At 31.1% G+C, this 71,654-nt stretch overlaps 6 protein-coding genes across 9 annotated transcripts in view; 4 read left to right on the top strand and 2 right to left on the bottom strand.

The window, feature by feature from the left end:
- LOC130797601 (DNA mismatch repair protein MSH6) overlaps window positions 1-6,632 on the top strand; it is a 10,555-nt gene extending 3,923 nt beyond the window's left edge. Inside the window, exons 9-21 of the mRNA XM_057660250.1 lie at window positions 738-1,282; window positions 1,373-1,502; window positions 2,621-2,709; window positions 2,791-2,969; window positions 3,067-3,269; window positions 3,351-3,452; window positions 4,139-4,301; window positions 4,451-4,740; window positions 4,827-4,964; window positions 5,340-5,419; window positions 5,583-5,682; window positions 5,835-5,964; window positions 6,090-6,632. Coding sequence (XP_057516233.1) covers window positions 738-1,282; window positions 1,373-1,502; window positions 2,621-2,709; window positions 2,791-2,969; window positions 3,067-3,269; window positions 3,351-3,452; window positions 4,139-4,301; window positions 4,451-4,740; window positions 4,827-4,964; window positions 5,340-5,419; window positions 5,583-5,682; window positions 5,835-5,964; window positions 6,090-6,322 — 2,382 coding nt within the window. The 3' untranslated portion in view covers window positions 6,323-6,632. The remainder of the gene's footprint in view (window positions 1-737; window positions 1,283-1,372; window positions 1,503-2,620; window positions 2,710-2,790; window positions 2,970-3,066; window positions 3,270-3,350; window positions 3,453-4,138; window positions 4,302-4,450; window positions 4,741-4,826; window positions 4,965-5,339; window positions 5,420-5,582; window positions 5,683-5,834; window positions 5,965-6,089) is intronic.
- Window positions 6,633-6,697: 65 nt separating this feature from the next.
- Window positions 6,698-12,372, bottom strand: LOC130797602 (uncharacterized). Of its 2 annotated transcripts, XM_057660252.1 has the most exons (7): window positions 12,153-12,372; window positions 11,944-12,015; window positions 11,220-11,296; window positions 9,691-9,811; window positions 7,791-7,868; window positions 7,487-7,588; window positions 6,698-7,319 (listed from the first exon to the last, which is right to left on the bottom strand). In XM_057660252.1, exons 1-7 carry the CDS (start codon window positions 12,282-12,284, stop codon window positions 7,269-7,271), a joined length of 633 nt encoding a protein of 210 aa, XP_057516235.1. In that variant the 5' UTR covers window positions 12,285-12,372; the 3' UTR covers window positions 6,698-7,268. The 2 variants fall into 2 exon arrangements, with proteins under 2 accessions (XP_057516235.1, XP_057516234.1); XM_057660251.1 differs by lacking the exon at window positions 6,698-7,319 and having other exon boundaries at window positions 7,331-7,588.
- A 15,949-nt stretch (window positions 12,373-28,321) lies between these two features.
- Window positions 28,322-29,257, top strand: LOC130798207 (uncharacterized). Its single transcript, XM_057661097.1, has one exon. It carries the CDS (start codon window positions 28,399-28,401, stop codon window positions 29,002-29,004), a length of 606 nt encoding a protein of 201 aa, XP_057517080.1. The 5' UTR covers window positions 28,322-28,398; the 3' UTR covers window positions 29,005-29,257.
- A 3,556-nt stretch (window positions 29,258-32,813) lies between these two features.
- On the bottom strand, window positions 32,814-50,819 carry LOC130797619 (B3 domain-containing transcription factor VRN1-like). 2 transcript variants are annotated; one of them, XM_057660279.1, is made up of 5 exons: window positions 50,395-50,819; window positions 48,446-48,929; window positions 48,246-48,373; window positions 46,709-46,885; window positions 32,814-32,945 (listed from the first exon to the last, which is right to left on the bottom strand). In XM_057660279.1, the coding sequence occupies exons 1-5, from the start codon at window positions 50,524-50,526 to the stop codon at window positions 32,934-32,936; spliced, it is 933 nt and encodes a 310-aa protein (XP_057516262.1). In that variant the 5' UTR covers window positions 50,527-50,819; the 3' UTR covers window positions 32,814-32,933. The 2 variants fall into 2 exon arrangements, with proteins under 2 accessions (XP_057516262.1, XP_057516261.1); XM_057660278.1 differs by lacking the exon at window positions 32,814-32,945 and having other exon boundaries at window positions 46,603-46,885; window positions 50,395-50,818.
- Window positions 39,726-46,479, top strand: LOC130797618 (probable beta-D-xylosidase 2). Its single transcript, XM_057660277.1, has 7 exons — window positions 39,726-40,204; window positions 42,817-43,095; window positions 44,025-44,194; window positions 44,424-44,521; window positions 44,652-45,002; window positions 45,119-45,532; window positions 45,617-46,479. The coding sequence occupies exons 1-7, from the start codon at window positions 39,809-39,811 to the stop codon at window positions 46,207-46,209; spliced, it is 2,301 nt and encodes a 766-aa protein (XP_057516260.1). The 5' UTR covers window positions 39,726-39,808; the 3' UTR covers window positions 46,210-46,479.
- Window positions 50,820-51,400: 581 nt separating the features above from the next.
- On the top strand, window positions 51,401-59,321 carry LOC130797983 (transcription factor GTE1). 2 transcript variants are annotated; one of them, XM_057660799.1, is made up of 9 exons: window positions 51,401-51,726; window positions 52,133-52,200; window positions 53,049-53,252; window positions 54,686-54,763; window positions 55,946-56,170; window positions 56,321-56,419; window positions 58,238-58,296; window positions 58,387-58,537; window positions 58,935-59,321. In XM_057660799.1, the coding sequence occupies exons 2-9, from the start codon at window positions 52,135-52,137 to the stop codon at window positions 59,145-59,147; spliced, it is 1,095 nt and encodes a 364-aa protein (XP_057516782.1). In that variant the 5' UTR covers window positions 51,401-51,726; window positions 52,133-52,134; the 3' UTR covers window positions 59,148-59,321. The 2 variants fall into 2 exon arrangements, with proteins under 2 accessions (XP_057516782.1, XP_057516783.1); XM_057660800.1 differs by lacking the exon at window positions 51,401-51,726 and having other exon boundaries at window positions 52,133-52,228.
- Window positions 59,322-71,654: the final 12,333 nt, after the last annotated feature.

Raw genomic sequence — 71,654 nt, 5'->3', positions numbered from 1 at the left:
TTGCAAGTGTGAATCCTTCATATCCTTTTCCGCTCCTGCCCTTTGACTTTCTATCTTCCTTATCGATTTGCTAATACCTCTTCTTGCACATGCCCAAACCATTTTAAACGATTTTATTTCGTTGTTTCCTATAAAGCTGCAACTTCTAAACCCTTTTTTATATCTTCTTTTCAAATTCCATCCCTCAAGCCTCAAGGTATGCCCACTAATCAATCGAAGCATTCGTCGCCACTCTCATCTTCCTTCATACTAAGATCCTTTCTAAAAGCCCAACATTCTAATCCATATAGTTGTTATGGTCAGTTCGATAGAACTTGCCCTTTTGTTTTAGGGGCATACCTCGATCACATAATATCCTAGTAGCCGCTCTCCATTTTTGCCCATCACATTTAATTCTATAGGTCAAATTTTGTTGGATGTCCTTATTACTCTGTAATATAGACCCTACATATTTGAAACATCTACTTGGAGTGATTTCTTTCTCTTCTAGCTCTATAGTGTCTCTCGTTATCTCATTTGTGCTAAAGTTACACTTCATATATTCTGTCTTACTTTGACTTGTGTGTTCATTGTTCTACAAGAATATATTTTGTTGGATTAGTTAAATTTAAAATCTATTCGTATTGTTCAACAAGTTAGCTTTAGATTGGTGTCTTCTCCCCTCGTACTCCCTTAGAAAGAGGGAGAGAGACGCTTGATATATTTTTATTGATCATAACATGTGTTTCCTTCTTCAGATAAAGGATGATCCAGAGTGCAGTACATTATGCTGTCTTCTATCTGAATTGAGGCCTGTTGAGATTATTAAACCTGCTAATATGCTTAGTACTAAGACTGAAAGGGTTCTTGTGAGATACACTAGAAATCCGCTTGTCAATGAGTTGATTCCGCTTGTCGAATTTTGGGATGGTGATAGAACTGTTCGGGAAGTCAAGAATATCTACAGTCGCATATTTAGTTCATCTGTTTCCGCAGCTCAAGAGGGAGCAACTGATGCCACCAACTCCAACATCAAAGACGAGTCTTGTTGCCTGCCAGATGTTGTAAATGAGCTGTTAAGTGCTGGTAGAGATGGTAGTCTTGCATTATCAGCCCTTGGAGGCAGCCTTTACTACCTGAAGCAGGCTTTTTTGGATGAAACTTTGCTTAGATATGCAAAATTTGAGTCACTTCCATGCTCTGGTTTCCGTAATGTTTTTCAGAAACCTTATATGGTGTTAGATGCTTCTGCATTGGAGAACTTGGAAATATTTGAGAACAGTAGAGATGGTGGCTCCTCTGGGTAAGTTTCTTTCTAAGTTTTGACTAGGCATTTTTTAGTTTTGGTACATTGGGTTTTGTGTAAATTGATTTAATTTTTACATTTGTGAAGGACATTGTATTCCCAGCTCAACCATTGCGTGACTGCATTTGGGAAGAGACTGCTAAAAACATGGCTTGCAAGACCCTTATATCATGCAGAGTCGATTAGGGAACGTCAAGATGCTATTGCAGGCCTTAGGGTATGGTCTAACTTCTAATCTTTATAAACTTTTTAGACATCAAGGTTTGAAATTTATTTTCCCATGACATAGATTAACTTAAATTCAAAGATATGCCTCATGCTCAGTTTCTTGTAATAATAAATTAGAGTACTGGAATGTGCTACTCATCTTTTAAATGCAAAATTTAATAATAATTTGAGAAGTCTTTTTGAATAATTAACCACAATATCTAGGTGTGCAAACATGCTGCCACTGTTTTCCCCTTTGGTCTTGTTGCTGGTTTTCTGTCTTTAGATACATGATATGCCCCTGATTACTGCGTATATAGTAGAATCAGAAATTGCTGCCTTTGTGCTATGTTCTTCGTCCAGAATTTTAGTTAGGCTTTAGCTGTCATCCTCATGATTAAATTTAACAGGCCTCTTAGCTCCTCATTATCACCACCTTATCTAGAAGCATCATGACATGTTCTAAATTTTTGGCCATTATAGTCATAGTATTAACCAAAAGAGCGTACAGAGCACAACGGGAACCCCCCCAAGAGAGACAAAAAGACTCAAATCTCTAAACAACAAATTTTCGAAATTGAGCCTAGGTCTAGCGAATGCCAAATGATCAAGCTCTCGCAAGCCAATCAAAAGCTAAACAACCAAGAAAAGTCTAGAAAAGGAATAAAACATAGTAGCTACAGTAGGCCCAAGCAAGGCTCGAAGGAAATGGCCCAAACTATGCAAGAGGAAAGAAAATAAAACCCTAGGCTCTGCCATCAAACACCAACTTTAACCCAGGGTGCTCAGCTGCTGTTGACACCACCATGGGTTCCATAGGCCAGCCTTCTCTCCCCTCCATGAACAGCACCTCATTTACTTTAGGCGAGTCCCTAAGGAGAACAGCCATATGATCAGAAGTGAGAAAATCACCATGGAATTAACCCAGAAAAAAACCGATAGAACAAACCCACGTTTGAACTCACACCCACCCTAAGTGTTTGTATATGGAGGACAGCCATACAAACCAAAATCAAAGGAAAGACCACTTGAAGACTAGGCTAATTGGTTAATGCATTTTTTTATTGTGTTTCTTGTGAAAGATGTGGCTCTTGTAGATCATGGTTCTTGATTGCTATTCTGTTTTAGGGAAATGTATCATGTGTGCTTGAATTTCGAAAAGAGCTGTCCACGTTGCCAGACATGGAGAGGTTGCTCACACGCCTCTTTGCTAGCAGGTGAGTGAACATCCCTGGGACTTGTTTCATTACTTGCTTTGACGTACAAGGTCATATTTTGGTACTCTCTGTGTGATGCAGTGAAGCTAATGGGAGGAATGCAAATAAAATTGTTCTGTACGAAGATGCTGCAAAAAAACAACTTCAAGAATTCATATCAGCATTACGTGGTTGTGAAACAATGATTGTGGCATGCTCTTCTCTAACCTTCATCTTGGATGATACCAAGTCTGAATTGTTGCATCATCTGTTAGTTCCAGGTAACTTTACTTGCATGATTGATTCTCATATATTCTGATTAATCTGTATGTTGTGTTTATCATTGTTGTACTTATCATTTTTGTGCATAATATGCAGGCAAAGGTTTTCCGGATGTAAAGTCCATTTTAAAGCAATTTCAGGATGCCTTTGATTGGGTTGATGCTATTAGTATGGGTCGTATAATTCCTCGTGAAGGAGCTGATGCAGAATATGATTCAGCCTGTAAAAGAATTGAGGAGATTGAATCTAATTTGAAACAGCATATCAAGGAACAAAAAAAAATATTTGGCAACACTTCGGTAAAGGACATTGCTTGACACTTTAATGTTTTTCTTGCTTTCTTATGTAATTTCTTATCTCGTCTCCTTGTATCTTGGTAGATAACATATGTTACAGTAGGAAAGGACTCATACCTGTTAGAAGTACCCGACAGTTTAAAAGAAAGTGTTCCAAAGGACTACGAGTTACGGTCGTCCAAGAAGGTATGATCAAAGGAATTTAATCCTGAAAGAATTTAATGTAGTTTATAGTTGCTGTATTCCCGACTCCTGTTAATTGCAGTTAGCTTTATATGGTGTTCTCTTATGTGACATTCACAATATTGATACCACATTAATGACGTTGCAAATAAAAATGATTGAAGGTGAGAATGTCCGTGACCGACACTCAAGTCAATAGTCATCATATACTAGAAGTTTGAATAGCGGAAATTTTGTGGGATTTAGTAATTGACACTACAATCATAACTAGTCAGTAACTTGTATCCTGTGAAATGTTTGGGATTATAACTGTGATGTGAAGCTAAGTGAAATTACTTGAATCTTTCTGTGCGGACTAGTCCGATTCTTAATTTGTTTCATTTCTTTCCATGCTCCTGATATTTTATGGCATGAGTACCATGTTGGCTTCTATAGCTCTTTCCTTCTACCGCTCTACCCATTTGAGAATTTTGTGGTAAAACTAAATACATCTTGACCACTTTGTACTTCCATTAGTTGGTGGAGAATGTGTTGCATCGGTTGGTTGTGAACTTAATGGACAATTTCTTTTGTACGAAGTTGAAGATGAAATCAAAGCTTTCCACTATGTATACCAGTTAGATCTACTAGTGTGATTAAATGCCAGTTAGTTGATTTTTCTACTGAGTTTCTGACCTTGATTTCTACAGGGATTCTCCAGATATTGGTCGCCATATATCAGGAAGATGGTTGGAGAGCTAACACAGGTCAGAGCTCTAAAGGAATCCAAACTAAAATGCATTTTGCAAGATTTAATTGGACGCTTTTGTGAGCATCATACAAAGTGGAGAAATTTGGTTTCAATTGTTGCAGGTATATGGTTCTTTAAACATACTTCTCCATTTTGTGATCTGAGTCTATGGATAGAGTCTACCGTTCTTCATGTAGTTCAACAGATGCTTTAATTATGCCACCACATTCAGTTCATATAAATTTGGCTGAAATCAGTGCTGCTGTTGCAGAAATTGATGTTTTGATGAGCTTGGTAATTGCTTTTGATTACTATGAAGGACCAACATGCCATCCAAGTATTTCAACTGGTTGCAGTACTAATGAAGTACCTCATATAGCAGCTAAAAGTCTGGGTCATCCAATCATTAGAAGTGATGCTTTAGGCAGGGGTACATTTGTACCCAATGACATTAATATAGGTGGCTCTAATCATGCTACCTTCATCTTGCTTACTGGTCCTAATATGGGTGGGAAATCAACACTTCTTCGTCAAATATGCTTGGCTGTTATTTTGGCTCAAGTATACCTCTTACACCAAGTATATTTTTAAATTTAAGAGTTGTAAAGTTTCATATTTTTTCCTTCTCACTGCTGGCTTTATTTCAGGTTGGAGCATATGTCCCTGCAGAAAACTTTGAACTATCACTTGTTGACCGCATTTTTGTTCGTATGGGAGCAAACGATCACATTATGTCAGGACAGAGCACATTTCTAACAGAGCTTTCCGAAACTGCATCGATGTTGGTGAGGATGAGTTCTGTTTGATGCATCTATCTAATATTTGGAATTAAGTTAAAGTTTGCTGTGATTTTTTCACATTTGTTTGAATAAATCATAATGCATCGAGTATATAAGTGGCCTGGCTCTCCCAGCCTCTACTTGCCTTGGTTTGGGAAACTTTTTTTATTTTTTTATTTTTTTTATTTTGTTTTGAACTCCTTAGCAGTTAACGACACAATCTATTTGCTGTTGAATAGTTTTTTGGTTTTTCCCGTCTCATCTCATCAATATCGGATTATGTTCTAGATTATCAATCAAGATCTTGTGTAATTAAAAATCTATAGCATTTTTAGTTCCCTTTTCTTTTTGCACTCAATTGCCATTTATGTGATTGAACAGAATTCTGCGACCTGCAATTCACTTGTAGCGTTGGATGAACTTGGACGTGGCACTTCAACGTCAGATGGACAAGCAATTGCGTAAGCACCTTGAAGCTCTAGTAGGAAGAAATTCTATCTTAATGTCTAGAAATTGTGTTGACAATTAACGTTGATATCTCAATACCTAGCTGTGTTGACACTTATATGCACTATACAGTTCTTCTAATTGCTGTTTTCTAATGCCTTTACTGTATCTTCACAGGAAGTCGGTTCTTGACCACTTTGTTCGGAACGTGCAGTGTCGTGGAATGTTTTCCACTCATTACCACAGATTATCAATAGATTACAAAAGAGATCCCAAGGTCAATGTTTGTTCTCTTGATTGCTACTGTTCTTCCACTGGTTGAAATTATTGCTTGTACTCTTGTAGCTATAAGTTTGGGTTAATGTTTGACTCTATTTAAGATTTTGTGATTTTTCTCTAAAGTTGTCCTCTTAATGTATTTATTTATAGGTCTATCTATGTCATATGGCATGTCAAGTAGGAAAAGGTGATGAAGGGATCGAAGAAGTTACATTTCTTTACAGGCTAACGCCAGGAGCCTGTCCTAAAAGTTATGGTGTCAATGTTGCACGGCTAGCTGGTAAGTGTAGGAAATTTCTTGCATTTTGAGTATACCATATGTTTGGCTGGAAGATTAATAACATAATCGTCTCCCCATCATTCTGTTGATGTTCCTTAAGTTTGAACTTCTACCATATCTTTCAGGAATTCCTGACAGTGTACTTCATAAAGCTGCTACCAAGTCGAGAGAATTTGAGTCTGTTTATGGTAGGCAGCAAAAAAACTTACACACAGATGATAGAAGTTTGGAGGACAAGACCCTCAGGCTCTTCCATAATCTGTTTGGTAGTACTTCAAATAATAGCTCCTCAAAATCAAGTATTGCTACACTTGTTCAGCTTCAGCGACAAGCTAGGATTCTCTTGGAACAACATTGATTCATTTGCATATAGTTAGTCATTGGTGGATGGCGGGTGAGTTTTAGACTCTCGGTAATTGAGGCGCTTGCACATAAGCCTCGTCGTATCCAGGATTAGATTTTTGTCATTTGTTCTGGTCCTGTGCATAAATAGACTAGAGGTTTGAGTTTTGCTGTGTATATCAGGTAGTTAGTAGCTCTAATCTTGTACATGATTAATGTACTTGTAGCAATGTCAAAAATATTGTGGCATATCCTTGATCTATGTTATCATGACATTGCTTGTTTTGTTATTTTGGCAACTAATTTCGCCACATTTGAGTAGGTCATTCTGATCATGTCTACATTTTATAGATTCATTGCTCATTACTTCACTTCCATTTTAAGTCAAAATTTTATAGATATGAAATTGCATATAATGTTATTAATTAATTATTAAATTATATACTTTTTATAGATATGAAATTGTATATAATGTTATTAGGTTTGGAAACAACTTTTTAACAACGTTAAAAGTTGTGTACATTTGCTTTCCAAATCCCACTTTGGTAAAAATTTAAGTATGATTCATATTATTTCATGCTCGAGTCTTCTTTGTTACGTACATAACACATGTGATGAAGTTGGTTTTGTTCTTTTGAGATTATCTCGTTATAGAGACAAAGGAACTATATTTTTTATCAATAAGAACGGAGGAAGTATAAGGCATATGAATAGCTCCATTGAATTCTATTTGTCGACATGTTCCTTTTCCGATGATGAGGTTTTGTTGCAACAAAGAGTACATGTAATGTAGTTGGATTTTTAATCCAATACTAGAGATAACCAGAAATTTCTCTAAGAAAAAAATTTAAAAATGATAAATGAATAGGAATAATATATATTTATATAAAAATTAAAATATATGATAGTTTTGTATTCTGGTCAACTTTTTGTACACTGTTGTGTAAGCTTATTACTAAATACTATGTTTGAAGTGGTTGTTCCTCATCCTCTGTATTGTGCATAAGATTTTCCTGTTAACCACAATAAACCATCTCATTAACTATTAATTCACCATTAACAGGCTACTCTCACATCTAAATAGCTAATAACCAAGGAGTGTAACCGAACAAAGCCTGGAAAGGGTCTTATTATTTTGTAACAATACGAAAAGGAAATGTGCGAAGGCAGAGATATTTACATGAAGAATTCGATGTCGTCTGATGCTGTTTTGGACTGCTGATATTGCCCGAATGGTTATGTACATGGGTACAATTACTCCACAACTTCGCAAAATTAGTACCTACGGATTTTTTTGCAATGAGAATAATAAAATTAATTAATTCAATTAGATGCAAGTATTCTGAAGATTAACTACTAAAAGTTAGGGTGAATTTGCTAAATTTGAATTTATTAATTTGTCAAACACTAAATTTAAACAAGTTTTAAATTTTCGAATGAAATTATTATTTTCAAACACAACGTTAAAAAATTGAGATCCTTACCGTTAATAGAGAGAATTGGTGATCTTCTGCTCCAAGAAGTACATCAAGTAGATGTCTCAACAATAGAACAAATGTAAACTGATGAAATATTTCCAAGGGGAAGGAATTGTTAGTTAATTCTGTTAAGAACAAAGAAATTGGAGCAAAAAAAAAAAAAAATCTTTTTGACTAATTTTAGTATCTTTAATTTTTGGACAAACATATTTATTTCTTTTGACTTTCACTTCCATCTTCATATAAAGGATATAAACACTTTATTAGTGTGCTTCTTTAGGAGTTCATTCCCAAAAGTGATAGTTTTTTTTAGGCAAGAATTGACTATTAGATAAAAAAATACTTTCTCTGTTTTTTTGTTTGTAGTTTTTCTATTTTATGAGAGAGAAATTTATATTTGATTTTTGAAGTATATATTCAAGACAATATTTTCATGTGAATCTTGTTAGATTCGTTTTAATGCAAACAATTTTAATATATAATTTTTATAATTTTTTATTATGCATACTATGAGATATCAAGGCTCAAAACTTGCATTGTAATACATGACAAAATAAAGTGGACAAACAAAAAAGAGCGGAGAGAGTAACATCCAAAGAGTTTATTTTCCATTGATTTTTATTTTGAACATTATCTTTAACTTCATGTAAATAAGAAGCGCAACAAATATTTAATTATAACTTCGTAATAAATAAACATTTACTATCTTTTTTTAGGAATAATAAGATAAAATTGTTTATATTTCAAAATTAACTTTATTTAATTTTTTTTTATTAAAGCTCTCTTATATATACAACATAGCTAAAGGATTATAATTCTTCAATATGATATCGCTCTTTTGGATTCATTTTTTCCTTTCTCTAAAAGTAATCCTTTGGCTATGCTATAATTATACTCCCTCTGTTTTTTTTTCTCACTAAATACACATAATAAAAAATTATAAAAATACATAATAAAAAAGTATACATTAAGACGAATCTAACGAGATCTCACATGGATATATTTTACTATCTAAATATGTGTCAAAAACATTAATTAAATTTTTCTCTCCTTAAGATAGAATACTCCGAATAAGAAGAACATCGATTAGAGAACGGTGGGAGTAGTAGAGTTCTAAGAAAAAAATAAAAATAATTTTGAGATATAATCAACTTTATCTTAATTATTCTCAAAAACTGAATAGTTGCAACAAAAACAAAAAATAATAATAAATACAAATAATAATTAATTATAAGTAATCTGTTTTGAAAAGAAAATAAGTAACATCGAATAATAAATTATAAATAATATCAAATAAAAATATACATTTAAATATAAATTCAAACGGTAATCAGCTTTTTACTCAAATATTAGATGATAAATTTTTTTTTACATATAATTACTTTGCTAATAACATATAAGTAAAGAGATGGATATTTATCTACAATATTGAACTTTTTCTTACTAAACAATACTAATCTATTAAACTAACAAATTAATACTCTCCAAATTCTTGTATCAAAAATTAAATGTATAATTGAGTGGAACAACTCTTTGGATACATAAGGCAAAAATATGTGCAAGTGTGTGGGGCCATGGATATGATTAAGACACAGACACAGACACAATAAATGTGCCTATTGAGTTAATAAAGTCATTATCCTAAATTTAATTTCTTAAAAAAATTATGTCTATTTTTAATTTTTTGGTATAAATTCTACATGCAAGAAGAGAAGGTCAATTGTGAATCGAACACTCATCGTAAAGGTGAAAGAAAAAGTCTTTAATCATTAGGTTAGTCTATAAATTCTTTCTTATGTCTATATTTATTTATATTTTTTTAATTTTTATTAAAATAATATTGCTAATCAAATTGAAAAAATAATAACAAAGGAAGTGACATCAATAAAAATAAAAAAATACTTACAATAAGAGCTATTCTCTTGCAACAAGAGGCATTTCTTTCTGCTTCTAATGAATATTCGGCTATGGTTAATAGTGCAGGATTTTGTTGTTGTTGTTGTATTCTAGAAACTTCCAAACTTGCCCTATTTTCATATTTGGAATTGCATTATTGTTAGTATATCACTAGACCACAATTTAAACTTGATGAGTTAATATACTTAATTTTGATTTATTATGTATATAAATATATAATATACATGTTTGAAACAAAATATTTTCAAGTATTTGATCTGACAAATTATATATATTTTTATTTATGTCTGAAAGTCAAATATGATACCCATATGCTTAAAATAAAGTGAATAGTCAAAGCACATTTATACGGCCTATTTAATTAGTGGTACTAAATGGAGTTTATTATAATTTATAGTTTAAAATTTTATCAAAAGTTTTATGTCATTCCTGTCATCAAAAGTATCTATCATCAATAACTTTAGTTAACAATAACCATGTTATGGTAGGAAAAGCAATTCAACAACAATTTGCATTCATCATTAGGTTGAACTAATGACATAAGTTATGAGGTTTAACTACTAGTAGTCTAGTAGTGTAATACAAGTATTGGTATTAATATAATTAGTGGTATGAATGATATTAACTTAATTTTATTTTGATACCTTGGATTTTTAGTTATTAATAATAATGTTGCTAACAAAAATCAAACAAGAGCCACTATAAAAAAGAACATGCAACACACAACTTCGATAAACATGCTCTGTTTCCATGTATTCTTTATAAAAATAGAACAACTTTGACAAGTTGACATTAGTTTTGGATTTGTATAAGCCTAGTCAAAAAGCATTACCACTTGCACAAGACGAACAACTTGATCAACATAATACATGCTAAAGGTGTTAATTCGGATCACTTTCGAGTCATGTATTTTAAATTAATTTAAAATTAGATTTTGTATCGATATTAGTATTTTGTATAATTTTAAATTTATTTTGAAGTCAGAAAAAAGTTATATTCAGTTACAAAATTGAGTAAATAACAGATTATCGAGTCTATTTTTAACATATGTACGTCTTATACTTCCTTCAATTCTACCCTTTAGTCCCATTTATTTTTTTTTCACTATTCACTATTACTTTTAAGTTATATTTTATTCTTAATTTATAAATTAAAACACAATCTCATTTAATTTTTCACACTTGCTCAAAATTCATGTCCTAAAAATGGTTTACAAATTTGGCATTTTGCATATTATTGGTTTAGATAATAGTCTCTTCTTTTGGTTGATTGATTGTTGAAAAGGCTAGTATATACTTTTAACTAATTATTTAATATGACAATGTATTTGGAGATTTTATACACTAACAATTTAGTTTTGGACCTATCTAGATAATAATTCAAGATATTAAATTAAAGTCTAAAATAGTACCAAAATTTGAAACATATAATATAAGTATACAAAAAAATGACCAAATTGATTATGTTTATAAGCAGAGATAAATTAATATTCTAAATTAGATGGAGAATTAAAATTACCTTATGCTCACAATATGATCTTGTATAATAACTTTCTTATGTTGCTTAGGAATAGCCGTGTACCCTGGTTCATATTTCTGGATCAATATTATCCAAAATTTAAATCAAGAAGTAAAATTTCCCCAACATGAAAAAGTAACCCAATAAAACAGTTGATAATAAAACATTGGGTACCTAAAAACAGATATAGTACTATGAAAAAGTATCAACCCAGATCAGTCAAAGTTATGGGTTTCATCATTAATTCTTTGCCTAAGCATTCAATCCATAATTCAATTACATATTCTTCACCTAAATATATATTAAAAATATTGGAAAATAAAATTTTGGGTTCGTGAAAAACTTTGAATTGAAGACAACTAAAACTCAAGGCAAAGCCAAACTTGATGGAAGGTTAAAAAGATTCCTATTTCCATAAGAAAATAAGAATTTTATAATCCAAAATTAATCAACAAAAAATATATTAATTATAGTCTATTTTTTTAATATCAAGAAATTAATTCAACCAAAAAATTAACTAATAATTAAAGCTCCAGTATATGTTATGTATTAAATGGCAATAAAGGGTCGGAAAAGAAGCTAGCGAGAATCAAACGGATTTTATCTTAAAGAAAGCCGGTACATGCTCTAACTAAAATAGTAATACTCAATTAACATTATTTAAAAAAATTGGTGCCTTTTAAATACTGAAGAAAAAGAATGAAACAGGGGAAATTGAACAAACCTGTAAACAGATTTCACAAATTATATCTCCTTTTTCATCACACCATTTTTGAATGCATTCTCTATGAGCAAACTGTCACAAAAAATTAATTAAGTACCCAATAAAACAAATTAAATTATTATTATTAGAAGGTATGATAATAATTATAATTATAATTAAATATACCCATTAAAGTAAATAATGAATTTTCATCAAAGGTAGTGAATTACCTTGACTGTTCCAGAACAAGCACAAGGAGCTTCTAAATTTCTGCAACTTTCAAACTCAGCTTCATGGCAAATTCTACAGTAATATAAAGAACAACTATCTAATTCATCCATGAATAATATAACTTCTTTCATCTTCAAAATTGAATTTTTCTAGAATTTTCTAGAATTTTTCGATTTTTTTTTTTGTTTTATTTGAATGAATATGATTAGCTTGATGTTGTTTTCCTCTGTATGATATCTGCTTGAAATGGGAGTTTAAATAGGGGAATCATAAGGAAGGAGTGAAATTCCAAAAATACCCTAGAATAGTGTTGTGCTTTTGAAATGGATATGTTCATTGTTTGCAAATTGCAATGCATCCACTTTGGCACTCTTAGCTCTTTGTCTCCCAACTTTCTCGCTCTATTGATAAGGGTAGAGTGAAATTGCTTATAAAAGTAGGTTTAAAATTAACTTGTCAATTTAATTGATAAAATTAGTTAGTCTAATTAGTTATTTTAGTCCTTAATTAATTACTAATTATCAGTTATTAGCCGTTTGCCAAAAATCTGAAAGTGAATTTCTTAAACTTTATCATAAGACGATAAATTTTGAATAATTTTTATAGGATAATTTATCTTAATGTAAACCCAAATGAATTAAAGAATTAGGACTTAGGAGGATGAATATGAAAATCATGAATTAGTTTATGATTAAGGAAAGTGCATTTCTTAAACTTTATCATAAGACGATAAATTTTGAATAATTTTTATGATTAATGAGATATATATAGGTAAGCAAAAAATTCAGGGCAAAATAGACATTTACGTAGTTATTTTTTTTTACCAAAAGTAACAATATAACAAGTAATTTGAAACAGTTAAATAAAAACTGTAACAAATATAATGAAACGGAGAAATATCGACAAATTAGTTTGAGTGTACAAATGCAAAAATTCTACTAAATGTGAAAATTTAACAAAAGTATAAATTAATATCCACAATTTATTTTCTCTTTTCATTTATCACCAATATTCATTTTCTTTAAACAAACACTCTATTTTTCTTTGATCCAAAATAGACCGGACTCCTCCTAATAATCTCTACAAGTCAAACCAATGTGTAGACCACTACATAAGCGTACGTGATGATTAACCTTTTTGGGAATCAATGTATGACATGAGAAGCAACTTGTACCACGTTTTCAAGTACAAAATACACATTTGGAGTATCCAATTTGGTCAATCAAGGATCCCAATCAACCAACTTTGATTTTGAACTCATTAATTAACTTGCATAATATTGCACATAATTCGGCTATTTCATTTCATCTCTAATTTTAATTCTTCGGGGTAGAAAGATTGCAATTAGCTAGATATTTCTTTTATCGGATTCGAAGTTAATCTTAAATATGATTGAATTTTAAATTTTATGATTTGTAAATTTTGAAACATAATTCAAAAAGAATTGATTTAGAAACAAAAAGGGGTTAAATTCAATCTAATTCAATCCTTTTCATTTAAGTTTTTGCTCGATATTTTTTCATTACAGCCTCAATAATTGAGAATTTTAGGTTAACTTAATGGTTGAGGTTTTTCCTTTTAATTGTGAGCTATAAGAAGAAGAATTTAATTCTCACTATCTACAAAATGAATAAATTAACCTTCCCTCTTGCCCATCCTCTAGCTTATCCTAGAAAAAAGCTTCAATAGTTTAATGTTGATCCATTTAATAAAAAATACTATTAATAAATGAATAAAATTTTTTATGGAATTTATAGAAAATTCTTAATGGAATTTTTCTTAATCCCTTGGCCCATGACTCGCAAGGTCAATCATAAATTAGGTTAAATCGAAAATCAACCTGATTTGAAATCAATCAAATAATAGTTTTAGAGTCTAGTGTATAACTTGAATTTTTATTAGTTGTTAGATTAAACACTACGTTCAAGAGATTTGGTCATTATGAGTATATCAAATGTTTCAGGCTTTTAGCTTTTAATTATATTGAAAAAAAAAACCAAAATTGTAGAAGTCAAATATGTTACGTTGTAGCTAAATTGCATTAAATGGTCTTGCTAACATTATATACTGCGACAATTTTCTTCAAGAATAATTTAGCATGACTTATATAAACTTTTAGGTCTATCCTAGATGTTTCCAAATTTTTAAGTCATTGTACCCTTAACAGCTTAACTTAAGGTATGATCTTCAAGAAAATTATATCTTACTATTGTTGTATGCATGTGAACAACTATATGAATTTTTGTAGTCCAAGATATATGGAAATTATAAGCCTTAATTAATCTTGAAAAAGAGATAATTGGAATCTTTATGGTGATTGCAAGTCCAAGTACTATTTGTAATGTTGGATGTTCGCTTTTGCATTGGTTTTACTGTGAATTTTTAGTTTTTGGCTTATTGGTTGGTCAAATAGTAAAAAAAATATTTGGTAAATGGCTTTTAAGCCAACTAAAAAGTTGACTTCTAAGCCAAATAAAAAGTTACTCCAATTAACTTAGTTTTTTTTTTTTTTGCCTTTTGGTTTGTTGATCCACTTATATTCTAATAAACTGACAATAGCCAACAGCCAACAACCAATACTTAAATTTACCAAACATCTCTATAAATAATTGACTTTTTCGGCTAGCTTAAAAGCCAAAAAAAAGTCAACATTTTTCAACTGGTCAGACATTGTGAAATAATGACTTTTAATTGAGTTGGTATATTGATATATATAGTTATTCTATGCAAAAGAATTTGCAATGTTGTGTAAATCACAAGTCAAACTTGATATCAACTTAATTCTCTTGAAGGGATCGCTGGAGTGGGTTTGTTCACGCTGGGGGTTGGGCTTGTGTGAAAATGGATTGACTAGGTTTCTATTGACATAGAAGGTTGACTCAATTTATCGTATATTTATAGTAAAAGAATATATAAAGGGTAAACTTTAAGACTGGAGGAGAGAAGCTATAATGCATATTGTATATAATTTGATGTGATTTAGATTCACAAAACCAAAAATAAATCTCTTATGAAAGTTATATTATGATCAATATATATGTGCATAAACTCTTTTTATTTGGAGAAAAGTAGGCATCAACTAATTTAGTTGATTTATGACACTTAATATAAAAAATTACCTATATTGAATTTAAGACTAATTTAAAGATATTGCCGGTATAAATTGTTGATTAGCATATGTAAAACATCTATTAACTATTTTTTTGACGAAAGAGTAGAGATTTATTATATGTATAATGTATACTTTGATCAATAATTATACCCGAATTATTTCAAATTATAAATAATGAAATCAATTATTCAATTATATAATACTCCAACATAATCCATATGATTGTGTATTGTGTTAATGTGGATCATCATGGCATCTTGCATATGATATGATTCATTAGCTCCACAACACGAGTCAAAAAATACTTTAAAAGCCCGTGAACCGTGAAGGGTATACTTTCAAACAAAACCAAATGCACAATTTTTAGAAGAATGTTTGGACCCACCAACATTAGAAAGGTGATGCAATGAGTATTGGGTCCACCTAGGGCCGTCCAAATTTTACTCCATACTAAAATGCAAATTTATAAAAATTCTATAATCTATGGAGTACTAATTAGGCTTATTTAAGGAATCATATGTATTATTTTGAAAATGTTTGATTAAGTTTTGGAAGCTAATGAACTAAAATAAGTAAAGTTAAATTATAGTCTAGTTTAGTGATCGGGTATTTTCCTATTCATCCTTGTTATAAATGTTCAATTTTAATCACTTACAAAAAATCAATTAGCTTTTCCTTTTTACCTGTAGAGATTCTCTAACCTTACCCCGAATAACTAAACAAAGATTAATTTATTATTTTATTACTTAAGCTATTTAGTCCTATTATATCTTTGCTCTTCTAATATCAAATTATTTAATTTTTTCAATTTTTTTTGAGGGAAAAACATGCAATTAGCATAAATAAATGTGCGCCATAGCTAATGGTTGGACTTTTTTTTTTATTTCACTTATATGATAAAGGTTTGATTTTCAAAAAGATTAATTTTCTTTTTCTTCTTGATTATATGAGATTTTTTAATATTACTCTGCAGAAATATAAGCCTCTCTTTCTTATTATTTTTAGAAAAGCTTTTCATTTAATATTTTTTATCATAAAAAAATCATTTTGAATTTCATTAAATACAAAGGTTCATAAAAGTATATCAACGGCTAAAAAAGTGGGGACATGAATTCAGTTGATGGATGATCATATCTTCAAATGTATAAACAATTTTGTAAAGACGCTCTCACCGAAAAGCATACGCGGGGAATACGCTCACCATTTTTCTTATATACCTTTTGTATTCATGCCACCTTGTCCTTGGCTTATTGCCAATGATTTGTCTCATTTTTTTTTTGGGGTGCCATGAATTTTAGTACTCTTGTCCTTTGTAAAAAGGATATTGGTTTTGATAATTACACGTTAATATTTCCTCCGAAATAATATTATTTGACTCAAAAAATTCTAATATATATTAATTAAATGATATTATCTTATAAAAATAAAAGTATTTTTTAATGTGTCTTTCAGTTAATTTTTGCTTTTGACTTTTTATTTAACAGTTGGTGTTGATAACTCAATTTTGTAAAACTTTTAAATATGTTTAAAAGTTGATTTTGATAGGTGTTTTAATTGATTAGCTCTTTTTCAAAAATATAATTAATTAAATATGATCAATTTATTCATGTTTTAAATAAAATCTTATTAATTTATTCATGTTTTAAATAAAATTCGATCAATTTATTCATGTTTTATGCTATCGAAGTGAAGTTTAATAGTAGTAGTAGTTTCAATTTGAAAACTAATGATTAATATTTTCACTATTAGTAAATTAATTATCATATGATCATGTATAGTATATGTTCGGGCCATGGGCTTTATGTTTAATGGACGTGACAAGAGGACAACAAACAAAATGAGAACTACTAGTATATTGATGGTCAAGATTTTATTGTGCACTAGTAGCCTATTGGGATGAAAAAAATAGTGTTTTGATCACAGCTTGGTCGTTCTAATAGCCTTGGAAGTTTTTGTTAAAAAAAAACTTGGGAGTCAACGGTACGAACGCGAACTGGACCGGTCGGAATCTGGGACTGAAATTTTAAATATTCTAATACTGGAGACCAAATTGGTTCCATCCGGTCCAATCCGAATTTAGACCGATTAGATCGGAAGTATTATAATTTTAAATTGGCCTTCAAAATTGATTGAACTCAAATGAAAAGGTGTTCTAATTAAGAAAAACTTCCACTAATTTCCTTTTCAGCTTTACCAACTTGTTTGGATCTTTTTTAGGGTAAAGCTAAGAATCTAACATGTGGAAGTGAGAACCAAATGATCAACCCAACTCAAAAATTATGAGTTTGTAGGTCAAATACTCTTTAAATATATTTTGAAAAAAAGGTTTAGTAAATAGTTGTTGGTCGTTGGCTTTTTAGTTGGTTGGACTTGGAGGTGTTTTTTATTTTGTTGGTTTTTAAATTAGTTGGATAAATTAAGTGTTTAGAGAGATATTTGATAAAATTAGATATTAATTAATCGATAAAAGTGACTTAAATAACTAAAGTGAATGATCAACATTCAAAATGTTAATTTTCACCTTCAAAATGACTTGTTAGAACACTAAAAAACAAAATAGTGAGTAGTTTTAGTATGAGATTAGATATTTTAGTTAATTTTATTAGGTTATTGGCTTAATTTTAAATTGTTTCAACGAGGTTGTCAAAGTGAAAATTTGTGAATATCTGACGTAGACTAAACTTTAAGAATGAGATATTGTCTCAATAAAAAAAGCATATACCGCTTGTTTATTTAAGATCGTAATTTTAATTTTTACTTCACAAATTCTTGTGAGAGACGGTCTTCTCTAATTCGACCAGCCTATATATATTTTTTGAAATATTGTTATTAGTGTTCTTGCAATCTATTCTGTAGAGATTGACTGGACTACCTTGAAGGAGGAAATAGCTAAATATCCCACCCTTAGCAAATTCAAGGCTGATTTGCGCTCACAAGGTGGAGATATTGCCAGATACTATTTGCATCATGAGCACTTGTTGTACAAAGGACGCATGGTAACCAAAATCTTCGACAGTGATTGACAAATTATTGCATGAACATCACATGTCCGCTATCGGGGGCCATAATGGTGAATATAAGACATATCTTCGATTGGCGGAAGATTGGTATTGGAAAGGGATGAGGAGATCAGTTTCCCAATTTGTCCGTCAATGTGCGATTTGTCAAAAGCAGAAGGCTTCCCATCAACAACCCTCAGGGCTTCTTCAACCTCTACCGATTCTGGCGCAAGTATGGGAGGAAATTACCATGGATTTCGTGGAGTCTCTACCTAATTCTGGGGGCTTTGACACGGTTTTGGTGGTGGTTGACTGTTTGTCAAAATATGCTCACTTCATAGGACTCAAACATCCCTTTACAGCCCCGACAGTAGCAGCTCTTTTCATTAAGGAGGTGGTCAAGCTCCATGGGTTTCCAATGTCCATAATTTCCGATCGTGACAAAATCTTCATGAGCAAGTTTTGGTCCGAATTTTTTAGACTCCAAGGTACTTCCCTACTTCGTAGCACAGCTTATCACCTGCAGACCGACGGTCAGAGTGAGATAGTCAATCAAGCTCTTGAGACATACTTGAGGTGTTTCGTGAACGGACAACCACGTTAGTGGTCCAAATGGCTCCCTTGGGCTGAGTATTGTTATAACACTACTCCACATGTATCGATTGGTATATCCCCTTTCAAGGCGGTTTATGGTTGTGCTATACCATCCCTCATTCGCATTAGTCATAATGTCACTCTGGTGGACAGTGTGGAACAAGGATTGCGAGAAAGGGATGCCATTATGGATGACCTGCGTTTTCATTTTATTAAAGCTCAACAGCGTATGAAGAAGTGGGCAGATATGAAAAGATGTGAATGCTCCTTTATGGTGGGTGAATTAGTGTTTGTTTAGCAGCAAACTTATCGGTAACAATCACTAGCACGAAGACCTTGTGATTAGCTTGCAGCCCGCTTTTATGGTCCTTACGAAGTCCTTCAACGGATTGGAGCTGTAGCTTACAAATTACTCTTACCTGCTGACAGTAAAATACACCCGGTCTTTCATGTTTCACAGCTCAACGCAGCTAAGGGAGCGACCTTCAATCCAATGCCAATTCCCTCTCAACTGAACCAGTCATTGGAATAGGTTTTAGAGCATGAAGAAGTCTTGAAGGTCCAGTGGGGTCGAACTCGTTCTTTGGACTAGGCTGATGTGCTCATTAAATGGAAGGGTCATCCACCTTCAGAGACTACATGGGAGCATTACCATGACATTGTGACTGTTTTTCCTGATTTTCACCTTGCGGACAAGGTGCCTCTTGATGGGGAAGGTTCTGTTATGGATCCAGTATCTCAGAGGCCCAATATTGTGTACACGTATGCAAGGAGGGGAAAGCAGCAATGAGCAGGACTACTGATGCAATGAATCTGTTAGCAAAAGGAATATTGCTATTATTCTAGTGCGGAGCTGTACTTTTACTAATTGTTCTAGAAAGTTGTACTTGCTATATAAGCTAGAGGAAGGGTTAGATATCAGCATGCTTGTAATATCTTGGTGTAGTACCTTGTAGGAGTTATTGAGCCACTCTAAGAGCTCAAGGAGTACACTACTCTCTATATCATAATACAAGCATTCCTCTCTTCTCTCTTCTTCTATCTTTTTCTCTCTTTTCTGTAATATCTCTCAACCTCTAATCTTTGTTCTTTTCTTTTCTGCTATCTCTGTTCTTTGTGCATTGACGGAGACCAGGTACCCACCATAACATATTGCCATTCCTCGTTTACTTACTCCAGTTATATAGGATATTGACAGTTTACCCTCGCTTCAGCTGCATTTTGCAGCCTTGTTCAAACTGGGCAGGTTATTTTGGTGCGTATAGTGCCGCCTGAAATCTGAACACACTTGTAGACTATCTTTTGTCTTTGGCCTGCCCAGCGTGTTTTGTGTTCATTGGACATGACACAGTTTTTCATCCTCAAACATATTGCCATTCGCTTTTCTTAATTTGCGATTCGCGAGCTGAGAATTGCAAATCATGTGACACTTTTTCGTATCATTCCTCAGGCCGAGTCATTTTAGCCTCTCAAGTCTCTACCCTCAAAGTGATTTCTTTGTGTATAGACGATAATTCTTACTCGAAACAACTTTTTTTGCCCTGATGTACTTATGTAGCCATTATGATCGCTTCAGGTGGATGCTGTCGTGTATCTTGTTTATGCATTTGATAAGAAAAGGTTTGTGGAATCAAAGAAAGTATTGGACGCCCTTCTATCCGATGAAGCTTTGGCGAGCGTTCCATTTCTCATTCTCGAGAAAAAGATTGATATACCATACGCGGCTTCAGAGGATGAGCTTCGCTACCATCTTGGCCTGGCTAACTGTACAACAGGTAAAGGGAAAAGTAAGCCTTGCCGACTCCAATGTGCGACCCCTCGAGATTTTCATGTGTAGTCGCAAAATGGGTTATGGTGAAGGGTTCAAGTGGATGTCTCAATACATCAAATAGATCTATATGATTGATCATCGATGAGATTCAAAGTTTTACGCTTTTGTTTACTGGGAAGAGATTTAAGGGAATAAATCGAAGCTAAAACGGTTAAATAGATCCTCAAATATCCTTATAGAACTAAGATTTTAAATTTTTAACGCCTCACCAAATTTCATTGAATAATGTAAGTAGTCTCATAATATTCAAAAATTGTTGTGTAATTTCACCCATCCCTATAAATGAAGCGGGGTTTAAATTATGCGAAAGTCTATTACTTGGCCAAGAAGGTTAAATTGTTTAGCAAAAATGGTTGTTGTCTGTTATTTTGTTAATTAGTCAAATAACTAAAAATATAAATAAATTTTTGTATCAAAATTAAAAGTTATGAATGGTAATTTTTTTATTGACGATTAGATTTTTGCTCCACCTTTTACTTATTAAACAACAATCAACAATTTATATTTACCAAATATTTATTTAACTATTGTCTTTAGCATTGTTGGTTTAATAGCTAACAAGAGAAACAATGCAACTGTTTGATTAAACAAGTTAAACAACTAAAGTAAATTACCAATCATGAATCACGCCTTCTATCATTTTAGATGTTATTTAAGTACTTAAAATGGTGCTTAGCTTATAAGGACTAGTCTTATTATGTTAAATTAATTAGGGTGTCATTCAATTAAGAATCATGTTAAGTATATGAAATTTAAATCTGGAGTAATGTCATCTAACCTTCTTGTTACATTTTTTTAGAGTCTTTCATTTTGTTATATTTTTTTGATCTTGTTTAATTATAGTATTGAATTTAAATTTTTTGTTGTTATACTTCATCTGTTCCTTAAAATTTGCACTTTAAAATTAAAAAAAAATCTGACATATTTCTTCCTACCCTAAAATAAATAATAAAGCTAACTATGAAATTTTCTCCCAAACACTCGCCTACCCACGTCACGATAAACCTAATAATTTTACTAGTTATTTATTTAATTGTCATCACTCATTTTAACGTTTTCATTTTGGACTTTTGGAACACTCTTACGCTAACCCCTCCACACGTACTCCAATCCCTTCATACTTCATACCAATCTTTGACTTCCCTGACTTCCTCCTACTAAAAATAACCATACTTTCTTTCATCTTCTTAATCTCTCAATAAAACAAAGTTACAAACATTCTTATTTTTCCTTTTTTACACTACTTATCAATTATCATCGTCATTATTAATTGTTTGGTATAATTAATGTAACTTAAACCCTTATCACATTTGGCTTATTATATTTTCCCCTTTCTCACTAAACTCCATTTTCATAATTCACAAATTTTTTTTTGTTTTATCTCCAAAAACTAAACATGATTTTTGTCAATTATCTTCAGTTTAATTTGCGATGTTATTCCAAATTTGAAAAAATTCAATGATCATTAATGGTATATCAAGAAGATAAATCTCTCTTTCTCTCTCTTTTCAATTTTATCTCTATTTTCAACTTTCTTTTATTCAATTTTTCTTATAATTTGGGTCCCAAATCCCTATTTTCAAAAATCAAAATTTTACAAAAAATTTACCACAAAACACTATCAAATTCGATTGCTATTGTAATATTCCAATTCAATGATTATATATTTGCAAATTAATTCAGATTGCAAAAGAAATTAAACATCTATCAAAAAAAATTCAAGAGATTAATTAAAAAGAAAGAGTGTTGAGGAGAGAGATTTATAAGAAAAATTTAAGAAAGGAAGGGTTCATAATTCATGAGATAGGGTGAAAAAAAAGGGGGAATTTTTAAAACTGAAAGAAAATGATTGGGAACTTGGGATAGAAACTGTTACCGGAATATACTGAGCAGTAACAAAGAAGTTTGGTAGAAAGACACGTGGCGGTGGTTCTAAGGTATCTCCTCTGTTAGAGAGTAGTAATTCTGATTTGGTCAAAGATTTGGGTGGGTGGGTGGGTGGGTGGAGTAACGGAATAACCGGTCAAAGGAAGAGGTTTTGTAAGGGGTGGGATTACCTGTTCTTGAACCCATTTTAGAAGGGTGCTAAAAATTTTGATTATGGTAGAAATAGAGAAATATAATAACTTAATTGTTGTCTAATATAATAAGAAATATTGATTAGGTAATAAATTTGTTCATTCTTTTGTACAAAGATAATTTACAAATTTTTAATTTTAGTCTTGTCTTGTCAATGCTTATTGATTATGAGTATCATTAGTAGTATAAAAAAAGTTTTTGTGAAATTTGTTAAGATATGAGATTAGAGGTAGTTAATGGACGGTTCACATCTCAATAAGCCCGATTATGATTTAGGCCCTATTTAGTTTTATGAATTATAATTGAGTTATATTGATTAAAATTGATTTTTACTATTGTAATTGATTCTTACTGATTAAACATATTTTTACTTATTAAATCTTATTATTTATTTATATAAGATGAACAAAATAGGAACTTAGTAAGGTCTTTAGTAAATTAATGCTCACTTTTAAACAGAACCATTATATTTCGATTCCATATTTTAGTCAAAACCTACTATATTTCAAGTCGTTTTTTAAAATTTAATTCAACATTTCTCTATCATAGACCGAAAAGTGATATATCAATCTTTTAATTATGATTAACAATACTTTCTACGAACTTAAAAGTAATTCATTATATATGTTTTTAAAAAAATAATTATAAGAAAGTTATAAAGTTTGTTGACTTGTTGGGTCGAGCCAAATCGATCCAACACCACCTGATTTGAAATTGATGCGATCTCAAATTAACTCGATCAAAAATAATTCGACTCGAATTTCGACCGACTGACATTTAACTGGCCTAGATAGGAGGAAGTATAAAGCTAAAGTCAACCCATGGATAAGCTGAAGCTATGGGCATATTAGTATAATCTCTTCATTCTCATTTGATGTTTTTCTACTTTTTCAAAGTTTTTAATACATGTGTACGAGACTCAATATGTATAAATATATTTAATAAAAAATTCTTCAGATATATAATAAAATTTTATACCTCGACATAAATTTAACAAAGTCCTATATAAATATATATTGAAATTTGTAAATATGGATAAGTTACATATAAATTTCTCTCTTCTTTTAAACGAATATCAGTCGCAGAAACATTAATAAGTAATGAATGACAAATTACATATGTTGAGGCTTGAGCCTAAATACTTGCTCCTACAACGTACAATATATGTATAACGTCACCATTTAATTTAACATAACAATAATATACACAAAGTATAATACTACTCCATTATTTTAAAAAAGAAATTAAGTTCAACCCTCCTCAAGTCCTTATGCTTTTCTTTTTCTTGACCTTAATTATGAAGATTGTAGGAATGATTGTTTATTATTAATGAATAGCATAGATATATACACGCACTGACGCACAGTAAGTGCTAAGACTAAATGGCTACTAAAGTATATTTGCAAACTATATATATATTGCTTCCTAAACTAGGGGAGACAATATTATTTGTTTCCAAAGTTGCAAGATACAGAGGAATAAAATCAGGAGTAAACTAAGTAATAAATAAAAACATATTATCATAATTGTTGTGCCAAGCATCAAATTTCACGATGATTAAAGCAAGGCTTGAGGTGATGGTTACTCGAGCATGGCAGCAGCAGCCAGAAACTACTAAAGGAAAGCGCTCGACCAGGCTCTCGAAGACCAGTCGAGCAAGGCTGGCTCGGTCGAGCCAAGTTGCTGAAGCTCAACAGAAGGGTCTGGAAGTTTGCTTGGGTGGTCGAGCGGACCATGCTCGGTCGAGCGAGCTTCAGCACGTGTTCTGACGAGTTTCTATTTTAGTTGCGAGATTTCCTAAGGCTTCAAGGATTTGGTCCTTAGGCTTCTAATATGTGCTAGGCTATATAAGGGAGCATTAGAACATTACTAGGAAAGTGTGGAGAGGCAAATACACTAGAGAAATTAGGGCATTGGCCATTAGAGTGTTTTCTTTGTATTAGTGTCATTTGTTGAGTTTCACCATTAAAGGTGAAACGTTTATAAGTTAAGAGTGAGCTCTTAACTATTGTAAATTGAATCATTAGTGTAATTGAGATACTTTATATGAGGGGGAGGTATCCATTAATACCTCATAAACACATTGTTGTTGCTTGTTTATGGTTCTCTTGTTTATTCTGTGTTTTTTACTCATCTTTTACATCTTATTCTACCATTGTTGAGTCTGAGCCATTCTTTTTCAAAAACAGAACTTTCGAACTCTTCCCCTAAAATCCACACGTTCCTAACTCCTTTTTATCATATAAAAATCTACAAACAATCATCTTTTTTTCCTTACTATATATAGTATCAATCTCACACTCTAGCTTCCTACTTCCTCAAACCAACAAATATTTCCCCTTATAATCAATTTATCATTTCCCACATAATACGTATCTTTAAATTTTAATTTATTTATATATCGGTCTTATATAAATATTTAACAAAATTATAAGAATTAATTTTTTCTATTTATATCCTTGTATTTCCAAATTTAGACCTAGCTAACCTTTTTTATACAACCTAAAAATTTTCTATTTTTAAAAAAAATATGGGAAATTATAGCTCATGCATAAAATTTCAAAATTTAGCAAAGTCAAAGAATTTGGCAAAGCTGGTTGACTCACAAGGGAAACTAACACCAGTGAACTTGCCTATAACAGTTGCTGAACTAATGGTTGAGAATCTGGGTTTCGCGGTTACTCCGGTGGATTAACTTGAAATATCTCACCGGATACCGGCTATGAAGGCTGATGAGATGTTACTTGGTCGAAAAGTTTACCTGCTAGTGCCAGTTGAAAAAGTCAACTCTAGATTGACTGACTTGCAGCTGACTGCTATAGAGGGATTATTATGCTCTTAGGGCGATAAGAAGATGGAGAGGACACATGGAACTTCCAAGGTTTCTCCTGTTCATGTGAATGATAACGGTTTAGCCGTTCAAATGAAGTATTTGGGCGGGAAAAGTAACGGTATAACCGGTCAAAGGAAGAGCTTTTGCAAGGGTTGGAAACCTGCTTTAGAGCCCATCTCGGAAGGATTTATTCTCTTGAGAGACCGTCTCTTTGAAGGACCGTCTCTTTGAAGGACGTATTTTATTTTCAACCCATTATAGATTAATACCTATTTGTCGTATTTTTAATACCCATTACATTGTCCTTAATACTTACTTACTTGCCTACTTTCAATATCTTAAATGTCTACTTAAATCCTTCTATGCCTACTTACAATATTTTAAAAAATATATATAATGGGTCAACTCAATCAGAGATGCTCTCTCAAAGAGACTGTCTCTCACAAGAATTTGTGTTAGTTTTATTCACAAATTCTTGTATGAGAAGTCTCATCGTGAGACATGCCTCATACTTGGGGTAAATAGCCCAATAATAGAATCTTTTAACTTATGGACTTTTTTTAAGGTCGTCTCACCGTGAGACGGTCTCATACAAGATGGGCAGAGTTTTATTATATTAGTGTCTTTTATTTGTAGTCGACAGGTTATCTCTTACTGAGAAAATCTCAAAATAAGGAGAATAAATTTAAATTTTTTAACGAATTTATATTAATTTGTGTTTTATGGGCATTTCACAACAAAAAATCTCATACAATAATTAGTGTTTTATTTTGTTAAAATTTTAAAATTTAGATTCTTAATATCTTAATTAGTATGTGCCTTTTTAAATTGTAAGAGTGTTATTTAATTACTTAATCTGCTCTTGTATATTTTCTATAAACATTATATAATTTGAAGAGAAATTTTATTTCCAATAACAAATTCATAAATACCAAAGGACTTTTTAGCAAATCATAATAGATTCCTTTATCCATTTGAGTTTGTTAAATCATGCAAATTGAATAAGAGCATTTTAGATACAGAGGTGTTTGGCAATCGACTGTAGGCAGGTTTTGTCAGCTAATTTGATCAATTGGTAGCTTCTTTGTTTATGTTAAGCTAATTGTTTAAGAGATGTTTGTTTATTAAAAACCAATTGTTCACTTTTGGTTTTTTATTAGAGTATTAATAGACCAACAAGCCAAATGCCAATAAAAAAGCTGTAAGGATTGAGGAGTAACGTTTTGGTTTTGCCTTAAATGTCAACAGATTAAATGACCATAAAGTCATTTACCAAACACGTTTTTAACTAGTTAGTCAACTAATTAAAAAGACAAAAACCAATAAAAAATTGGCTAAAAATGACTTTGCTCCCTAAACACATCTTTAATGTAGCTAATTAAGAGTATCATTATAAAGTCAATTTAATTTGATCATTAGTGTATACTTTTACAAGACTTGGCCTTTAACTTTACCTTAATGATTTTCGTCGAATATCCTACATAGATTATCCAGAATAAAGAACCAATATTAAGAACCAAGCATGATACATGTCCGAGTTAATGAGTTATATCAGCCTAAGGCACGGTTTTGAATAACAAGTGGCCCAAATTGATTCTCAAATTAAAGCAGACTATTATATATTCATTGAAAATTTTGGTTGCCCAAAGAACAAAGATTGGAATATCAATATTAGGCAGCTAATACCGTTGACTAATTAACTAGTTATAGTTCAACTGTTTCAACGGTCCACAATAACGTCCTTAATTCCTATTGTATGTATTAGGTGCTCCAAGTCTCACATTTTGGCATACCTCCTGGTTGCCCTTACACTTTTTAGGAAAAAAAATGATCAAAACTAATATAATTTTACCTTATGTTATTAATTTGACTCTTTCCCTATCAAAATAATATCTGAAAAAGTAACAATTTTTCTAACTATAGGAAGTTAGAACAATTTATTATAATAGAGTATACAATATATTATAAGGGTTTTATGTTGATTCTTTGATAATATATTAGAAGTCGGTGTGATTGAAGTTACAAAAATAAATTTCATTCACCTCTCATTTTAAGTAAAACATAAAATTCATTATACACCTAGAAAACAACTTAGAGCATGTCCATGCATATCACTATTGTTAGTGATCGAGTTTACATGTACAAATACTTAAATTTTATTTTATATTAATTTAAAAACGTAACTAAATATCTATTTGCGACCAGAATTAGAAAAGAGGTTGTACTTACCAAAATAAAATAACTATAAAAAAATAAAATATTCACTATTAGTAGCAATCTCAAAAGGACAAAGTGAGTATGAAGAAGCATATATAGCATAAAACATCATTATCTAATTCCAAACCAATTAGTGCATGGTAGATATAATATAAACCTCTCTTTAAGTTTAACTTTAAGACAGAAAACGAAATAAAATCTAATTTGTGGAGTGAGTAAAGGATTAATTACTTCATTACTTGTAGCTAACATTTAAGTCCTTATAACAAAACAACTTATATCACTTTCAAATCCTCTAAAAAAGATTAAACTTGGACTAAGCCCTAATTCAACGACCCCATGAATATGTCTTACGAAACTCTATATATTTGTTTAGTTGGTACCAAGTCCACCTTTTACTATCTATCTTAAGATGGAGCAGTTTAACAAACACCATCCCAATTCCGAAATCTTACATATATAAATTCATTTTCAGCCCTACTTTAATTTACATGCACGTAAAACTCATAAAAATTTCAATTTTTATTTTTTAAATCCAAATTAAAACCAGATCCCAAATTTTATTTAATTTCCACCCTAAATGGGCAACCAAGTTTCTAATTTTTTACCGGTGACCGGAAAAGTGATCCTCCTAGATGGTACGATAAAAGAATTCGAGCATCCGATAATAGTCGCAGAGATGATGCTAGAGTGCCCACAACAAGTTGTGGTTGATTTAAATTCATCAAGTAATAATACACAAAAAAGGCTATCCCCATTACCAGCTGATAAAGTTCTAGAAGTTGGTAGAATATACCTAATGGTTCCTATTAGGAGAGGAAAACCAGCTCATTTATCACCCCAAGAAGCCCATCATATTTTACTTAGGGTTAATTCTATGCTTAGGTCTAAATCATTGGTTAATAATTCAAATAAGTTTTTACCCCTTTTTGCTAAGATTTGTCCTGCAAATAATAATATTGAAGATAAAAATTGTAAGTTTGTGGTGTCTAAGAAAGAGGTTGATGAGGATGGATTAGATGATGTTGTTGATCAGAAATTGGATTATTTGAGTAGGCAAGTTTCGGGTAAAGGGTGGAAACCAAGTTTAGATACAATTGAAGAGAAGAAAGATGAGATTAAGAAGGTGTCTAATTGGGTTTTGGTTGCTAAGAGGGTTCATAATAAGGGTTTGATTTGGGGTTAATATGTGTTTATTAAAAGGTAGCATACATTCGACCTCTAAATTCTATTCTATATGGAAATCATTGAATGATACTGAGGTAATAGAATGTTGTATATGAAATGTGTTTATTATAATTAATATATGCATGTATCTCTAGCTTAAAAATCCATTGTATAAAGTTTAGCTTCCACAAATTTAAGGAAAAAAAAAAAGAAATTACTAAACCAGTCAGGAAATGTAATTTATTTTCCATTGGCTTGTGATTATGTATTTGCATGGGGTATTAAGCTATGTTTTAGAGTGTTTTCCTTGATCTATTATTGACAAATCATAGTTAAAGATTTATACTTCCTCCGTTTCTTTTTGTTACCCTTTGAAATATTTATACTTTTTATTATGTGAAAAAATAAAGTAGACAAACAAAAAGAAACGAAAGGAATAGTAATTTTATTTTGAATTATTACCCTTTAAATTATTTATACTTTTTATTTATGTGAAGTTACATAAGATTTATATATTACTATAAGAATCAGCCAGATTGCAGATATGTGATCTCAAAACCTAGTTTGGACCGGGTGGAACCACATGATAGTGAGTAATGTCATGTTGCGGTTAAATTTAAGAGTTTATTCTCTTGTTAATACAAAAGCTAAATAATAACATATGATCATTTGAGGTTTAGTACAAGTTGTTCTTAAATGGAGAAATTGACAGCTCTATGTGGTTGATGTGCTTTCTATCGATTTGCATGATTCAATTTTTAAGTAATCATCTGCAGGCAACGTTGAGGAAAGAGAATGAGTAATAACTATGATATATTGTCTTAGTCAATCATCATAAAACTTGTGCCAATTTATTACTAATAAGGATAAGGTTGTGTACATTAGACCTCTCGAAAAGTCATTGTTGTAGCAAAATGTTGTTACTATCACATGAGATTGTGGTATTAGACGCGGACCTGAAAAAATTGTGAAGAAAAACATACAGACCTTACAGCTCGTTTAGTATCAAAAAGTGTGAATGATAATGACAAGTTACAATAATTTTGGTAAGAAAATCTCATAACACATAGCTAGTTCAATAGTCATGTGTTGTTCTGCTTTAATTATTTCATTATCTTCACAAATTCATTCCTATTTATTACCAGTTGGAGACTTAAAATTGTAGTATTATGTGGTAATGAAAAATCATAAACAAAAACTACTCCTATTTCATTATCTTCACAAGTTCCATGCTTATTCACCCTACAAATCATTTCTATTATCATCATCTACTCTCTAACAGCCAAACAAATTCTTAATTACATTCAAATGACATCCACATTTCGTAAAAACCTTAGTAACCAAAAAACTCATTTTCACTATCATCATTTAAGAGTAGTATCAAAAAATTTACTTTGTGGGGCTTGAGTTCCAAGTTAGGAGTATAGCTTTAGAGATTTCTTTACAGTTTAATTCAAGCTCCCAAAAACAATCTTAGGTTTACAAAGTTTCTCATAGCAGGCTTAACAGTTAATCTAAGCCCCTCAAAGTAGTTCTTTCTAGTCAAGGATAGGCCTAAGCCCTAATAAAGCATACAAAAAATACTTTGAGCCCTAATAAAGCCAAGTGTCTCCTTTACTCAACTCTTGGGCATTATTTGTTTTAACAATTTTTATAAGTTTTCCAAACTGGGTTTGGACTAATAGGTAGAATTTCTTGAAAATGTCAAGAAACTCACTCTTGTTTTTAATGAATATCACCCATGTATACCTTGAGAAATCATCAACAATTGTGCAAAAGATTTTACATTTCAATCTATTTGAAAATGTCATAGGCCCCCAGAGATCAATGTGAAGCATTTGAAAAATGTCAGTGGTTTTTATAGAACTTCTACGAAACAATTTCTTGGCTTGTTTTCCCAAAGGACATACAATACACAAAAAATCATGATCAACTTTATTACAATGTAGATTAGGAAACACAATATGTAATCTATTAAAGGGTATATGTCCTAGTCTTAAATGCCATAACTTGGCAATCTCTATGTTGTTGCTGCCTCGAGACTGTAAACAAGTAGTAGTAGGAGGTGATTTTTTATTCTCAGATAAAGAAGTGTTCATGGACAGCAACTTTCCCCTTTGTGTGTGCTTGTTAGCATTACCAAGAGTCAAATTTTCCTCAACATAGTAGATATTATTTCTCATTCTACCAAGAAGCAAAGGCTTCATCAATATTTAGTCCAAAACTAATCTTAGCATTATGGTCCTTGCACAATTTATGTATGGAAATCAGGTTGTATTGAAATCCTGGGACATAAAGAACCTTATTTAACTTCAAACCATTATTTAGTCTAATGGTCCCTATATATTTGATCTTGACATGTGATCCATCAGGAATGATAACAGTGTTTTGCTTATTGTGAATGTGTTCAAAGTGTTTGAAAAAAGCAATATCACAACAAATATAGTCGGATGCTCCACTGTTAAGAATCCAAATAGAATTGTTTAAAAGGGACTGACCTTCAAAGTGTGTAGAGGAAGCAATAGTAGAATCTTTATCCTCAGTCTTGTTAGTCTGTGTTTTGATCAGACTCATCAGTTTATCATATTTCTCCTAGGTCAGTTTGGGTGCAACATTCTTTCCTTCATTTTGTGAGCTTGTATATGCTGTGTTAGCTTTATTGGGCCCATCTTTTCTCCTTGTGTTAAGCTTGTATTTTGCTAGGTATCCATGTATCTTCTAGCATCTTTCCATGTTATGCCCATACGCTTTGCAATGGTCACAAAAGAAACTGCCCTTCTTATGTTGCACAGTCTTTCCCTTATCCACAAACTTTCGTTTCTCAATTCTGCACACAATGGGTGTTTCTTGATCTTCATGCATAGTGGTTTTACTCAGTTCTTGATGTGTTTGCTCTTGCATTAAGATTCTACATGCTTCTGCTGCACTTGGTGGCTCCTTCATCGTCAGAATATTACTTTTGATATGTTGGTATTTTGGGTTTAATTTCATGAGAAATTCCATGAGCCTACTCCCTCGTTGGATCTTGACAGTCTTTTTTCCCAATTCACAAGTGCATCTAGAACAAATGCAAGTGGGTGCTGGATTAAGGTTGTCCAATTCATCCCACAGCCCCTTCATTTTTGTGAAGAAGCTTTCAACTATCTCATCAGGAGACTGCACAGCTTTGCTTATTCTTTCTTGAATAGAAAAAAGTTGTGCACTAGAGGTTTGTCCATACCTCTCTTCAAGTTCATCCCAAATTTCTTTCGCAGTCTTTAACCATTATAATGTATTAGCTATCTTTTCATCGATGACTGAAAGAAGCCATCGATGACTGAAAGAAGCCAACCCATCACAACGTTGTGTACTCTATCCCAAGCCTTTCCATGTACAATATTAGAGATTGATCTTTTGACAGTACCCTCAACAAATCCCTTCGTTACTCTATATTCAGTCATTATGGTTAGACCTCTTCCCACAAAGATCACTGATCCTACTACCAATCAATCCAGTATATATTTTCTACATCCTACAGATTCAGGCTAGAGAATCATCACAAAAACCTTCAATGGCATCGGTTTTAAAGACTGGAAAAGAGCAATGGTAATCGCATTGTCAGGCAAGAACAAACTTGGATTTGAGATGAAACAAGAAAACGAGAAATTAGAGATCAAAAGCTAGTGAACACAGTAGCTTTCATCTGATCCTGCTCTGATACCATGAAACTAAACAGGAAAAAAATCTCTTTTTTATTTATTTGAATAGAATACAATCAATACATTGATATGACCCAAGAGCCATATATATATATATATATATATATATATATATATATATATATATATATATATTGTGAGAATCATGAAACAAAAAAAATAAGTTACAATTAAGGACAACTTTCATAATCCCAACTAACTAAGTTGTTACACCCTGAACATATCTCCTTTACTGCCTTGGCATTCCTCCTTAGATATAAACCTGCACATACAAACAATATAAACAATATTCTTAATAGTTATCGTCTTATCACATGTATTAGATGGGCTAATTAATCTTTTAATAAGACCTTCATACCACAACTTATGAAGTATTTTTATAGCTACCCTTCTTTTTAATTATATGAGAGTTTTAGGGCGAGCGTATAAAAAAACTAGAAAATATAATCACAGATGAATCAACTAAAAAACTTAAGTTGATGATTAATCTTCTAGGAAATACTATATACTCTATCATGATGCCCCTTCATACAGGAGCCTTTTAGAATAGATGTAGATGCAATATATGACTTATTTATACATGGTATTAAATATTCCACTTAAAATAAGGAGTGGATGAGATTCAAACTCATAATAAACCTTTTTTCGTGTTGATTTTGACACCATTCTAAGAAATTAACCTAACCAAAGCTTAAGCAAATAGTTTAAACCCCAAAAATTATACTCCCTCTATTCTTTTTTGTTTTTCTCGTTTATTTTTTGCAAAGTTTTCAAAATAAATTTTTTGAGTCTTATAAATATCTCTAAATACGCATCATAAAAAATTATAAAAAATATATAATAAAAAAGTACACGTTAAGACAAACCTAACGAGATCTCACATGAATATATTTTATCATTTATATATGTTTTAAAATCTTAATCAAATTTCTCTTTTCTAAATAGAATATTCTAAACGGTAAGAATATTAGAAAACGAAGAGAGTAATATATATTTAATCTATCACATAGAAATATAAAAAGGGAAATTCCACATGGTAGCATCCAATTTTCATGAAACACCAGTGGTAGCACTTTTGTAAGATATTTCCACATGGTAGCATCCAGTTAATGCACTATCTAACTGTCGTAACATTTTCCGTTAAATTCTTGTTAATTTTCGTTTAATTCATCATTTTGTAAGATTTTTTTACATGGCAATATCCATTTTTTGCTCTCAAATGTTTAATTCACCATTTTAACTTTTAATTCCCTGACAAATTTATCAATGCCCTTAAATATTGTAACAATATTACTTTTATTCAAATTATTGACATTATAATGTTCAAAAGACACATTATAAACATTAATAAATAATTCAAAAGACGCATTTTATAAGCTCAAAAGATGTATTTTATAAGTTTAAAAGGTGCATTCAAAGCACTAATACATATCAAAGCATTAAATATTAAAATGGTGAATTGTACATTTGAGAGCAAAAATTGGATGCTACCATGTGGAAAAATCTTACAAAATGATGAATTAAACGGAAATTAACAAGAATTTAAGAGAAAATGCTATAGCAGTTAGATAGTGCATAAATTGGATGCTACCATGTGGAAAAATCTTACAAAAAATACTACTAATAACGTTTCATGAAAATTGGATGCTACCATGTGGAATTTAGAAAAAAAAAATATCTAAAAAAGTTGTTGCTTTTGCTTAAATGGTAGTTCAACTGACAAGAAGCCCATCTTATCTTAATGATTACATGACTTTTATGATTATAAAGTTTCAATAATATAGTAGTAATACTATGATTAAAATTTAAATATAGTAATCAGTTAAGTTAGTAATCATGGACAAATGGTTAGCCTTAATCAACCAATTGATCAGATAGAGTATTTCTAGGTTAAAGTCAAAAGGTTAGGTCAAGTTAAGCATCATACTACAGGGTCCTAACTCCTATAGGATTAATCCTTAATTCCTTATCCATGATTTGTGGATCACCCAACCAGCTCAGCAATCCTTTCTTTCTAAAATTCCTACTCAGCTGGTCATCAAATGGTTTGGACTAGAAAATTTGATTACTTTATTCGGCCACGGGGAATGAGGTGTTGAAAGCAGATTTAATAATTTATTATTATTTATATATTAATTAATATTAAAAACTCAGTATAGGGCACATATTTTTCTACTAGTTAAGTATATGTATATTGAACATAATTATCTGACCTAAAATTTTATACTCCCTCCTATTCATTAGTATTGTATTATCGGTTTTTACACATTTGTCAAAGCATATATTCAATCATAAAAGTATCTTAAATGGTGTTTAGTTAATAATTATAAAATAAAGATGTTAACAAAGTTTACATCGAGAGAAATCAAATAAGAGCTCAAATGACTGTGTTTTTACTTATAGATTAAAAATAAAATACAAATTTAAAGTAATTAATAACTAATATCTAAAAATCAAATAAGAAAATATTAATAAATAAGAGGGAGTATCAAACAAATAGCTAAATTGATTGGTTTATTTACTTTAAGTTAAATTAAATTACAAATACTTCCTCCATTCTATTTTATCCCCTACACCAAGTATTTCCTCTGTTTCAAAATAATTGTAACGTTTGTTTTTTCACGCGGTTTAAGGCACTAACTGCATCCTTAGTATTTTTTATATTGCAACTAAATTGGAATGGATGAAGTATAAGATTATTGTTGAATGATGGTAGCAAGCTAAGCAAATAATTATGTCTGTGACCATAATATATCAATGATTACACTATTTCTGTGATAAAATTTTAGATCTATCTTTCAAGCTAAGCAACAACGTATATTATTTATAATTATAACCAATGTCTTTTTCCCTTAGATTTAGATCAAGAGAAAGGGAGGACTAAGTGAAAACTTACACTAAGATTTTGCCTAAGAAAAATAATACTACTAATTATTTTATTTTTCTTTTCAAATCACTCATTAATGATATATTTTTACCTTTCACTTAAAATAATTAATTGTTAAAATTTTCCTTATACAAATTTATGAAAAAAATTAAATAAAGTTAGTTCTCTGATCAATAAATTTATGCTTGCCCATTTCTGCATTAAATTGAAGCCATCAAATTGACTCAGCAGCGAGGTACTTGCTAGTTGGCTCTCTTATCCCTTCATATTATATATAGTGAAGTTATATAAAAATAAAAGCCTATGTCTTATATCAAAATATTATATATTGTGTTATACAAAGACAATTTCATTTTTTTCTTTAAAGAAATTATAAGAATAAGAATTTAAATTTACTCGACAACTTTTATTAAATAATTATTTATGTATGATGCACCGATTTTATATTAGATCTTTTATTTTGAATTGTACAATCTGGTAAATACAATAATCTTAAGTACACGTAATGTGAAAATCAAGAAAAATGAATAAAATAATAAAATGTACTATTCTATTCCTCGAATTATGAATTTCTATGTGAGAGCGTTTGAAAATAAATGTTGTAATTTTAAAGGAACAAAGAAATTATATTTAATGGAGAATTGAAAAAAATGTGTAGATAAAATTAAAAATTAACTTAAAATGTGTGAATATCATTTAAATAAAAAGTGTAAATTATAGCCAAAATAGGACTAAAATAAACTCTATAGGACAAATTAAAAGAAAAAGGAATTGTCAGTGGTTGATTTACAAAGAAGTATAGAGTTTTATGACCTTACTAAAGGAGTAGCTCATTTTGAAATTCTTAATTTACCTATTTAATTAATATATATATATATATATATATATATATATATATATATATTGTTTATATAGAGTGTGTAATACAATGCAATGAAACTGTCTTATAATTTATGTATTTTCAAACGAAAATCAATCAAAAACTAAATTTTTTTTTAGATATTTGTAGTTAAAACTTTGAATTCGTCATTTCGTAGATTATGATCTAATTTTTTATGTGGCTACAGCCCCAATGAGGCAATGCGTCTCTTATTTACTCCCACGCTAATGTTACGTGAAAATTTAAGGGTTGTGTAGTGTTGAATAGATCTAAATAGCCACTACTATAATTACGGCTTGTAACTATAAGTACAGCTTGTTTAAGTTAGGGAATATTAATTATCTTCATCTATTAATTTTATTTACAAATTTTTTTATTTTTTTATACTTATTTTAATTAATTTATATATAAAATTATTATTTCTATGAGTATATTTAAGAGAATAAGTAAACTCATAAAAATAAAAAAATAAAAAATAAATAAACTCATAAAAAAATTTAATGCTCCTATGCCACAATGACATAGCCTATGTCACATAGGTTTTGACCCCTGTACCAATAGTAAAAGGAGGGTACTACAGAATATGTTGGTTTCAACTTCCAATAGCTAACTTGCCAATGCTTCGGGTAGAGTACCCATAACTTGATATTCGCCTCCATCTCACTTGTTTCGTCATGGGACTTTATTGTAGTCCCTAATTCTAATAAATTGTTATATATATTTTTTTTCTTTTTAATATTATAAAATTTTTATTTTAGATATTGTTCTTATTATTTTCTATTTTCGTTCACATATTTTTTTTTTCATTTTAATCATAAACATATGATTTAATGACTCATATCAATTTCTTAATACTTATGTTAATTATTAGTGTTGCAATTTCTAAAAAATGAATGTATTACTACTTAGACTCAGTGAGTAGGCATTCATGCAAATCCAAAATTTGCAAAGTTAATTGGTTTAGGACTCTCATATTTACTCAAGATAAAGATATTTAGGTCATTATTCGGGACTACTCAAAACAAATGAATTTGGCTCTACTCAAAATAATGAATTTTTATTTGTGAATGCCAGCATATTATGAGGAAAATATAAGGTGCACATACTTCATAAGCTAAGGATATATACCATCCCAAAATCATATGGAAATGAGAAGAAGAATTTCAATAACTTATAAAGTGCGCATAATATTTTAGTTTGTCGATGTGAGATAAACTATTTCAATACTAGTTAAACTCGATCCAACCCAAATTCAATTTGTGATGATTCTTATTATAAGGACCAAGAGTAAAGTGAAATGATAAGAAATTAAGTATTATTACAATTAAAAAGGATTATAAATAAAAGTTATACAAGTATAGGTGAATTCTCCACCAACTATACCAAATAATATTGTATATGACTAATATTAGTGTTGGGCAATTACAAGTTACCACACATTACACATACAGAGTATTATGAAATACAAAGTACTTGTATATTAAAACAAGTTCCTAGGAGCACCATTATCAGGGCTCTTGAACCCAATTGATACTTGTATTATTATTACAAAATTACAATTATGCATAAACTATTTTTTCATCAAAGTGATGAATATTAAATTTACGCAGATTTATATAGAAAACATTTTTAAAGACAAATTGACGTAAAAACTTTTAGTGATAGTTAAATCCATATAAAAAAATATTGTAAAATTTTAATATTTAACTTTTTAAAAATTATATAAATTTAATTGGATTCAATTAATTGACCCGCTGTCTTATACTTGTATGCGGTTTCATCATTATTCATTACCTACACTATTTTTATAAGGCAATGCATATAGTTTTTCTTCTCCTTAATTCTTATGCACATAATTATGATGTAGAATTTATTTTCAAAATCTTGCATTTTATTAGAAATTTAAACACTTTAGTCATACTCATTAATTTGTAAAAAAAAATCTCAATTATTATATTAAATGTATATTAAACAATTACATAAAAACTTAGCGAAATTTGCACGCCCAATACCATAAAAGCAAGGATTTTTATTGGCTTATAGAACTTAACAACTGAAATCATTAAAACCAATTTTTGTTGAAATCATAATTGCTCATACCAACTGCTTGTTACAGCCACCTTTTATCTTTAACCACCCATATTCTCATTTTCATCTACTTATATTTTCTCACCCGATGGCTTTTCAAGTAGATAATAGCGTGATGTGATGGAACCACACTACAACATAATTTATTTTTAGTGTAGCGACATTTATTTAACCTCATATCAACTTTTATAGTGGATTTAATGACATTTATTAGCCTTTTAGCAGCATAATAAAAAATCATACTAAATCATACTATAAACTATAACACTCAATTTATAGTAGAACTCAAAATAAAAACCAACAATTATTAGAATAAAATTATAAATTAATGACATTTTTAATGCCACTAAATCCAATGTCGCGAAAAATTAAATTTGTTATATTACGAAAATAGCATAAGAAAGATATACATACTCTAATTGCGATTAGGATTAAAACTCTACGACACATTCTTGATTGTTAAATAATTAATAGAAAATAATATATACAGCCCTAAGGGCTGTATATAAAAAAAAATCTTATATTTAATTTATGTAATTTAATATTATTTTTGCTTTGGAAACATAAATATTTATTTATATTTAATTATTTTAATATTTATTTTTCTTGGGAAGTTAAAGTCATTAATTATATAAAATATTAATTATTTTTCAATTTTTAAATTAGATTATCTTGAAAATTTAAAATTATTGATAATAAAGAAAATTTGTTTACAGCCCTTAGGGGTTGTACATATCATTACCCATAATTAATTTATTAATTATCATATAAAAAATAATTAATTACTTATCAGAAATTTTTATATGAGATAGTCTCAGACATGTCTCATATTTAGATTAAATAGCCCAATAATAAAATATTTTAACTTAAAGGCTTTTTGGTTTAAACATGGACGATCTCATATAAAACCCACTCATAATTTATAACCATTTATCCAAACAGCTAACCAACAGTTGAAAAGAGAATCCAAAATCCAAATCCCACTATCTCTAAATCCTAAACACTGGCCCACTAGCCACCATTCTTTTATATATATATATATATATATATATATATATATATATATATATATATATATATATATATATATATATTTATTTTATTTTTAAAATAAAATAATTTTGTAAAAGACATGCAAGTGGTCTCACTCATACAAAATTCCTTATAAATAAGATAAGCGCATCCATTCATATTCCCCCACTCACGTTACCTTAAAACATATCCTACTCTCAAGACTGATTATTTTCCTTCCATTATACAACCTCCTAAAATGGAAGGCACCCTTTTTATTTTCCTATTCCTATTTATAGGAATTTTTTTTATATCTGATGTGGAGACTCGAGCCCCATTTGCGTGCAACCCTAAGCACGTCGGGACTCGAGCCTTTCCGTTTTGTCAAACCAAATTACCTGTGGCTGATCGTGTCCGTGACCTTATCGAACGGTTGACATTAAAAGAGAAGGTGAAGCTATTAGTGGACAATGCGGCCGCTGTTCCGAGGCTCGGAATACGAGACTACGAGTGGTGGTCGGAGGCGTTACATGGGGTGTCAAATGTGGGACCAGGGACTAAATTTGGAGGTAAATTTCCAGGGGCTACCAGTTTTCCTCAAGTCATTACAACTGCTGCCTCCTTTAATGCTTCCTTGTGGGAGGAAATTGGACGGGTAACATTCTTTTAATTTATTTTTTCTCCGTACTATTAAATTTGCTACAATTTACCTTTTATGCAATTCAATGCATAATTTTAATCATTTATATCGTAAATTATATGTAATTAAAATATTAGAAAGTATACGATCAGACAATTATTTTACTTCACTATACCTTTTCTTACACATTAATCATAATATATAAACAAGATGAATAATATATATAGTAATAATAAATTTAATGTAACAAGTAATTTCAAAAGGGGAAAAAAATTTTCCACCCAACTTGTTCAATGTTCATATATAGTGTAGGACAGCAGGAGCTAGTGAGTGGTTAACAATTAACATGGTACTCTTGACTCTTAACTACTCTATAATCTACTCCTATAGCATGTATGAAAAAACATGTCGTATACATAATTATTTAGATTTTGTGATCTATAATTTAGAGCTGTCCTAAGTATAGACCTTTATTTATATTTTTATTATAATATAAATAAAATGTATTTACTTTTTATTAATAGAGTTAAAATAAATTTAATACAAAATGTTCATCTATAGTATGGCATAAAACAAAAAGCATACACAATCCCAAAACAAAAGAAGAAATAAAAAATAGAGTAGCTAGGATGTAGCGATTGGGTGATGTAGAGACGTAAACTTGAAAGAAGAAACTTTTAGGCTTTAGCTTGTGTCATTTTATGATAGAAAGGCACAATGTATAGTAGTTGCGCATGAAGTTAATTACACTTATTCAATTTTTAATATCTCTAATTGTGTATTATTAAAAATTATGAAAAGTTGATATGAATAATCCTTGCATTGAGACGAATCAAACAAGATCCCACATGACTATATTTTAACTCATGGATTAATAATAACATACAATTAAGAATAAGAGATAAATAGTGTCCAAAAAGCAAATGAGACATTAGTGCTGAATTGGAGGGAGTATTAAAGAGGATTTATTGGTTTGGCTTTGGTAGGCAACTCAGATAGAGGTATCAAATTACTATCTACTAGAAAATAAAAATGCTAAAAATATTTTATTTGGAGAAAGAAACTTATATTTGATTTTTTTTTATGGATATTTACAAGTTAAATTATATTTACGTGAGAATTTGTTATTCGTCTAGATGTATAGAATTTAATATAAATTTTTTACTTATGAAAAGCATTAGGTATTAAGTCTTGAATGCATGCTTTGATAAATGTGCAAAAAGTAAATAAGAACATCAAATAAAATGGAGTGGTATTGCTGTTACTTTGTTCCGTTTTGATGTTCTCATAAGGTATATTTTATTTAAGTGAAAAACTTACACATGATTTTCCATGAACATCTATATCTGTAAGTTAAAAAAAATTAATGCGTGTTTTTATTAGATTTATATCGATATATACCATTTTATTATTTATATATTTTTCACAAATATTTAACTTTAAACACATACTTTAAAACCGTGAAAACACAAATGAAAATATTAAATATGAACCAACCTCGTAATAAGCTCTAGAGAACGGTTGATATTTTGTTAGATTAGACGAATTAAAATAATACAACTTAAACTTGCTTTTTCAGTGAAGTCGGTAAGTACTTCGATCAAAAATATTAATGAACATGGTAGTTTAACTAATTTGAAAGGTTGATTAAGTTTAACTTTTAATAATTTATTTTTTTTTTTATGAATTTGCTATTAAAAGTCAATTATACATAACATTTTTGTTACACTCTGATTTTTATAATACAAAGTAGGCCAAAGTGAAGTGAAGGGCTAGGAGAGAGGGGCGTCTAAATCGAATCTAAAACTTACTCTGAAAAGTGGTATATGTTTCAGTTGAAACAAAAGCCGATTCTCTTATACTCTAAGTTCACTTACTAGAGAACTAGCTTTCTTTAAGAAGCAAGAATACCTTTCTTCCATTGGAAGACAAATCAAGCAAAGGGTCATAACAAGCCAAAAACATTCAATAACTATGTTTAGCTAAAGCTTCAAGGTTAACCTTCCATAATCACTTTTTGTATGTTGATTAGTGAATTTTACCATCAATTTAAAGTAAAATAAATGCATTTGAAACCTTAGGTAGGCGAAGTACTACTATTAAATTCAATGCACCATATGAGTTCTGAATCTTATGAAAAAGATCTTTACAACTTGTATAGGATATCATTCATGTGGCCCACTTCACTAAAAACAATCGTACCTTCTTAATTGAGCATGAAATTACCTTCACTACGGGTTCTTAACGTGAATATAAAATTTAATTTTAAATCGAGTTGAAATATTTAATCCGAAATTGACACGTGAACCCAAATAAACACATTTGATTGCAAATGTTAAAATTTTCAAGAATAAACGGAATGTATCACTCAAAGATGACAACTATGACGATGTTAGAGCCAAAGAAATTGAAGTCAGTTACATGAATCACTATACTAGTTTTTGTTAAATTGGGACCTCAACTATTAGCTTAAGTTTTTGCTTGAAGCTCCAGAATACTACTGTAACAATTTTAAGGTCATTAATTCACTGAATTAAACGTGTTTTTTAGATTTAATTTCTCTAATATTAAATTATAAAAAATAATAATAAATTGAATAATATTTGTTTTTTGGAATGAAAATGAAGGTGGTGTCAGACGAGGCAAGGGCAATGTACAATGGAGGGATGGGAGGACTGACATATTGGAGCCCAAACGTGAACATAATAAGGGACCCAAGGTGGGGACGTGGACAGGAAACTCCCGGTGAAGATCCCATGTTAGCCGGTAAATATGCTGCCAGTTACGTAAGAGGTTTACAGGGTACTGACGGTGACCGGTTAAAAGTTGCTGCTTGCTGTAAGCACTATACTGCGTATGACCTTGATAACTGGAGTGGTGTTGATCGTTTCCATTTTAATGCTCAGGTTATTATTATTATTTTTTTACATTTTCACTTTTTTTAATTTATGAAATGATCAACTTTTATGAACCGGGTTTATTAGATACGATGATAACGAATATACTTAGAGTGAATTAAGTATTAAATTACGTCTAATAGTAAACCCAAATCCCAAATTTAGAATGATGAGATAATGCATCAAATACAAATATAGAAATACAAAGTATTGGATTATCAAGAAGATAATATTAGGTTATTAAAAATAATTCATAAGATTTGGGTCACGGGTGACGAGGTGAGGTTACCTCTGATAAGCATAATAATTAAAAATAAGGTACAAAAGTGAAATTGTTTTATTGTTGGTATTATATAAGTATATTTAGTAATGTAGTGATAGAAGCAACATAATTCTTCTGCGTAATGGCCAATTAGCATGATGCCATTTACACCCATGACCCATCAAACAAGTTGGCAAGTTGCCCGACATAAGGATATTGTGGACCTACCCTAACATGGATTAATTTAACAACAAAAATCTATATGTAGTTAACACTCTATTCTACACTTCTACTCCCTCTATATTAAGGGAAATTGCACATAACAACATTAAATTTTCATAAAATGTCAGTTATAGTATTTTTGTAAGATTTTTTCACATGATAATATTTATTTTATGTCTTAACTAACTATTGTAGCATTTTTCATTAAATTCTTGTTAATTTCCGTTTAATTCACTATTTTGACGAATTACCCTTATTAAGTGTTGGTTGTTGTCTTTATAATTCACCATTTTAACGTTTAATTCACCGTTTAATTTATCAACACTACCATTATCAAAAAAGAAAGGCTAGTAGGACAAATTAATATGAAAAATTGTGCAAAGTAAGAGGAGCATTATCAAAATATGTAAATTATATGGTAATGATGTTGAAAAATGAAGAAATGGTTGAACAGGTTAGCAAACAAGATATAGTGGACACCTTTGATGTGCCATTCAGAGAATGTGTTATGGAAGGCAAAGTTGCGAGTGTGATGTGCTCCTACAATCAAGTTAACGGCATCCCCACTTGTGCTGACCCTAAACTCCTTCGCAACACCCTACGTGGCGATTGGCGTCTTAATGGGTATTTTTTTACTAACTGAGCTTAATGAGATATACACAACTTTAAATATAATCATAGTCATAGTCATCAACCCACTATAACAAAGTCGGAGATATACACAACTTTATTCTTATCAAAACAAATACTTCCTTGTATCCTATTATCTACAACACTATAATAAATTGCTATATATATAATCCTTTTACTTAAATTGACTAATTATTTTTTTTATTTTTTTTTTTGTAAACAGATACATAGTTTCAGATTGTGATTCGGTTGGAGTTTTCTATAGTAACCAACATTATACATCTACTCCTGAGGAAGCTGCTGCTGATGCTCTTAAAGCAGGTTAATCTATCTTTTAATTTTCTTCTTAAAATTCTAAAATAATTCACTTATATCATGTTAAAAATCAGTTAATATTCATTTTTTCATCTTTATTTTAACTTATAGCCTAAGTTTGGTTTCACCTTTACAGGTTTGGATTTGGACTGTGGGCCGTTTTTAGGGATCCACACAGAAGATGCCATAAAGAAGGGCCTAGTAACAGAGTCAGATGTGAACAATGCCTTAACTAATACACTCACTGTCCAAATGAGGCTTGGAATGTTTGATGGCCCACCTTCAGCTCAACCATATGGCCACCTTGGCCCAGAAGATGTCTGCTCTCCGGCCCACCAAGAACTGGCCCTTGAAGCCGCCCGACAAGGCATTGTCATGCTCAAAAATCATGGCCCAACTCTTCCTCTGTCTCACATTCGACACCGTACTGTTGCTGTCATTGGGCCCAATTCCGATGTCACTGTGACTATGATCGGCAACTATGCTGGTAAGCTTTCACCTACTTAAGCTTGCTTGAGTGTCTAGTCGCGCTCACGTGTTATTACAAGTCTTTTCGGTTGCTAGTCATAAGAATTTATCATATATTTAATGACTTTGATTCAGGTGTCGCGTGTGGCTACACAACTCCCCTTCAAGGAATTGGGAAATATGCCAAAACTATTCATCAACTAGGATGTGCAGATGTGGCTTGCAATGACGACCGCCTATTCGGGCCTGCAATCAGTGGAGCAACCCAAGCAGATGCTACGGTTCTTATAATGGGTCTTGACCAGTCCATTGAGGCGGAGTTCAGGGATCGAGCAGGGCTGCTTTTACCGGGTAGACAACAAGAGCTCGTGTCGAAGGTGGCTAAGGCATCAAAGGGGCCTATAGTTTTGGTCTTAATGAGTGGTGGACCTATAGACGTATCCTTCGCTAAGAAGGATCCACGAATTTCTGCGATTATTTGGGCTGGATACCCGGGTCAGGCTGGTGGTCAAGCCATAGCAGATGTCCTCTTTGGCACAACTAACCCAGGTAAGCATATAATTAGGCCTATTTACGAAACAGTCTCTTAATCTTAAACTTTTGAAAAGTTTAATTACATAAACTTCTGTTTAGGTGGGAAATTACCAATGACATGGTACCCTCAAGAATACCTCAACAACCTGCCTATGACCAACATGGCAATGCGCTCAGGACCGGGTTATCCAGGTCGAACCTACAGATTTTATCAAGGACCGGTAGTTTATCCCTTCGGATATGGTCTAAGCTACACTCATTTCACTCACACAATAGCAGAAGCTCCATTGGAGGTCGTAGTCCCATTAGATGGCCATCGAAAGTCCAATGCTAGCGCCTCCGGGAAGGCCATCCGTGTGACTCATGCAAGGTGCAACCAACTCTCATTGGCTGTACACGTGGACGTCAAGAACCAAGGATCCAAGGACGGAGCCCACACCCTCCTCGTGTTCTCTAGGCCGCCAGCAGGGAAGTGGGCCCCACACAAGCAGCTTGTTGCATTCGAGAAGGTCCACGTGCCCGCTGGGTCCCAACAGAGGGTTTATGTCCACATCCATGTATGCAAATACTTGAGTGTTGTAGATAAATCAGGAATCAGGAGAATTCCTATGGGTGATCACAGCATTCATATTGGTGATGCCAGACATTCCATCTCACTCAAACCACAAACTTTGGGAGTCATCAATTCCTAATTCTTTACATCATTATTCTAATCTATCATTTAAGTGCGAAGATTAATGCCCAGGTCATCAATTATGACTACATAGGTAAATCTATTCTTAGCTTCATGCAGCAAAAAGAATTGCTGCTCTAGTAATTTAAACCTTTATAAATGCAGTTAGAATCAGAATGTTGTATGCATAGATTTGGTTATTATTGACCTCTTTGTAATGAAAATTCACTAAATTTGAATTTAAAGGGAAAAAGCACCCAATACGAAAGTTCCAAATGTTTGGTCCCTAGATGAAATGCCATATACTGATATCTAGAGGTGTATATTCGAGTGTTCGAGAGGGTTTTGGGTACGATATCTCGGGTTGGGTTAATTTTGGTTCTTGCACGTACACTTTTGAGTCGTACGAGACTTGGAAAGCATCAAAAGAGCTGTCTAATTATTGACTTCTTAACAACATGAACCTTAAGCACACAATTATTTGCATCAGTAAGCTCGAAAACACAAGCATCACCTACCTCTAAACCAACGTCTCGTGCAAAGATGATCCACCCTACACCGAAAGTGCATTTGCTGCGGAAGCTAACACAACGAACTGTCCATTGTTTTCCACCATACACCTCAAGCTTTATGAGTTTGACCTCCTTTCTCTTAGTCGCGACGAGATACTTATGACAAAAATGCACGGGGATATTCTGCAAAGATAATTACAAGAATTAAACAGAAAAGAGGATTTCAACATTAGAAAAGTTTGTCATCCAAATGTAATTATTATAGATTACCTAATCGCATAAAGGTGCCCAATGGTTCAAGATCAAAAACCTCAAACTCTAGTCTTTGGGTTTGTTTCTTTCAACTTATTTCAAAACCTTAACGGCCCGTTTAGTTAGTGGTACTAAATGGTGGTAATGGGAATGAATTATAGTATAAAATTTCATCAAAAGTTTCACTTCATTTCCATGGTAATGAAACTTTGATCACAAATAAGTTCTTTTATTTACAAATTTCCATTACTACCTAATACCACCCTCCCAATGGTAATGCATTTTATGGAGAAAATGAGATGATTGGAGTTGGAGAAGCATGGTCATCAAGGTAGCAAAGAGATTTTTCAACTAAAATTACACTAGTTTTTCATTCTCATTACCACCGTTTATTACTACCTACCAAACAGGCTGTAAGTACTTATATACTCCTATATTAATTTGATCAAACCAACCAAGACTAAAATTGAACCATGTTTTCTTATTTTATACTCCTATATTGGTCTCACTATTATCGAATCAAACCAAACCCAAAAGATTCAAATTATATTAAGTCTCAATAAATTCATATATGAACGCGTTACTTTAGATAAAAGAAAACACACCCTAAGAACTACGTGCTTTAGGCTGAATCTCAAGTTTTCTGTATGAGGTTTGATGCATATGCACTCAATCCAATTGTTAAGTTGATTTGTTTACTGAATTACTCCTTTGAAAGGATGAAAGCACCCCAATCTTGCTTGGACTAGTTGAGTACTATTGTTGGGCATAGTTATGCAGCAAAGTCAATAATTGGGCTACTTAAAGCAAAATTGCTATTGCCTCGGTAAAAATTGAAGTGTCTAAACACATGTTCGAACTAAATTGATTGAAACTAAACGAATTAAATAAAATGGAACTTCAATGAACGGAATGAAAGTATGGAAGTTGAATTTATACTTAAATTGAACACAATTAGAACATACTGAATCAAAATAAGTTAGGAAGGAATAGAGCCTAAGTGTGATTGGGTGGACTATCTAACGAAAATGCTACTGCTTTAAGCAAAAAAGTCATCTTAACTAGTAATGCTCAGTGGAATTAAAAAATCTAAAATAAGAAATTGCATTTCGGTTTTGTTGAAAACATTCACAACAAGGGCAATGAAATGCGGTCTTGTTTTTGCACTATAAGTCCGAATAACCAAGCTAGTGCTTTGTTCTTTTTCATCTTAATCGGAAATGTTAGAAATAACAAAATCTAGTAATTACCCTCACATGAAGCCAAAGTAGTAAAAGTAAAAAGAACTTACCAAGAACATTGATCTCTCCAGAGCATAATGCTTAATGAGAGTAATAAAGTAAGGTCTTATAGGTAAAGAGATTCCTGCAGAAACTATAGCCTTCATTAGCCTTTCCTCCTCCACAGTTATTGAACGCCCTGCAAACAGACTTATTAAGTTGCACAACTATACAGCAGAAAATCACAGAAAATTGTGTAGATATTGCTTACCAATCGATGTAGACTCCTCACCAAAATTCTCTGATTTACTCAATGATGAATGCAAGACTTTCGTATTGTCATCATCATCATCGTCACTATCAAGTTGTATAACATCAGGTTCAGGAGTTATTGAATTACTTGAAGAATTCAAGATTTCAGGATTGTTATGGTGTACAACATCATCTTCAAGATTGTGAATGTTTATAGGAAGAGTTTCTTGTTTTTGTTCAAAGGTTGCATAAGATATCTCACAACCAGTTGGGTTGAAGATATGAACTGTAAAGTTTGAATTGCCTTCGTATTCGAAGAGCAGAAAATATGCATATTGAATGTTGAAATGTTCCATGAATTCCTGCCAACCACGATGAATCCATAGCATACAATTTTCCTCTTTTAATATTCCAACCTTCCGAGTTTCGCCTGTGGGCAGTTTGAGGCAAATAGTAGAAGAGAGTGTATGGTGAAATTTTCTCGCAAACTCTTCTGGAATCCTCTGAAAATATACCCACCAAAATGAGCAGAAGAAAATAAACAATAACTTAGGGTAGTGGTTTTAGCAAACATCGTAAATGTAGTCATATAAAAGAACATAGAATTGCACCTGCAAACTGCAAAGTATCACTTAATAATAGAATTGTCATCTTTGAACCCCCATTAAGGAATTCAATTAAAAATTTACTAAAGCAAAATTACTCCCATAATCATTTGTTTAAGTGTGTCCTAATCAGCTTCTGTCACATTGTTGGGATAACCAACCAAAATAAGAAAAAGAAAAACAGATACTAATATAAGTTAAAACCAAAAAGCCTTAAGTATATGATTTAATATAAAACTTAAATGTTGTCAGTTGACAGCATTGCTTGGGCCTGTATCCACCTCGGGAGCTATGAGGAAGCCAAAATCGAGTTAGGTGTACTAATGAACTAGAAATATAAGGAAGTAATAAGATGGAATGCAATGAAAATAAGAATCAAGAACACCAAATTTGACGAAATTTAACAATGTGGCTACATTCTCCCTTAGGCTAGTATTTGTAATACATGTTTAAAGGATATGTAGCTACTAGCTCAATCAGAATACAATGAGGTATTACATACAAACATAGTGCAAAAATACGATTTCGGTAACGGCCGCGTAATGGATTTCACAGCCAATACGGATGATTTTGCGGTCAATACGGCCTATATTTCGTTCTCGGTAAATTACAAAAACTTGACAATACGCTCATGATGTGGTGATGCTTCCTTGTTTTTGCACTATACATACGAGCACAGAGACTAGAGAGAATACGAAGCTAAAGCAGCTTGGCTTGAATTACAACTCACAACAATAGCCTAAACATAGACAAGAGGGCATAAAGTAAAGTGCACAAAGGGTCAAAGCATCATTACTTCTACCCATGTTACACACCACAATCTTCTATGCATGGAATACGAACAAGATCAACAATCCCCATGCTTCATCAAATGCATTTTAACAATCAAGCCATAAAAAATCACTTGACCATACAGTACTTGTTCAAGTAAAACAACAATGGCTTGATCTAAACAACATTCATCTCCAGCCAAACATGAGAATCATAAGACTTGTAAGCACAAATACACAATTTCATTCCGAATGAAGCCCAAAGATTTCGAACTTTTTGGTTTCGGATTGCAACACAACACACTAAAATGACACGTTAAATAATGTTTGTTGATTAAAAATCAATTGCAACAAATCTCATTATGCTTTTATAAGCGTAAAATTACATACATTCGATCCCATTAATCATGCAATTCTTGCGAAGTGTAATTAACCCTATGCGAATAAAAATAAACCAAATTCAAGAACATATCCCCTTCATGCAAATAGCACAAAGCAAATTACAATTAAGAAAACGAAAATTGTAATATCGTAAAAGAACATCACCATTAACATGAAAAAATCCCAATGATCAATGTAAAATAAAATCTTACTAATTTCTTGGACTGTGAAATAGGGGAGAGTATCAACTTAAAGAAGTAAAAGGGTTTTGGATTTGGTTTTGTGACACCATTTTCATTGATTAATTTCCCATCTTCTCTGTTATTTGTAATTGTGCGCTTCATGATTCCCACCCTAAAATTGCTCAAATTTTCTCAAATTCTTCCTCTTTTACCAAGGTTTTTCAAGATTGAATGATCCGTAAGCACGGCCGTCATATATAATTGGAATTTACTTTATGATCTTTGACTTGGGTCCAACCCAAAAAATTTGGTCGAAGCTAACGAATTGAATTGAATTGAATTTGGCCAAATTTTTATAAAAGTGATTCCAATTTATCGGAAGGACTTCTTCTATTAGCACCTATCAATCAATGGAGTGTTAAAGAAAATGAAAATAAGAACAATAAGAATAAAAAAAATAACGTGACATTATTTAATAATTTAAAATATAAATGTAACACAAACATTGTAAGATGAGAGAGAAAAATTAAGATGTATATTGTGGTAAATTCGTAAAGTATAAATTGAATTATTGTGAAAAATTCATAAAATATCTATTGTGGCAAATTGGTAAAGGTGATGTTAATTTGGTAAAATTATCGTGTATAATATAATTTTTTGTTGATTTTTCTACAATAATACCAACTATTGATTAACCATAAATAATACAAATTTAGCGGGGTATTTTTTAGAATAATACCAACTTTAGTTTATTAACTAATATATTAATTTTTTTTGTCTTATAATCATCTATAGTTTGATTTTTAATATGTTAGGGATTTTCTAGAAAAACAACCCTTTAAGTTGGTATTATTTATTGTTAATCAATATTTTATATTATTATAGAAAAATTAACAAAAAATTATATTATTCACGATAATCTTTTCTATGTAATTTTTGATAAAATAAAAATACTAAAAAAATCAACCTTAAAACTCGCGAATGTGTCACATTAAGACTACCTACTCAAGAACCAAAAAATAAAAAATAAAAATAATTCAAATTTAGATATTATAGAATAAAAATTTAATTTGGAAGATCAAGTTCAACCGAAAATGATAAATATTGAATTAAATAAAAACTTTGAGTTTAAAAACTTATTTATCATTTGATGGACTAAATAAATTGGTATGAGAGCCGGGGAAAAGGATATTGAGAAGAATAACGAAGGCGAACGATAGGAGGAGAAATCAATTTGATGGACTAGTTTTCTGATTCTTTCATCTATTTGCAGAGAAGGCTTGTACTCCTCGACACTTTTGCATAGTGTTATCTCTCTTCAATTTTCATAAGAAGTTCTGGGTTGAGTTTACCCCATTTATTGTAAGTTTTCTTGTATAAATTGTGCAAATACTTGTCCAAAGTGTTAATCCTATTGTTACAATTCTTATACTCATTCTTTTTCAATCTCTTCTCTTGTTAAATTGGCGTGCTTTTTGTGTTTTTGAGCTGTTTGATTACTGCATTAATCTTCATTTTTTCCGGGCTGCAATTTGGTGTCATTTTTTTTTTCCTTTTTCTGGTTTCAAAAGGATTTGTTCTAGATTAAACCAATTTTTTGTAATAAGGTTGAAAAAAAGCTCATATTATGCTTGAAAATCTGTTGAATTTAATTAGGGTTTTAGTGGAAACGACTTTTTATGACTATTTGTATTCTATCGGCGCCTTTTGTTGCAAAAAGGTTGGTTTTTTTATGTGTTTTCTAATTATTTTGTGTTTTTTGAATTAGAAATGGATGATAATGTGATGGAAGACTTTAAGAATCAGGTCGACGCCGTGCAATCACAAGCCGATATGGTGAGTTTGGCTATGAAATTTGTTTTTGGTGAGTATTACTAAGTTTAGCAAAGAAATTAGTCTGGTTAATCGCTAGTTTAAGGCCTACTAGAGTCCTTTAAGAATGTAGGAATTGTTGATGCAAAGACGGATAGACCGGAGAATGTTGAATTACATAGATGAAGTTATACTTTTTAACCTTGAAGGTCTCCCTTATCATCTGTAATGTTGCATTACACTATGAAGGGCAATTAATTTAATCATACCGGATAGTTTCACAATTTTCTAATTTAAAAGTAAGTAATCCTTTACCAGTAAGAAGTTGAGAGGTTATAATGATTAGTAAGTAAGCAAAAAATGACAATAGGTAAAAACTTATTACTTTGGGAAAGCCCAACTTTTGAATATTCATGCTCCCAACTCAACCCAAAAGAAAGGCTGGAGCAATCATACTAGGATTTTCATATTCAATTTTTATGCATTGGTTGAGCAGTTAATGTTTTCGTATGAAGGATGTCAGATATTCTATGTGTTACTAGTAACTGGTTTTATTTTATTTGTTTTAGAGGTAGATATTCAATTAGCGAGATAAAATTTAGCTTAGCATTTGAACTTGCCTTTGTAACTCAGCTACTCGTGGGGTGTCGTTTTTTTCGTTCTCTGTCTGGATACATTATTAGTGACCAATGTCCAGCATCTTGCATCTCTGATGTTAATGGCCTTGTAGATCAGGCTGGAGTTTTGGTATTCTGTAGTATAAACCCCATATCGTTGGGATTAATGCTTTGTTATTGTTGTGTGCTGTTGCCAGCTTTTTTCACAAAGTGTTTGTTTTTGGGAGGTAAATGACATGATATACTTGCAAGCAGATAGAGAAGAAAGTTCATGAAATAGAACATTTCTACTCAAACAGTAAAAAACAAGCGAATAGTTCAAAAGGTGGATCTGCTTCTAAAGACAAAGACAAGGATAAAGAGAGAAAAAAACAGCCTCAAGATACTACAAGCAAGGAAGGTACAGCCTCAAAGCGAATGCAGGAACTGATACGCCAATTTGGAAAAATATTACATCAGGTGGTGTTATGGTTAATTGTATGAAATAATTTTTTATTGTTGGAAATCCACCTTATTTCCATTAATATTATTACTAATCTGCATTGATTTCTTTGGAATTCTTCGTAAACCATATTGTTTGATAAGATTTACCCTTAGTATTTAGGAACCCACCTTGATCACATAATATTCCAGTCGCCACCCACATTTAATAATGTGGGTTGCATTTTAGGAGTATATCCCACTACTCTAGAAGGTTGACCCAAGGTATTAGTAGTCACTTGAAAACAACGATTTTGTTAATTACAAAGTTAAAGTGGCGTACATTTGACTTGCTAAATATGCGTAGGTGGAAGACTGGGTGGAAACCTTCTAATGACATCAGGTAATGTAGTGTTGTTTTTCATTGTTTGGGGGAGGGGGTTGGGAGTTGGGATTCCTTCCCAAATCAGGAATTGTGCTAAGTGCAAACAATTTTTGTGAAGTATCCTTGCATAGCTCCCTTAAAAGATAACATTAGAGAAAATGTTCATGTTTATTCTTAAATTTACAACCTAGAGGAATTTAGTTACCGGAAGTGGACGCAAGATACCTATCAACAAAGGGTGTGAGCTGAATTTTATAAACCTAATTAAGCTTCATGTATATAGTGATATAAAAATTTTCCAGTCTCTTGAATGTTGTAACCCGCTAATTTATTGCATTGAGCTTTGTCTAGGCTGTTGGTTGTATTAATTGTTTTCCCAAGTTCCGGAGTCTGTCAACCATAGTGCATTGAGCTTTGTCTAATTTATCTGATAATGATTTTAACAATTGTATGAGTAGCAACCTGCTGAATAAGCCTTTTCAGTTCTATTGTGCTAATGCCTTGGGATTTTAAGGCCCTTGCAGATCTCTGTTTAATTACAGTATTGATAATTAATTACAGCTCTATTACCGCACCAGTATTTGCTTGAACAAGATTCTTGTGGAAGAAATTAATTATATAAGGAGATATTGCTTAGAAAAGTAGTTTACTCGTTCCATGGCGGAGCCTTCTGAACACCTCTGTGTACATAACCTTCAGGCTCTTCCTCTGTGGAACTTGTTGTGTGTGTTTTATGGAGTTGGCTTGCGTGTAATGTGCTTACGGTATATCGTTATAGGGAAGGATTAAGTGGAGTTAAGTTTGTTAGAGTGTCTAAGCCTCTAAGGTGCTTTTTTAAGTTTGGATGTTTGTGTGAAAGGAAAAAAATTAGTGGATTCTCTTTTGGAAAATATTGTTTAGCTAATTTGAGTTGTCCTTATTAAATATATTCATAGAGAAAAATGTTGCAATAAGTGCAACACCTTTTTTGTCTTAATTTTGAAAGTGATTGACATATGATAGTCTATTCATCCATACCATTATATTATCAAAGCAATCCAACCTATGAAGGTTGTGTGACCCGATTGTTGCGCATATTTGTTTTTAGATTACCCAGCACAAGTGGGCTTGGCCTTTTATGGATCCTGTGGATGTGGAGGGCCTTGGTTTACATGATTATTATGAGGTAAAATCCTATTTCTTCTTTCTTATTTTGTTTGCAACATTTTCCTGTATTTACTTGTTTGATGCTCTTTTTGTTTAATGAAAATTATTTTTTATCCCATAAGAAGCTTTTTTTTAACTGTTTGCAGTTAATGCTTTATTCTTTTGTCCATTAATTTCTTAAATGTTGAAACATACTATAATTAACTACAGCAATATAAGAATGCTATTGTGAGATTCGTCTTCTGAAGTTCTATCTTCATTTACAAATTTTACTTGTATATATGGAATAACCTGAAAGTAATTGTTAATATTTGTCTCAGAGAGCACAAACGGTCAAAATAAGAAGTTTGTTTTGGGATGAAAGGAGTTTTGGACAATGTTATTGCTTCATTTTAAGATATATAAGGTTGGGTTATTTGATTGTTTGTTGTTTGTTATTTAAGATGTTTTCTTCTAAATGTTGTTGGTCTTTAATGTACTGTCATTCTGTCATTCACTTGTCTGTTTTTGTTAGTCATTTTGTGTGCTCGCTTCATTTAACAGATGAAAATATGTGGGTAATGGAATTTTCTTTGTTGTTGGAGATGTTTTCTCTTAATGCTAGGGTCGTTAGAGCATTAGCGATGGTGTGCTTGCTCATTATCCCACTAACCTTTTCTTTCCTCATCTTTTGCCACATTATTTTCCACCAACATTTAATTTGTCCATCTTGTTTTTGTGTCACTATCCCACTACAATATGTTTTCCGATTTTACTCATACTATTGATAATGCATTGCATGTCGCACATTTTCATTGATTGTCAAATTTGTGCACCCTACCCATTAAACGTGGGTGCCACTTTCATGAGAAACTAATCCACATGGTATGGTGCTCCTTTTACATTATCCATTTCTTTGTTTCACTAGCACTGTTTGTCATACCATTTTTGGAAAGAAATGGAGGGTGGGATGGGAAGAGATATTGGTGTGTTTTCCTTCCAATCCAGGTTCCAATTCCTTCCCTCCATTTCTCTCTCTTCTCCGATTGCTTTCCAAATGAGGGAAATGCAATCTCTATTTCCCTCCACTTCCTTTTACCAAACATCACGTAAAAGAGTATGCCATTGCAGCTGACTGCTTTTGTTGATCATTTTGCATGCCTTTTGATTTTTTAGTTGGCCATCTAGAATTTCTACCTCAGTTTGTATATGTTTCTTCCAGATCATTAAAAATCCTATGGATTTTAGTACAATAAAGAAAAGAATGGAAGCCAAGGATGTTAGCAGCTATAAACATGTGCGAGAGGTTTGTGCAGACGTGAGATTGGTTTTCAAGAATGCGATGAAATATAATGATGAAAAGAATGATTTCCATGTCATGGCTAGAACCTTGTTGGACAAGTTTGAAGAGAAGTGGCTACAGTTTTTGCCTAAAGTTACAGAAGAGGTGAAACTCCATTTTACATAAAAGTGACCATTTCTTTTTTTTTATTATTATTATTTTTATGATGACTTGTTAGGGGATTGTTATTTATGTTTTACTTTTATGTCATGTTTTATCGTCAGTCCACTTTGTTAAATGAACAGCTTCTTGCAGGAAAAAAAGCTTGAAGAAGAGGATGCTGAGGCACAGCTTAATATCCAACTAGCTCAAGAGGCTGCTTATGCCAAAATGGCAAGGGATATAAGCAGTGAGGTGTGTTCCTTTTATTCACTCTAACTTTTGTTTCATTGAGACGTTTAGCATTTTTTTTGGCAATCACACAATACTAGGCTTGTATGCCTGTAAAACAAACATGGTCATGATCACCAACGCAACTATCATTCCATTCTCAATACCCCTAGCTAGGAGCAATCATTCCTTTCAACAGCTGAGTTGCTAGGATCTAGATAGACAAAAATTTGCAAGATGAACGACAAGAGAAGCATGTAATAAGCCCGACTTCTCTTTTTTTTTTTTGGCAAATAAAGATTTTCTATTCACCAGAAAAAAAAAAAAACCAATACAAACAAAACATGGACCTCAACCTTACTTAATTTGCATCAGTATGAAAGTAAGGCCCATCTTCTATGAAGGGTTTCCTCACCCCACTCTTCATGTACATAAGAGAAAGGAGAGACCAAAGAGAAAAAAATGCCAAGACAAATAACCTGACTTCTGTTAAACCTTCGCCAATGACATCTCCCATTTAAGATGGCCATCCAAACAAACGATGTGAAATATTGATTTAAATTGGCAACTTTGTTCTCCGGGATTCTATGCTGTAATGTGACAATTCAAATTGGCATATACTTTCATAATGTGCGTTTTGGCTAATTTGAAATCCATTAATGAGAAAAATGTCTTCAGTCAGTCCACAGCAGAATTGCATTTACATCGTTAAACCAACTATCAACCCCTTTCATAGCCCAAAACACTTCTCTTTTTTCATCCTTGATACTTAGCCTTGTTCTTACATTGTTCTCGACGCCGAGAATGTGGTTTACAAGCATAACTTAGCTGGCTTTATTGCTTTGCAGCAAATTCGTATCTCATTCCTCTGGCTGCAGCTGCTGCTTGTGCAGTGCACAGTTGTCAGGTGTGAGTCAAAGTGGTTTTTTTACTTTATATTGAAAATCCACCAGCTAGTTGTCAAAACTTAAAACAAGCAAAGGTCATGAATAGCATTACTGTTACTGCTGGGACTGCTAGAAATTCTTCCAAAATACATTAAAAAGTCTGACAAAATCTAGTTTCTTATGTGAAGAAAGCCTTAGTTGAATGAATATGATGTGGGAAAAACTTTGTAATTGTGGGTGGCATTGTGTTTATGTGACTAATTACTAGTTTGTGGTCAAATGTTGAACTTCCTAGCTAGGTATGATTTAAGCTCCTGAGATAAATAAGCTGTTTGCTATGTGTATGGAGGTTTTGATAACCACTTATGGAGAAATTTTAATGTTCGTACTATATTTTCAGAAACCTTCGATGTAAACGATTTGACCTTTGATGTTTTCATTGCTACATTGAAACACTATATTTCTTCTCTTTAACAATATTTTATATTCAATGTCAAAAAGCGGTTCCCACCTAGGCGGGTTTTAAGGGATTTGATGTGCACAACCCGTACCGTTAGTTTTTAATGATAACAAAAAGGTTTTTGATTGACCCTTGTAGATTACATCATCAACAACTTCACACAAATAAGAGGTGCACATGATTTACCGAGTCATTTTAATATAGTCTATTATAATCCAAAACCAAAACCAAAAGGACTTTTCTTTGAGTCTAATAATTATTGGCATATTCAACATACATAGACATGTACAAACCTCTCCAGTTTCTTTATGAAGTAGATAAAATGTGTATGGGTTATGCTCTAGTAGCTATGTGTTTGTATTCCTTTTCACCAAAAACCTTTTCCCTCTACGCAATGCTTTATGCATTTGTTGCTATTCCTGATATAGGTTTATGATTCCAGTAGTAAAATTTGTACTTGACCTTTTAATTTCGCTTGTATATCCTGCTATTCAGCTTTATGAGGCGGACATGCACTTGGATCAACTTAGAGAACAGTTGGTGCAAAGGTGCAGGTAAATTATGCATGTCTATCTATGTACAGATTAAGTGAACAGATTTATGCATTTTTGCTCTTTCGAAACTGAAATCGGAGTATGTTTTAGGAAAATGTCAACGGAGGAGAAAAGGCAGCTTAGCATAGCCCTCACGCGGCTCTCTACCGATGATCTAAGTAGAGCTTTAGATATTGTTGCTCAAAGCAATCCTGAGTTCACAGCAAATACTGAAGAAGTGGACCTTGATATAGATGCTCAGGTAATCAATTTTAGTTCTAAAATTGATCAACTATGGTTTGCTTGTCCCTAAGCATGGTCTATCTGATTGCTTTTTAAGCTAGACTACATAGAATTTTCCAGCCCTAAATGTACCTCAGGTGGATGCCTGGCCCCGGTATTTTAATGATAAGCAAAAATGTAATTCGTTCTTCTCAGGATTACTTTGCGTAGAGGTGTTCAAACCAGAACCGATGATCCGATATTTACCCGACCTCGGAACCAAACCCGACTTAACCTGACTCAAAATGAATTTAAAATAATGTAAAAATCAATGTGAACGCAAGATCCGATTTTGAGCCAAAACATCTAACCTGAAATTGATCTGGTGACCCGAATGAACACCTCTAAATTGTGAATAACGTGTTTCCATTGTGCAGTCGGAATCCACATTATGGAGGCTAAAAGTGTTTGTAAAGGATGCATTGCAAACTCAGAGTCAGGGAAAGCCTTCAGCGAGCCCTGGTGGCGTCGACAATAATGAAAACAAGAATAATAACAACAATAATGTGAATAGCACCTCTAAAAGAAAAAGAGAGATATGTGATGCTCTTGCCAAGACTGCCAAAAAGAAGAGTAAAAAGGTCCCTTGAATTGAAGTATGTAGTAGAGTATAGATGTACTAAGCTCTTACAAAATCTGTAACTATGTTGTATTTTACTATCTCTGGGAAAAAGTACAAGTTTTTGTTTGTTTTCTTTGATTGATGTAGAATCTGGACTGTTTTAGTAGTCCATTTTTAGAAGACTACATTGTAACTCTTACAAGATCATATTTTTACTAAACTTGAGAATTGTGATGTAGCCTTATTTTCCAATGAGAAGCTTTCAGTCCGATGAAGGGAAAGAAAAGGGAGAAATTTTGAAGGATGAAGAATTTTTTATTTGGATAACAAAAAAGGAGGGATGGAGAATGCCAATACATCTTAGTTATGCTTTTGATACCATATTAAATATCATATGATCAAATCAACTAAATAATTAAACTGATAATTAGAGTCATAAGATTAATCTTATATTTTATCTATAAATTTATTTTTATTTTTTTTTATCCGATTTTACTTAAAATGAATTTAAGCCTATGGTACATCTATAAATAACATTTGGATGAAAATGTTTTGATCTGCTAATTTTAACTCAATTTTAGCATTATACTTTTAACAAAATGAAAATAGTTTTGAACTTTATTAAATTTGTTTAGATGCAAAAATTTTCAAGTTTTCCCATGTGTGAGAGAAGTTGGGGGGGTGCAATGTTGAAAAAATGAATACTTGTGATCACTTATAAGCATATCACAAATTATGATAGGAGATTCGTTTTATGTGAGTTAAATAGCTTAATAGACAAAACTTATAAGAATATATACTTTTTATTTTAAGATTGTTTCACCAAAACAAGATCTCTCACGATTATATATATATTCTTTTATTTGTCCATTAGTAATTGTTTTATTTTCTGTTTATGTGATAGCCAAAAGTGAGAATACTTTTTTATTATTATTAAAAATTTCACGTGCAAAAGAGAAATTTAGAGCATCAAATCAAATAATAATAATATATTTGTAATAATTCAATTAATTAGGTAAAAAGCTGTCAAAATCAGGGTGTTTGAAGCTTTTGCTCCTAAGACAAAGTCAGTGACACCCTGTTACTTGTTTGCTTACTTTGTAAAAAGACCGACTAATTTGGTGTAATGAATTGGTGGGCTCGATAAAGTTCTCAACTTGTAAACAATATTTTACATTTTGATAACTTCTAAAAGCCCATTTGACCCAAACTTAAGCCCATTTCATTGCCCTCAACTTCACTTGTTTTGTTTTAATTCAAATTCTCATTTAGGGGTCATACATTTTAATACAAATTTTTGTGAAAGACTATTTCTATTTGAGCCGGTTTATAAAAAATATATCCCGACTTACTCGGTGGGTATTAAGGATATTGTAAGTAGTCATATTAAGATATTGTAAGTATTGCACGTTTACTCGGTAGAAATTAAGGATATTATAAGTAGGTATTAAGGATACGGTAAGTAGACATTAAAGATGATGTAAGTGGACATCAAGAATATAATAAGTAGCAATTAAGGATATTGTAAGTAGACATTAAAGATGATATAAATAGGCATTAAGTATACAATAAGTAGACATTAAGCTTTAATGTGCTAGACCTGGGAGACATCTATCAAAGAGACGATATCTCAAGAGACCGACTGTTTAATTAAATAGTCCAATTAAATGAAATATCTATTTTTTGAAATATAGGCTCTAATTATATAAACTTTTTCACAATAAAACAATCTCATACAAGATTTACTTCTATTTTAAAAAACATTTTTGGTCTTGATTTTTTTCCATAAGGATTTTCATGTGTAGTTTTCTGAATTGTTAATCATTTCAAACCTTCATATTGCTTTTAATAGTTATCACACTTACATAACAATCACCATTCAGTATTCATTAAATAATATCCCTCCTATTCATCCAATGCGGCCCATTTAATTTTTCACCATTTTTTAGGTGGTTAAATGGGACCAAATGTGAAAAAAAAGTTAAATAGTAAAGATAAATTGATAAAGTTAATATATACTGAGGTTTCAATCAAAAGTTTAAGATGATTGAGGCCCCAAGATATATTAAGCTTATAGTTGAAGTCCAAGAATATGTTATGTATTCTAACACACTTTCTTACATAAGAGTCTTTTAAGCTAAAAATATGGATGCAACAGAGACACTCTGCTAAATGTTCCACTATAAATGAGGGGTGATTAAATTCAAATACGTGACCTCTTATCACACTAGTTTTTAATATCATGTTAAGGAACCAGCTCAACTAATAGCTTAACCTTATAGTTAAGACTCGATAATTATATGTTATATACTTTGGTGATCCAAAAAATGTAACAAACTAGCTAGCTTGCACGTTGAGGTGGGGATCAATTTGTCGAGGTATCGTGCAAAGAATGGCAAAACTCATGTGATAATAATCAGAATTTGGGCATTATAATACACTTATTATTGCTAATCTTAGAATGTCTTTCTATTTATAAAATTTCACAACTTGCACATAACACATTCTAATTGATTTCCCACCATCATTTTTTGCTATTTTAATTAGTCAACGCAATCAAAATTTTTTTGTGCCAATCCTATTTGAGCTGGCCATCTCTTCCCCAATTTCATCACTTTATATGATTTCCTTAGACTTTTTAGATTTTTGGTATTATTATACATTAATCATAATTTCTATTTGGTCCTTAGGCCCATAATGTACTTCTATTCAAATAATTAATAATATTGTATTTAATTTAATTATTAAATCACTTAAAAAATATTAGCTTTAGTTGAAGATATATTTCGGTTTAATTACGGTTTATAATAAATTTATATGATTAAAAAGGTGAAAGATATCTATGAATGAAGAGTGAGTTTGTTTAATTCGGTAATAATTGTAAATTACAAATAAAATTAACAGGAAATTAAAAGGTGTTCAAAACGGACCCGATAATTCGACATTTATCACCTTGTAACTGAACTAGATTTAATTCAGACTTCAAAAATGAATTTTCAATTAAATAATAACCAACATAGACAAAAAAAGTCAATTTTAAACTGACTCAAAATACCTGATAAAAATTAACTCGATAACTCGTTCTTAACCGAGTATTATCGAAATTAGTTTATATTCAACTCGCAAATATATACTTTTTCTTTTGAGAGAAAAAAAGGTGCATGCCATTTTTTGGTCTAACTTTCATATTGCGTTAACATTTTAATAAATTTATATATCGATTATAGTTGATCGAGTAAAAGTGTCATTTTCGTGTTAGAAATCACAACATATTTTAATATATTGAATTAAATGGTTATAATGGTGTTGACCTAATAATCAAACATAAAAAAAATTTGTGTCCGGTTCATATGTGTTATTATTATTATTATTGTGCGTAAAAAAATTCATGATCATCCATACATCCTAAAAAATATTGCCATATTACATGACACGTGACGATGGTCCCCACATTGATCCATTTTTATTAAGATTAATCAGTAACTTAGTTTAATTACATATTTCAAAAATTAATTAATGCTTGAACATAAAAGATTAGCTTACCATATCTTAAATTGTTATAATATGAACCAAGAACGTCAAAATATAAGTTATATCTTTATACACTTAGCTTTATAGATGTCTATTGACGAAAATCATTCTAAATCTAATTATGTTTAGGTTTTTAAAGTCTTATTCTCATTAGTATTTTCATTTAAGAGCTCATCTCTTAACCTTTAAATTGGATCGTATTTAATATTCTTCTCTCCCCACATATAAATAAAATATGCGCCCTTTCTATGTATGGACATAGTTAAGTCATTGTTTGTGAGTTAGAGTCAATACTTATGTGTTATTTCTTATTTTCTGGGTATTTTTCTATAAAGGAGATTGTGTATGTACTTTCATTCCATTATACTTGCTATATTTGACTTTTTACTCTATTTAATGTGTTATTTTGATCATTAATACATTGAACTATGCACATCTAAAATTATAAAAAGTTAATATTATAAAAGTATGCAATTAGACTACTTAAACAAGATCTCACTTACCTATATTATTTCTTACACATTAGCAACAATATAAAAAATAAACTTAAACAATAAATAGTATCAATAATAGTATTTTAAAACGAAAAAGTATTTGTTTACTAGCTACGTGAAGTATATAAAAAATAAAGAGAAGCTTATCCAGTTACAGAGTATCTGATGAAGTGTTAGGAACGTTATATTTAATGCTTCGATCCTCTCATGATTGATAACATGTTTTTGCTCCTTTTAAGCTTGCACTTCTCCACAGATCTGGATTCTCACCAGCTTCTTTTTTTAATTTAGATGCAAGTAATAATTATTTTAATGAAACTCTTTGCATTGTAGGTTTAGATTAAGGCACAAATTCTGATCCAAATTTGTAAATATTGTTTTAATTTGCTATTTTAATATTAATATTTTTTAATGTTTTTTCACTTTAAATTACTCTCAAACTTCAAATCTAATTGATTAAAAAATAATTTTTAAGATATTATTGTTACCTCCAAATTTTTAAAAATATATAAATCATAATCCATTAACCGTCCTAAACATCTAAAATAGTGTGAGGGATCCAGGATTCGAGCTGATAATCCCTTATATTCAATTACAACCGCAACTAAAAAAAATTATCTAAGTTGATGTCATCCCGAAATTCTTTAAATAATTAAATTAATTTTAGGCTTTTCTCAACTTAGGTACCCATTTATCATAAATAAAACTCAAATCCTCATTTATCCTAAAGCTCCACTATTTCCCTATATTCAAATGTCTCGAAACTTTTTTTCTATATTCATTAATTACTCTTAATGTATTTTTTAATTTTAGTTTATAAATTAAAAAATAGTTAAACTAAATCTTGTTTAATTCGTGTCAATATAAATTTTATTAAGATAAACTTCTCATAATTTTAACCAATCACAATATAAATTTTATTACGATGAACTTTTTATAATTCTTAATTTTAAAGTATGCCATTTTTATTTCTAGAGTATGAAAATCTTTTACAGGCAAGAGAAGCGGAAAATTAATCATTTTTTGAGAAACAAATTTTTATCACAAGAATAATAGAAAAACTTCTAATTATTAAGATAACTCATATATCTATGTATTTTTAAGTTGGTGGGTTTTTTGTTCTGAGAATTAAATCTCTATCATGTAAATGAACGAAACTCTTTCAGTCATTAAGCTAATTTATCATCTCTAATCGACTATACATTTTTAAGTTTATAAATTTCTTTCTATTTTGAAATTCAAATTTTTATCATAAAAATGGAAGATTTCATGTTCGTTTGTTGCAAGCCACATTGAGTTCCAAATTTGTTGGGACTACATGGCAAAAAGACTATATGTACTCTTGTTATATACTTCCTCCGTTCTATTTTAGTCGCTACATTTGCATGGGTACGAGTATTAAGAAAAGTGATTGACCTATACTGTAGCTAATTGTTTACTTTATAGAGTATAGTATTTTATTATTGTTAATTGAAAAAAAAAGGAAAAATAGGTTGTTAGGTTACTTTATAGAGTATAGTATAGTATTTTATTATAGAGTATAGAGTATAGAGTGGGATAAAAATAGGGTAGGTAAAATTTTAAATGATTGTTTTATTACTAAAAACGAAAATGTAGCAAGTAATATGAAATTGCCAAAAATAAAAAATATAGCGGATGTTATAAAATGAAGGAAGTAAGTATGAGTACAAAAGTTAATTGGCCTCATATTAAAAGTATAATCAGTACTTCAAAGCACATCACTTCATATCAATTTTGATGCACTATATTCTAAGGTCAACGTAGTTACGTAGATCATATTATCATTTTTTTTTTCAAGGGCATTGTTATTCATTATCGTGCCTTTTTATTTTATTGTCACCCTATTTTAATGATATGACAAAAATGTTTTTGGACTTTATATTTGTTTAACAAATGTAAATCTCACTTAATAACACTATTATCACTTAAAAACATTAAATTAAAAGTTTAAACGTAATTCCAAACATTTTTATCGCGACCCTATATATATTGAATTTTCAGTATTGCTGTTGTATAATATACGAACTCAAACACGGTACGATCTCTCTAAAATCTCTCTAAAAACGTTCTCTGAGTTTAAACAAGCTAAAAGTTTGAATCGATTTACAATGGCTAACGAAAGCGACTATGAATCTGATTTGGTACGTACTTTAATCGACTCGAATGAGTGTTTTTTTAAAAAAAAAAAATTGGGTCGCGTGCGACTCATCCGTGGTTCATTCGCACGCGACCCAATAATTTTATTTTATTATTTTTTTTTTATTATTTGCATTATTATTGTGTAAATTATATAAATATTTATTTATTTATTTAGTAATTTATATTATTATTAGGTAAATTAATTTATAATTTATATTATTATTATATAATATACGTTGTAGTAAATTATTTTATTTTCTAATTTATATTATTATTATTTAATTTATTTAAATAATTTTGTAATTATCACGTAATCTTCTTCTTCTTCTTCTTCTTCTTCTTCTTCTTCTTCTTATTATTATTATTATTATTATTATTATTATTATTATTATTATTATTATTATTATTAATTTAAATAATTTATAATTCATAGTATTATTATTATTATTATTTTATTATTAATTCAAATAATTTATAATTATATATTATTATTATTATTATTATTATTATTATTATTATTATTATTATTATTTTCTTATTATTTAATATTAATTTGTATTTTATTATTGTTACAATTATTTTATTTTATATTTTGTATTATTATTATTTTATTATTAATTATTAAAGTAAATTATATTTTTTATTTAATGTTAATTTGTATTATTATTATTATTATTTTATTATTAATTATTAATGCAAATTCTATTTTTTATATAATATTCAATATTTTTATTATTAATGTTTGTTTGTATAATGTTTTATTAACCTAATATATGGTTTATTCATATTTTAAATTTGCAGGACTATGAAAACTTAGGGGACAATGTAAATTACTCTGGTAGATTTGTTACGGATAGAGAATTTGATTCCATAGATGAATTACATAGTTGGGCCGATGAGATAGCAATAAGAATTGGTTTTTAATTTACACGTGCTTCTTATAAACAAAAAGAAAGACGTTCTAGAGTTAGTTTGTATTTAAAATGTCACCGCTATGGTAATATTAGGGGTGATTTGCATGACCTAGATAATGCTGTCCGACCTGGTTCTATAAGCAGAACATGTCGGTGTAAATTTATGATTGTAGTAAGTAGTCGTAAACCAAGAGAAAGACCTTGGACGGTGAGGGTGTGTCCTGGGGATAAAGGTAGACATAACCACTGATTCTTATTGTACAGAGATGGTCATGTAAGGGCAAATAGGTTGAATGTAGATATTCGGCAGCACATACGAGAGCTTAGTGCAACCGGCATGTAACCTGCCTTTATCATGACTTCAATTAGAGAAAATATATCCAGGTTTTTTTACTAGTATGAATCAGATATATAATGTTAGACAATCAAGAAGGAGAGAAGAGATGGAGGGTAGGACTCCACTTCAACACTGTCTTTATATCGCCACAGAGCATAATTACGTGGTTTGGACAGACTTGGATAGTGAAGGAGAATTGAGCAGATTATTATTTGCAAATCCTACCTCCATCCAAATGATACGTACGTGGTCGTATGTTGTGTTGCTAGATACAACGTAAAAAACAAACAAACAAAAGTGGCCACTGTGTGAAGTTATCGGAATGACGCCAACCAATCACAACTTCTTGGTTGTGTTCTGTTTGATGCGAGATGAGGCGGCTGTGTCATATTCGTGGGTGTTACAGGGATTGAGAGATATTTTTGGCACAGCTCAGACTCCTAGCATCATTGTCACTGATCGAGATGAGGGTTTATCTGCAGCTATTCGTCATGTCTTCCCAGGTAAACAGGTTTTGTTGATTAGATATTGTCGTTCTCTTTATTGAATGTCTTATTTACATTTAATGTTGTGTTTAATGTAGACCAGCAATAACGAGCTTCCACTCCTCCTCGGCATGTTCAGCCGGTAGTGAACCTTCAATACCTATGCCCAATATACGTCCAGGGCATGTGGAAGGTGTTCGTATCCGGCTGCCACCTCTCCACGAAGATCGATATCAAAGCACAGTCAATGTGCTGGTGCATAATGTACGGTAGTCAGCCGAGGGGAATGGCAAGTAGAACATCGTAAAGCGCATCAGTCATATCCCGTAGTCCGATGATCACCTCCAACGACTTCTTTTTACTACGGCACTCCAGAATCGGAGGCGTACGCTTAGAGCCGTCAAAAATTACTTTAGCTATGTGCACGCCATAGCTGGGTATCAACTGCGTATTAGTGGGCCCCGATGTGATCAACCAGTCCGTTCCAGCGGACTGTGAGCGCCTGCTCCCCCGTGGCGGCTCCTTATCAACATGACTATGTCCGGCATGCTCAAATGCACTTGCAGAACTAGGGCCGCCAAGTGTGAATTTACCGTCGAGTCCACGGACAACAGTCCAATCCACTGGGCGGCCAACTGCGCCTTGGTACTCATCATCACTAGAAACCCTCCAACTATACTCTAGACGCTAGCCTGTCATCAAACCGAGTGCGCAATTGGTGTAGCGTACTCGACCGTTGAGCCTCACTGTGCCTGACAGCCTCTTCCTGCCTAGCCCTCCTAGCAAAACCCGTAACCCCCCTCTCATGAGGATTCCCTCTGAGTAGGGTAGGCCTAGAACTATTACCGCTCAACAAGTGTCTAAAAAAACCCTTTCCTTTCCCTTGATTACCAGCAATTTACTACAATTTTGATAATTTAATTAACTATTATTAATATATAAAAATAATCAAATGTTACATTAAATTAACCACATGAACAAAAGACAATAATTAATTAACATATTAAACTACTCATTATCGACAAATATAATTTAACAACAAAAATATTTAACTAATCATTATCAACAAATATAATTTAACAAAATATTAATTATTATTATTTTTATTGTTATTATTATTATTATTATTATTATTATTATTATTATTGTAATTAATTTTCTAAATTAAAATTAATCATAATAATAATAATAATAATAATAATAATAATAACAATAATAATAATAATATATAATAATAACAATAATAATAATCATAGCAATAATAACAAAAAAAATAATAATAATCATAACACTCATAACAAAAACAATATTTAAAAATAACATTAAAAAAATTACTAACAATAACAATAATAACAACATCACCAACAAAAATAATAAAAATAATATTTAAAAGAAAAATAAAAAGTTAATAATAATAATAATAATAATAATAATAATAATAATAATAATAATAATAATAATAATAATAATAATAATAATAATAACGGATATTTCATGATATATCACTGAGTTTCTTCGAAATTCACCATTTACCACACAAAATGTTCTAATTCACCATATACCATTGAGTTTTCGTCCGTTAGCACAGAATACCATTAATGACAACTGCCGGCAGTGTGCCGTTTGTGGTAAATTAATAATTCACCATATACTATTTACTTTTTTTATTTGCGTCAAATACCATTTTTTTTAAAAAAAATATAGCCGTTGGAATTATGATAAACAAAAAAAGTGTCATACAAACCAAGTAGTTAACATTTTATTCAAAAACAACTTGACAATAAACACTGTTCACCAAAAAAATGACACTAAACAATGCTAAGTAGCAGCCTTTCTCTTCCCCCTTGTGTTGCCTTGCTGTGAAGAGGAAGCTGCATGTGCTTCCTTCTTTGATGATGCCTTTTTTGCCTTGCATGTCACTGCATTGTGGCCTAGTTCTTTGCATAGGCTACATTTGTTATTCTTATGCCTCTTTCCTTTTTTTTGCTTCATAAGTAGCTCTTCTCCTTTGCTTAGGTGGTTTGCTAGCATTTCTTTTCCCTTGGACTTAAAATAACATTAATAATAATAATAATAATAATAATAATAATAATAATAACACAATAATAATAATAACATCAACAATAATAACAATAATAATAATAATAATAACAAAAAAAAATAAATAAATAAAAAATAAAAAATTGGGTGAGTCGCACGTGCGACTGAGCCGCGGCCGAGTCGCGGGTTTTGTGCGACTGACCCGCGGTCGAGTTGCGTGCGACTCTTTTTTTTTTCTTAAAAATTAAATTTGATTAAATTCGAATGAAAATTATCTCGATTATTTGTTTGCGGTTTGAATTTCTTAGCTTTTGATACACGAATTTTATGTTGTAATTTAATGTTTTAAGAGTGATAATGGTGTTATTTAGTGAGGTTGGAGTATATATAAGAAATTTTAAGTTCAGGGGCAAATTCGTAAATTCATTAAGACAGAAACGGCGATGTTTAAGGATTGTGTTTTTTAATTAAAGATTGTTTTGAAAAGACATGAAAATTGAGTTGATTTCCAAAATAAATAAATAAAAAATAAAAAATAAAAAAAAGAAAACGATTTTCTTTTATTGAATAAAATGAAATGAAATGCAATGAGTAGATGATGTGGCAGCTGGCAAGAGAGATGAGCTAGCTAGCTGGCAGCTGCATCATTCTTTGCATCTACACATAAGCTAGCTAAGTTTTATACATTTGTCATTGTTGCATGATTGCCTTTCAATGGAGTTTTAAAAGAGGGTTAAATTAATAAAACTTTAGATTTTTTTTCTTTGGAATTTGAACTTTAATCTTTTAATAGAAATATATACGTCGAGTCTAATTAGTTTCGGACTCAGACGTATTAACTCGGATCCGAATCAGATTCTTTGAAATTTTTTGATCTATATTTAGACTTCTTGAATTTAATGGATTTAGAGTCCTAAATGAATTCATAATGACTACTTTTATATTGTTTATACGTTATTTATTTATATTTTTAAGGTTTATTTAGTACCAAATGAATTCATAGATTTTATATAAGCCTAAATTTTCAATTAAAGATGAAATAATTCTACAATGAACTAAAAATTAATTTAAAGTTGTGTTATCTATCGGTTCTAAAACGGGTATGGGCCATGTCTAGAAAACGAGTCTAGTGATTAGGTCTTGGTTTGAAAACCCTAGATCCACACAAAGACCTAATTTTTTAAAAATTAAATTCAGACTTAGATCCATTTTATCTCAAAACATTAGAATCGAGTTATGAAAAAAATTAATATGGTCTTAGACTATAGTCATACCATAAAATCAATACTATATGTTGTGGTTTTGATACAACAACATACTTAATTATAAAACAGGAAAAAATGTATTTAGTTATTTTCATAACTTCTTAATTTCTTCTGATTCATTCAGTCCTATTGGCTATAGCAAACAATACCCACTCCATCAAGGCAAAAAAACAAACAAAACTTCCACAATTAATCTTTTAGATGTACTTTATATACTTCTAAAATACTTTAATAGTACATAATTACAATAATTAGAAAATGTTAAAAAAGCAAGACTCAATAATATTAATGGACTTCCCAACTGTATATTTGTCAAATTACAACCATATATATATTTATATATGAGGCCACTATATCATCATTATTATATACCTACAGTATAATACTTATTTGTCCTTGAAAGTAGTTTAATTCAAATTATGGATGGTATTTGTAACTTTAATTAATGATAAAAATGACACCAATTAAATAAATGTCTATAGCTAAAAATATTTTTTTAAAAGTCGTCATTTTCTATTTTATTGTAATAAAATTGTATACTTGTTGCCTCACTTTGCATTTTCTTTAATTCTTATCTCGATCCAAATTAGTAATCTCTACCAATTTTTTATATTGATAAATTTTTCATTGAGCTTATACACAACAAGACTCGCATAAGAGGAAAGTTGACTATACACAAGTCCGGTGCGATTTCATCCTAAAACCAATTGACAATAAGTGTCAAGGAACCAACTCAACCAAAAGCTTAAGCTGATGGTTGAGGCCCCAGGATATGTTGTATATACTCTAACGCGCCCCCTCACACGAGAGCCCATTGGATTAGAAGTGTGGATACGCATAGGCGCTGAATATTCCACTTTAAATGAAGGGTGGTTGAGATTCGAACCTGTAGCCTCTTATCACTTTGACTACTAATACCATGTCAAGGAATCAACTCAACCAAAAAGTTAAGCTGATGGTTGAAGCTGCAGGATATGTTATATACTCTAACAATAAAAGGAGTTATATTTCCAACAAATACTTGTGTCAACCATTAATATTAGGCGGATTGTATTGGGACATTGCATGTGCTAATTAGTAGTTAGTATGGATCAAAGATGGACCAGCTCGATGGTTAGTTGTTGCGAAAGAATTCTACTCCAATGTCCTACACAGTACATAGCATATGCATAAAGTGCATGAAAGAATGTGAAATATTAACAACTTGATAATAATTGTATTACTATTACACACGTACAAATAATAATTTTGAGATGATAATATGGTAAATTTGGTGTTTCTTAATGTAAGGGTACGTGCTTATTCCTTG

Source organism: Amaranthus tricolor, chromosome 13 (genome assembly GCF_026212465.1).
Source record: "Amaranthus tricolor cultivar Red isolate AtriRed21 chromosome 13, ASM2621246v1, whole genome shotgun sequence".
In the NCBI taxonomy this organism is placed as follows: Eukaryota; Viridiplantae; Streptophyta; class Magnoliopsida; order Caryophyllales; family Amaranthaceae; genus Amaranthus; species Amaranthus tricolor.
The sequence above is the reverse complement of the archived record's forward strand: the minus strand, read 5'-3'. Positions and strand labels throughout refer to the sequence as shown.

What these genes read in the sequence shown, in the direction of transcription:
- LOC130798207 (XM_057661097.1), top strand. Translation starts at nt 28,399, where the DNA reads ATGGGCAACCAAGTTTCTAATTTTTTACCGGTGACCGGAAAAGTGATC.
- LOC130797602 (XM_057660251.1), bottom strand. Translation starts at nt 12,284, where the DNA reads ATGAAAGAAGTTATATTATTCATGGATGAATTAGATAGTTGTTCTTTA. An exon ending in TTTGTGAAATCTGTTTACAG is followed by an intron (nt 11,297 to 11,943) that starts GTTTGTTCAATT and finishes ATATTGATCCAG; the next exon opens with AAATATGAACCAGGGTACAC. An exon ending in GCAAGAGAATAGCTCTTATT is followed by an intron (nt 7,869 to 9,690) that starts GTAAGTATTTTT and finishes ATATTTCATCAG; the next exon opens with TTTACATTTGTTCTATTGTT.
- LOC130797619 (XM_057660278.1), bottom strand. Translation starts at nt 50,526, where the DNA reads ATGAAGCGCACAATTACAAATAACAGAGAAGATGGGAAATTAATCAAT. An exon ending in TGAGGAGTCTACATCGATTG is followed by an intron (nt 48,374 to 48,445) that starts GTAAGCAATATC and finishes GTCTGTTTGCAG; the next exon opens with GGCGTTCAATAACTGTGGAG. An exon ending in TGGAGAGATCAATGTTCTTG is followed by an intron (nt 46,886 to 48,245) that starts GTAAGTTCTTTT and finishes TTATCTTTGCAG; the next exon opens with AATATCCCCGTGCATTTTTG.
- LOC130797983 (XM_057660799.1), top strand. Translation starts at nt 52,135, where the DNA reads ATGGATGATAATGTGATGGAAGACTTTAAGAATCAGGTCGACGCCGTG. An exon ending in TTGGAAAAATATTACATCAG is followed by an intron (nt 53,253 to 54,685) that starts GTGGTGTTATGG and finishes ATTTGTTTTTAG; the next exon opens with ATTACCCAGCACAAGTGGGC. An exon ending in CAAGGGATATAAGCAGTGAG is followed by an intron (nt 56,420 to 58,237) that starts GTGTGTTCCTTT and finishes CCTGCTATTCAG; the next exon opens with CTTTATGAGGCGGACATGCA.
- LOC130797618 (XM_057660277.1), top strand. Translation starts at nt 39,809, where the DNA reads ATGGAAGGCACCCTTTTTATTTTCCTATTCCTATTTATAGGAATTTTT. An exon ending in GTTTCCATTTTAATGCTCAG is followed by an intron (nt 43,096 to 44,024) that starts GTTATTATTATT and finishes ATGGTTGAACAG; the next exon opens with GTTAGCAAACAAGATATAGT. An exon ending in CTTTGGCACAACTAACCCAG is followed by an intron (nt 45,533 to 45,616) that starts GTAAGCATATAA and finishes ACTTCTGTTTAG; the next exon opens with GTGGGAAATTACCAATGACA.